At 44.6% G+C, this 72,089-nt stretch overlaps 1 protein-coding gene across 1 annotated transcript; it reads left to right on the top strand.

Moving 5' to 3' along the window:
• The first annotated feature begins 33,965 nt into the window (after positions 1-33,965).
• Positions 33,966-47,051, top strand: NXPH3 (neurexophilin 3). The gene is made up of 2 exons (XM_029573971.1): positions 33,966-34,094; positions 44,928-47,051. Exons 1-2 carry the CDS (start codon positions 34,041-34,043, stop codon positions 45,657-45,659), a joined length of 786 nt encoding a protein of 261 aa, XP_029429831.1. The 5' UTR covers positions 33,966-34,040; the 3' UTR covers positions 45,660-47,051.
• The last annotated feature ends 25,038 nt before the right edge of the window (positions 47,052-72,089 follow it).

Genomic DNA, 72,089 nt, shown 5'->3' with positions numbered 1-72,089 from the left:
AAGGAAGCCTGCCTGTGTTTGTGTGTGAGAAGAAGGAAACCAGTCTAACTGTGTGCATGTGCGTGTGTGAGAAAGGAAGCCTTCTACCTGCCTGGGAAGCTGATGCAATATTGTGCCCTCAGGCTAGCGCACAGGTTAACCCATGGTTGGATGCTCGTTTTGGTCATGCTAGGCTAACACCCGATGCAAAAAGATTAGCTTGTCCAAACTTGCATGTAGCTATTGGCGCTCATCACATGTAAATGCCATGTAGATGAGCGCTATTACCTATTGCCCCCTCCCGATGCAGAAAAATCGCCGCTTGGCTAAAGCACCCCTTTCAACGCGGCAAATTTAACGCCAACCCTGGAGCTGGCATTAAGTTATACTAAGGGTCAAGGGTGAGTCAGCTGAGCGGCAATGTTCTACTTCCTGCTACTTGTAAATGACAGCATCTGCAGGATTTTGGAACGCAGCTTTTTTCACTTTTGCAGGCAGGAAGAAGTTTGCTTGCCTTCCTTTCAGTGCAGTCTGAATCAGCTCCACATTCATTGGTTACGGTCTGGAGACGCTGCTGTCTGAAATGGAACCAGTCAACATTCCTAGAACTAACTGGGTACCCGCTTCCTCTCTTTTCCTTTCCCCAAAAATCAACAAGTACGCAGTTTCTGTGTCGCCCTTAAACTTCCTGCTTACACTGACTGGATTAGAGCTAAAACAGATCACAGATGTGGGCATGTTAAACCCCTTTTCTCCGCTTTTTGGCTGGTTCAGTACATAGGTTGATAAAACAGATGTTCGTATCGAGCGTCCGTTTTCCTAACCCGTGCATCACCATCTCCTGAGTGCCCAATCCAGAGCATTAGGGATGCAAAATTGATCCCCAGCACATCCTTTTTAGCATGGCAGCTTATTATAATAGTGCATCGGGCGCCCAAGAGAGGTGTATGAGAGAGGACGCTTGCTTGCTTATGCGTGTGCAGGTGCACGTGTGAATGGGAGCATCCTGGTATGTGTGTTTGTTTTGTAATATTTATTCTTTTTATGAATATGATTTTACTATTATGATTGTTTTATATTTCTTGATTTTATTGTTTAATATTTTATGAAGAATGGTAAGGTTTTTCCATTCTTGCTCTGCATATAGAGGCCAGCTTGCTGAGGGTTCCAGTTCAGTTCTCTGCATGTTTCTATTTATACTTTCCAGTCTCTTTATTCTATATTTGAACATGGTCTGTCTGTGTTCTGCATGTGTGACCGAGTGGCATATTCTGCTGGCATGTAGTTTCTATGTAGGGATCTATAGAAGTCCAATTTATTCTATTTTCCTAATAGGAGGTGTATTGGTGTTATAGGGCCTGGTGTAATATGTGCAGTATTGCTTTTTCATAGATAAAGTTCTTACTGCTTGTGTGCTGGTAATTAGTGTTTATTTGGTGTGGGAGATTTTCTATACTGTAAAGATAATTCCATGTATTCGTGGCTTTTGAAGAGCCAAGCCCACACCCAACACGTATTACAAAAAGTCTAATTCCATATGAGTTCTAAATGTCTCTTTTGTAGAGTTTTCTGGCTGGCACCACAGCAGTGCATGTAAATATAATACGCACGTTATAAGTGATATTTTTGCCTCAGAAGACTACTTTTAAATGTTTTTTTCATGTAAAATCTGTTATAAATGCATCATTTAAGTGGGTGTTTCTGTGAGTGTGTGTCTGTGACTATAGAGGGAGTTGGGGGCTACAGGGCTGTAAGGTTTGCCTAGGTTTCCGATGGGGGGACAGGTGTCAGTTTTTCAAATTATACATTGCTGGAGGGAGCTATGCTTTTTCTTTGGACAGGCACGGGACAGAGACTGAATGAATGGTCGGAGAGGGGCAACACAGTAATTATTTGCACAGGTAGCAAAAAAGAAAGCACTGACCAATGACCATGGCTATATATAGCTGGAGTTTAAGAGCTATTTTTTGTGTCATTGCACCTAAGTCCTACACTATGTCCTTGAATGGGATCATGGTCCCCAACATTTTCACTGGATAGGAAGTTACCATCTCTGGAGAATCAGATTGCTTTCATTTCATTTAATATTTATGTACCGCACATTCCAAATTTAGGGGGTCATTTATGTTAATGCGTTAGGGCATTAACGCCGGAAATAACCACACCTTTTTTCTTGGCATTATGCCTGCGATAGCTGTGCGTTACAGCTGAAACGGGATTTATCGCAAATCCCATTACAGGAGGGGAGAGGGGGAGAGAGAGAGAGAGGGGCCCACTGTTTTTTGAACTTTTTATACCTCTGTTAGAGGGGCACTAATAACTCAGGGTGAGGTTTGTAGGGTGGGGGTGGGTTCTGGGGGGCAATTTTACATTCACAGTCATACATACAAACAGCACAGTTACCATCAGTGAAGATTTAATGTGATTTGGAGTGATGAAAGGTGAAAGAAGAGTAGATTTGACTGCAGCTAGGTAGATAGTGCATCAATCTAGGTGCGATAAATTTAACGCGCTTTGCAGAAAATAGCTATGTGGAGAGGTACCAGGAAAATTACCCTAATCACGGCCCTGGTTTTTTGTTTGTTTGTTTTTTTTATTGCGGGCGCTATTTCTGCTATATTTATAGCAGTTTGATGAATCTAGGCCTTAGAAAGCAGATCAAAGTGATTCACAACAAACAACACACAAAATGCATAAAAACATTTAAACTCTCACATGGAAACCACCCTCTAAACATCAATGAGAGCCCATTCTTTCCTGTCTCCTGATACGGAGCTGGCATAGCTCTTCCCACAGTTCTCACCACTCCTACTTCCTTTCCTACCTCCAATGTTTTAGTGGAGGAGTAGCCTAGTGATTAGAGCTGCAAGACCGGGATTCAAATCTCAGTGCTGATCCTTGTGACCTGAGGCAAGTCACTTTACCCTCCGCTGCCTCACGTACAAATTTAGATTATAAACCTTCTGGGGATAGGGAAATACCTCCAGTACCTGAATGTAATCTGTTTTGAAGTGCCAAAAAGCAGAAGTGGTTTTTACTCATCCAAAAGTTAATGATTTCTAACATCTCATACTGTATAAAATACCTGAATGTCAACCGTGTACATTCTAAATGTTATACCATATCGATCTAACAGGGAACATAGAGGCCTCAGATAAATACTGAACAAGGCTGCCGATATAATACTAATTCCTGTGGAATTCCCATAGGGAATATGAACCAGTCAGAGGTGGAACTATTAGCCTAAAACTTACTGCTGACGTGCTTGCAAGAAAGAAAACCAGGCATATACCCACCCCCTGGATCCCAACTGCGGACAACTGATTGAGTAAAATACTATGAAAAAGAATGTCAAGTGCTGGAGATACATCTAAACAGTACCAACAGCAGCTTTATCTGGGTCAAGTTGTTGAAGCAAATAATTTGAGACGGAAAGCAATAATGTCTCTGTACTAGGATGTCTACGAAATCCGCACTTGGTGGGATGCAAAATGTTATGATCATTCAATAATTCAGCTAGCTGCTCCTAGAAGTCTTCTTTGTGTACATACAAAAGAGAAACGGACCGATTTTAAATACCCGATGCGCGTTAAAACCGGGAGATATGAGCGTGGTCGGGCTGCGCGCGTGCCACGGGGATTTTCCAAGGCCTGCGGCCATGAGTGTATCTCCCGGTCCATGCCAAAAAGTTGGATGAGAAAAAAGGGGCGGGGAGAGGCAGGGTCTGGGCAGGTTGGAGGTGGGGCATGGGCGGACCGGGACAGCGCCATTAGGCATTGTCCCGCTGAAGCGTGTGCCGGCAACTGGCCAGCCCGCACAACCTGCTACTGTTCCAGAGAGCAGATAAGTATGAAAACAAAAAAAAGTTAGGTAGCAGGGTTTTAGGGGTCGGGGCGCAGGTTAACTGGGGGGGGGGGGGGTAGGAAGTTCCCTTCTAGTCCTGGAGCGGACTGGGAGGGAACTGGGGAAAGGGCCTATTGCATCACCGTGCGCATCTTATAAAATGTCTCCCCCCCCCTTACACACACGCTGATATAAAATCGGCGCGTCCATGTGCATCCACCGGGAATCGCGCGCACAAGGACGCCCGTGCATGGGTTATAAAATCATTTTTTAGTTGGACCATAAATCTTCTACCAATTTAGAGCCTACTGGGGGAAAATTTTCCCATGCAGCTATGAGCTGTAGAAATAGGTGAAAAATTCCCTGACATTTTAGAAGAGAGGCAGCTTCCTGATAGTAAAAGCCCAGACTGAACTTTGGCTCCCAACAAATGGATTTATCAATCAGATGATTTGCAGAATCCTGTGGGCTAAAAGGGAGATCTTTCCTCTGCTTATGAAAGCCATCAGTCACACTTCCTGTAATATTAAAAAGTTGTATTGGATGATTTAGAGAAGACTGTAACTGTGATATAAAATACCTTTTTTATTCATTCCGAATACAATTTTATAGCTTTTTCTAGTGTAGGGAATCTTTGATTTCTCTAACTAAAAGGAGTGTACCAATTGTTTGGGGAGGTTCTGTGTAGAAATCAGTGAGAGTTTTGGGTTTTGCTCCCCCATGTGGAATCAGCAGGTGAAATGTTTTAGCTGCTTATTATCCCAAAGCACCATCTAACCTCATGGATTTTTAGTTAGTCTTTCAAGGATGCAGGAGCTCTTACACATTTTTTCCTAAAGGAGTAAGGAGGGCTTCCCATTTAGGGGTCAGCCTCCCGTTAACTCGTCTATCCAGCCTTTAAAGCTTGCTTTGGACTCGTTTAAGCCAATTTTTTTGAATTCCCTGCGAGTCGGTCCCCCTTGTTGCAGTGGATTGGGAGGTCACTGAATTCGAGGCTGGATTTGGGGTAAGGAAGATCCGCAGTGTGCTCTCTCTCCTTCAGAGGATAAACCTGACAGGGACCTGATTCAGAGGAAGCATATTTTGCAGTAACTATCCTTTTGCACTATCTCCTCTGTTTGCAGGCAAGGAAGTTTTATTCCACCCTTCCTGGTTCTTGATTGATTCCAACCCCACACACACACACACACACACACACACACACACACACACACACACTATTTTTTTTTTGTTTCAAAGACTATTTTAGTTTCACTTGGCGTTGTTGGTCCTTAGTACTCAATTACCAAACCAGCTACCCACTCAGTACCTGCAGGAAAGACTATCGTACCCAAGAACCTCAGAAAGAAGTTATTGGCTTGGGCCCACGACGCTAAACTTTCAGGACATCCTGGTCAACGTAGAAACCTGTCTAAGCTTCAAACCTATTACTGGTGGCCCACCATGAAGGAAGACACATTCTCCTACGTTGCTTCCTGTGCAAACTGCGCTAAACAGAAGACACCGCTGGGTCGTCCATGAGGTCTACTCCAACCCTTGCCAGTACCAGAAGAACCATGGACACATATTGCCACAGACTTCGTGGTAGATTTGCCATCATCAGGAGGAAACAACACCATATGGGTAACCGTAGATCGGTTCTCAAAGATGGCTCATTTTGTGGCTCTCCCAGGCTTACCCACCACCATGGAGCTCGCCAAGCTATTCATAACGCACATCTTCCGCCTGCATGGCTTGCCTAAGCACATAGTCTATGATTGAGGAGCCCAATTCACGGCTAATCTCTGGAAGGCACTATGTAAGAAGTTCGATATTTCTCTCAACTTCACCTCTGCATACCATCCACAATCCAATGGACAAACAGAGAGGATGAACAGGACTCTCAAGCAGTTCATTCGTGCCTACATGAAAACTCGCCAGAATGATTGGAGTGAACTGTTGCCCTGGGCATAATTTGCCTTTAATTCTCATCCAGCAACTTCCACTAGATCAACACCATTCGAAGTGGTCTACGGATGACTACCACAACCACCACTGCCACTTCCGTTATCAGTGTCATCCCCAGCAGCTCAATCTACTGCCAAAGATATCCAACAACTTTGGACTCAGACAAAAGAGATGCTTACTAAAGCAGGACTTCGAGCAAAGAAAGGATACAATGCTCATCATTGCAAGGCTCCAGACTTCAAGCCTGGTGATAAAGTCTGGCTTTCCATGAAGCACTTAAGACTTAAACTTCCTACAGCTCGCTTCGCTCCTCGCTTCGTTGGACTATTTCCCATTCTCCGTTGACTAGGCAATCTCACTTACAGCCTGAAGCTACCATCTACTTTAAAGATCCACAATACATTCCACATCTCACTATTGAAGCCATTGATCCTTAGTGAGTTCTCCAACAAGGTACCAGATATTACACCTATTGATGCAGAAGAAGACATCGAATATAAAGTAGACGCAGTTCTCGATGTGAGAAGACGAGGCAGAGTATGGGAATACCTCCTGTCATGGGAAGGGTATAGCCCTGAAGAAAACTCTTGGACACCAATGTCTAATATCCTGGATAAAGAGATGCTACAGGACTTTCATCACTTGCATCCTCAAAAACCAAGACCTAGTAGGAAACAGCATGGATGTCCTTTGAAGGGGGGTACTGTTGCGTCTGTCGGTCCTCAATGGCTTTGCTCCATTGCCTCACCTTATTCATGGCTCCTCCCGTTTACCTGGGAAAGATGGCTACCGCAGTGTCGTCAAGCCGACTTCTCTGGCATCCCCAGAATGGCTATGGTGCAGCCTCTCGCCATTGCTCCTCCCAGGTACCTACTAGGGTGCGCGCGCATGCACCCAACCCACGTCTTTGTACCACCCTTGGCGCGAACCTTGAGGGCGTTCCCTCATGCTGACGTCATGCCATCCGGGTATATTACCTTTATTCATTTGCTAGCTCCCGAGTTAGCAAGAACTCGAATCCGTTCCTGTCTACACTACTCTGCCGCTTCCTTGCTGCCGCAGGAAGCTCTCTCTCTGCTCTTTGGGGTAATCGCTAACCTGGGTACCCGCTGCTTTATTTCAGGTGCCTTACAGGGAACAGGTACTCACTCCTCGAGGGCCTGCTCTCCCTGCCTGTATATTCTACAACATACCTTGTGGAATCGCATACCAACAGCCTCATCTAGTGAGTACTCTAACTCTCAGTCTATCTCATCCACAGTATCTCCTCGCTGGGAAACCTGCTGCGGAACCTCCTGACGTCATCAAGGAGAGAAGGGCTCCCTCTGCCGAGGTCCCTGAGAATACTACCACAGACTGCCTCCCTACTGCCACCTCTGGTGGAGATCTTCAAGCTGAACAATAAAGAACTGTCCTGTGTTTTGTGTGTACGAGTCTAGCCCAGTGTTGTGACTCCTCACGGGGCTCCTCCCCGTGGGCATGGTCATCTCCACAGCACCCAAGGATCCACAAAACACACGTTATCATAACAGCAGCAAGCCAAGGGTGGAAGTGGACACACAGAAGACACTGAAAGAGAGAATAAGGAAGGCAAGCTGGATGGACTGGAAGACAAGACTGGATGATGCTAGACTGAAGGACAAGGCAAGGCTGGATAAGACGATGATGCAGGAATACAGGAAAAGCAACATGCACTGCACAGGATGCAGGAGACCTGCTGCAGAGATGAAGCAGGGATATCCCAGGAGACTCTTTATAGGGCAGTGGCTGCTGATGACATCTAAAAGCGCCGTGGCCTTTTCCCATCGCAGGACCTTTAAATGAGTTGTCATCGGGCATGTGCATGCCTAAGAGGAAGGACAGAGGTAGTGGTGTCCTGCCACGCCCGAGAGCTCCAGCAGGGTCTCGCCATGGAGGGGAAGCCCAGTGTTTCGCGGCATCGGGAGTAAGTCCCGCAGGCTGCCAAACGTAACAAATCTTTTCACCACCTCCTTTCAGTTTGACGCATTAATCTTTTTTTTATTTTTCATGAGGAGGGAGGTATCAAACTAAAGAACTCTCGGATGTTTATATTTTAGAGCTTTATGGAGTAACTTTTTGACTAACACTAGATAGAAGAGAAATAAAAGTTAAATGGTCTGCTGACCCATAATTCTACTGAGTCATTACTGAGTCTCATTCACTTCTGAAATCATTTGGATTGATAAGTCCGCTACTTACCTTAGTATGAGACACGTTAGTGCCTAAGACCCCAGAGTTTAAAATGAAATCTGAGTTCAAAGTAAACGTGATAATAAAATGATCAGACCAGAGAACTGGCTGAATTAAAATATTTGTAACAATGTTCTCAATACATAGTTTGAAAATCCAAATTTGATCAAGGATATAATCTTTTTTTTTTTTTTTTTTTACAGGGAGCTGTAAAATATTCGTTGTTTAAAATACAGTGCAGTTAGAGAACCCTGGAATTCTGGAGAAATTCCCTTAGACCTGTGGTCTAAATGTATATTTAAGTCACCATATAAAAAAACAACCTTATAATAATCTGTCAAAAGTGATGTTAAAAATTCAAACCAAAAGGTAAAAATCACAACATAAACCTGCAGGAGGCCAATAAAGTAACAAAATAATCCACCCTTCTATATTCACAACTAAACTTTCGCAGCCATGCGCAATCGGAATGAGGAGGAAATAGGCCTTTCCGGGCGATTTATAAAACATCAGGACAACTTTGCTCCGTCCCTCCCCTGCTGAAAATATGGTCAACATAAATTTAATAATGGTGCGTCCGCGTTTGAGAGCCGTGTTTCTGTCCAAAGCAACAGAAATGTAAGGATGCTTGAAAGTTGAAAGCAAAAGTCCAGTCAGGGAGAACATTGCCAAGCAATTCCATCTTTTATTTAAGGGCGCAGCAGATTTCGGTTCCCCTGACATGGACCAACTTTCGCCACCCCGGCTGCATCGGGAGGGACAGAAGCCCAAACTGCCAACAGATAAAGGGAGGGCAAAGCAAGGATCCAAAATGAAACAAAAATGGTTACACAGGATTGAAAATAAGTAGATAAATAAATAGATAGATAGTTACCAGGAATATTCTTTAACACAAGCATTACAGCATTTAGCATCCCCAGATACCAGCAAAGGAGAGGAGGGAAGTGGAATGGGGGGAGCAGAGCAGGGGAAGGAAACATTTAACAGTGTTTACACTGGGTACGTCCTGGTATCAGTTTACAATTTAACAGCACTGCGCCAGTTCAGCGCTGCACATCACGGCGCCTCCCAACACTGTCAAAATGAAATAAAGGGGAAAGGGGATAAGGCATCAGCAACACAGGCAATCAGATATGCGGCCAAATATGTAAAATACGTTTTAAAGAAATTTTATTTTCATCTTAGGATCTTAATGATGGAAACAACTAAATGTGCAGCAATCATCTACCCAAAAAAGAAGTGAACACGCATCTGGACGATTTGAAGCTTCAGGTCTCAGTGGATGCTTTCCTTTAAAAAGAATATTTTCACTTTTCAAGGCTCATTTTACCAAAATAAAAGGGACTGCCCCGGACATCGCATGCTTGTATGTGTCCAATTTTGAGAAATTATGGGGTCGATTTTTAAGAGCCGTGTGTGCGTGTCCATGTGTGCACACATGGAAGCGGCTATTTAACAGCATGCACATGACATAAAATACAATATCCGCGCGCGCATGTACGAGTGAGTGGCCTCCATGCGCAGGAGGGGGAAATTTTAAAAGGCCATGCGCTGCGACGGGAGTAGGGCTGCCCCAGTTCCCTCCCAGTCCGCTCCAATTAAGGAGTGGACTGGGAGGGAACATCCTTATACCCCCACCTAACTTTCCTACTCATTCCCTTCTCCTCTCCTCCCTGACCCCTAACCCCTTCCTAGCTACTTCGATTTTTTTGTTCGATTACTTACTGCTCCTCAGGAGCAGAAATAATCTCCGCGCGCCGGCTGGCTGCCAGCGTACGCTTCCCCGGGACAGCGTTGAATGGCGCTGCCTAGCCCGCCCCCCCCAGCCGGCCTCTTTTTAAAGGCCCAGCACATCGGCATGTAACAGGTGTTATGCGCGTTGTAAAATGCGCGCAGTGCGCGAAAGACCTGGCCACGCACGTACACCCCGTAATTTCCGCGTGGGGGCCCGTTTAAAATCGAGCCGTAAATGTCTGCACTTCTCCTTTCCATGGGATGATAGCTGCATGGCTTCAGTACAGCGACGATATGGACAGGCACTGACATGCAGTTCTATGTTTTTTTGGATGTTTGAATATTTTTTACCCATACCTGCATTTTCAGGCCCACATTATACCCCTTCCACGGTTTCTTTTTTGGACAACTCTATTACACTGAGCCATGGTGGTTTTTTTTCAACCTCCCTTTATTGAAAACCCACTGTTCGGAACACTCTCCTCTATTTCACGAGTCACCACCCCAGAGTCCTCCGTTACAATATACCAGTTGGTCAGTTTTTTCATATCATCTCGAGATTTCCTGATCCAGGCTCGCACTGTATTGGTGCTTTTCAGACTCGCAGCTATCCTTTTAAACTTTCGAAATTAGCTATAAAGCAAGCGAGTCTACCACACTAACCGCGAGCTCCTATTAATTCCACGGACTAGGACTTCCTCGTCTGAGTTGACTTGTGTTCTTTTTTTCTACCAAAGTGAGCTGACTTTCCTCGGTAATATGTCAGGTTTGGAGTGTCTTTTCACCACAGTCAGTTTTCCGTGACACCCCCCCCCCCCCCATTTTGCATTTACCCGAGGCCGTAAACTTAAAGATGTGCTAGTATCATCCAACTTACTGCACAGATGGACATCCCCGACTCTTCTGGCCACGCCCCTTGTGGCACCTGTGCTGCTTGTCCCAGCTCAGAATGTTTGGGGGCAGTAACCCATCCCCCCTCACTGGCCGGGTCTTTTCCCTCCGCGACGCCTCCATCTGCTGTACTACACGGTGTGGTATAAGTTGTTTCTTGCCCCTGCCCATTGTTTTATGAGGGTAAAACCACACAGGCACTGAAAACCCATATCTCTGAGCACATGAGTTGCATACACAGCGCTCGGGAACACACCCCCTTAGTCCTATATCGGCCGTGATTGTCATCACCACATCGAAGATCTTTGTTCCATTTTACATATTTGGCCGCATGTCCGGTTACCTGTGTTGCTGATGCCTTATCCCCTTTATTTCATTTTGACAGTGTTGGGAGGCGCCGTGATGTGCAGCGCTGTACTGGCGCAGTGCTGGTAAATTGTAAACGGATACCAGGACGTACCCAGTGTAAACACTGGTAAATGTTTCCTTCCCCTGCTCTGCTCCCCCCCCCCATTCCACTTCCCCCCCCCCTCTCCTTTGCTGGTATCTGGGGATGCTAAATGCTGTAATGCTTGTGTTAAAGAATATTCCTGGTAACTATCTATTTATTTATCTATTTATTTTCAATCTTGTGTAACCATTTTTGTTTCATTTTGGATCCTTGCTTTGCCCTCCCTTTATCTGTTGGCAGTTTGGGCTTCTGTCCCTCCCGACGCAGCCGGAGTGGCGAAAGTTGGTCCGTCTCAGGGGAACCGAAATATGCTGCGCCCTTAGATAAAAGATGGAATTGCTTGGCAATGTTCTCCCTGACTGGACTTTTGCTTTCAACTTTCAAGCATCCTTACATTTCTTTAGCGCCATACTGTGTGAATATGGTTTCCCACCATTGCGTGTACCGCTCATCTTCTCCACTTCTTCATTTGCTCTGTCAAAAGCAACACATCTTAATTCCCATCAAAAGGCATCCAGTGAGAAAATCAGATTTCTCCTTAATAGAAGCAATATTAAAGTGAAACTTGGACAAGGTTGGGGAATGGGCAGTCCACCAACCATAGTTTAAAGGTAATTGAGGGGAATAAATGTTAAACACCATGGATACAGTTCGCTGCCATCTCCAGTACAATAAACTGTGCAGTCCAAAGTGCAAGCAAGGGATCTTTGCTCTGACTCTTCACCGGTGACCCAACGCTGGGCCCGCCTTCGAGGCCATAGTTTTTAACAGCCCCACAGGCGGATGCTGATGACAATGCAAGTAGGGGGTGGAGCTTCCCAGCTCCTCCACCCCATCCAACTCGTGTCTGGCAGAAGAGAGCAGGCAGAGATCACAGAAAGGCTCAGGATCACAAAGCATAAAAGTGCAGCATGCAACAGCAGGAAGTCAGCCAGATTGTACATATAATCCATAACATAATACTAAAAAAGTAATATTTCTGTAACTAAACCAAACAAAAAAGTCTCCCTTTGTTGACCTCTTTTCTTCCTAATGATACTGCTTTTCTCTGTACATCTTCCATCTCCTTTTCCTGGTTTTCTCACCTTCATCTCTCTCACTCTTCATTTGCCTTTTACTCGCTCCCTCTCTGTCTCTGCTGCCCCTGTATTTTTCTAGCTCCTCTCCACTCTCCCTCTTTCACCTCTTCCATCTTCTGGGAGAGTCGGGCTGTGTGTATGATATCACTGGGAGCACCATATGGCCCAATCAAAGGCAGTGAGCGTATGAGGTAATCAGTGATTCTCCTGCTAACAGAATGGCCCCAGGAGCTTAGGGCAATTATAGGGAAGCAGCCTAAAGAATACTCAATCTGATGTTGTAGCAATTAGATATTTAAATGAGTCAGCAAGTGAAATCTTGCACAGTGTGCAGAGGATATGGCTTCTGCTGACAGATTTATTGAAATTAATGGCTGAAAGAAATAAATGTACTTATTAATGGCATTTTTGCTGAATTTTCCGTGCACATTTCAAATTGCTGAATTAATGGTGTCTCTTCCTAAAATAATAATAATAATTTATTTCTTATTATGCACCTCCTTGAAACTATTCAAGGTGTATTACAATAGTAATACAAGTCACAGATAAATTAAAACAATATAAGATATAGAGACTGGTACTATGTACTCATAGTAACAATGTTAATCTAAATATAAATGCCACGTAACTAGAAACATAGGTAGCAGAAAAAGACCTTACTGCCTAAAAATCAAAGGGCTCATCTGGAATTTGAATCCAGGACCTCTCACATCCAAAGTAAGAATTATGCCCCTTAGACCAACAAACCACTATAAATTCATGGCTCTAGAGCAACGAGCCACTAAATCTTTGTTAGGTGAGGCTGCTGTGGTGTTAGTGCTCAAATCCCCTGAGGGGGAGATTGCTACTCATTGCATAACAGCAGCACAGTCCAGGATTACGAGGCTCTGGAGGGATCGCCAGCTGAGGATTATCACTGGAACGGCTCAGTTTAGTGAATCGGGAGGGGATAAAATAGGGGGAGAATCCCTGGGTAACTGCAAATGAAAAACGTTCATGGTATTGGATTCCAGTCCTGCTTCCAAGCTGGAAACCCAAAGGAGCAGGAGGAAAAACTGCCAAGCCATTGGAAAGGGAGGAAATATGTTGGCTACTCATATTGCATATGGCGGGCAGTTGCAAATAAACCTATCCTGGAAACACGACTGGCCTGTGGCTTTCAAGGACCGGATACGCAGAAGCACACTTTTCACTTGGCTAGTTGACATCTGACACCAAATCAGTAGGGATGGGCTGAGCCACGGCTGGTTTTCTCCCAGTACACCAATTTGTCTAAGAAAAGCAGATCCCAGATTTGTAGATGCAGTGGGGTGAATAGTAACCGAGCATGGGCCCACTCTATCCCTCTGTGTTCTGCAGGAAATATGTGGGCAGGCCCGGAATTCGATCAAGAGGACAGAGATGACAGAAGGCAACAAAACTTAAGTTTGTTTTTAATCACAGCCACAGTAATAATAATAATAATAATAATGGGGTAGATTTTAAAATCCATGCACGCATGTGCGGGTGGGTCGGGACTCGTGCACACATGGGGGGGGGGGGGGGGATTTAAAAAGCTACAGGCAGCGACGCAAGTAGGGCTTCCCCAGTTTCCTCCCAGTCCGTTCCAACCAAGGGAGCGGACTGGGAGGGAACTTGTGAGCAGTAAGTAAGTAATCTCCGGCGCGCTCTTCCCCAGGACAGCCTCGAATGGCGCTGTCCAGGCCCACCCCCGCCCCGTCCCTTTCGAGAGGCCCGGCACGTCGGCACATATTGGGGGTTACGTGCGTGGCCGGGCCCTTCCGAAAACGCACGCGGCGTGCACAAGGCCCAGCTACGCACGCAACCCCCTCATTTTTATGCACACAGGCTTCTGAAAATGAGCCCGGATATGAATATGGTTTTTATTTATATTCCACCTTTTATGACACTTCAAAGCAGATTATATTCAGGATAGCTATTTGCCCAGGTAAACTGGCAGTCTGAAAATTTTCCATCCTTTCCCAGAGTAAACCTATGTGCAGGGTTCAACAAAGCGTGTGCTTTTGCCAGAGCCAAAAGTAAATGGGCTAAGGGCAGGGGAGGTTAATGAAGGTAACACCACTCATAGTTTTGCATTTTTATTACTATGCCCATTGTTTTCCATGGAAAATGTATCCACCCAGTGCAGCAAACGGAAATCTCTGCCTGCACTTTTCCCTAGGCCATTTCCAAAAGGAAAAGTCTGCTCTCCCTTTTCTTGCAGAATTGGTACAAAGTTTGCAGATGAGAGGTCTTGGACGAGCAGATGTGAATCGGTTATTTACACTATCGAATAATAGAAGGACTAGGGGGCATTCCATGAAGTTAGCAAGTAGCACATTTAAGACTAATCGGAGAAAATTCTTTTTCACTCAACGCACAATAAAGCTCTGGAATTTGTTGCCAGAGGATGTGGTTAGTGCAGTTAGTGTAGCTGGGTTCAGAAAAGGTTTGGAAAGGTTCTTGGAGGAGAAGTCCATTAACGGCTATTAATCAAGTTTCCTTAGGGAATAGCCAATGCTATTAATTGCATCAGAAGCATGGGATCTTCTTAGTGTTTGGGTAATTGCCAGGTTCTTATGGCCTGGTTTGGCCTCTGTTGGAAACAGGATGCTGGGCTTGATGGACCCTTGGTCTGACCCAGCATGGCAATTTCTTATGTTCTTATGAAAGTATCTGCGGGCTTTGCAGTAAACTGCCCTGCATAAAACCTGCACCTCGAGTTCTGTAAACATATCCCGCACCCAACAAAACAAGGATGTCTCCCCTTACTATTCACCATGCAAAAAAAGAAAAATGCTCAGATTTTGGTGTCAATTCTGGGACAGCAACTCAGACAACCTCCATCGCCAGCATATCATGAAGAACTGTGGTTCCCTGTTAGTTACGTATAAAGTTTTATTGTTTCATTACCTCTGGCATTCCCACTGCCCCACAACACTTCCCGTTACTGAACTGTAGAGGCATATGCAGGCAACCTAAGACCTAAATGACTCTGTACTGTTTAAACCCAAGGTAACTGTGCTGTTTCTTCACTGATTTAAGGAAGAAAGGATAAACTTTTGAAAACTAGTCAAAGATGTATCAAGACAGGCCAATAGAAAGGTCTCACCTACAACTTGTTTGACTCTTAATTCCTCAAAACATTGCAAAAAGAAGCTATAGGGCAAACCTGGCATACCCTAACACACTACTGCCAGACTCCAAAACCAACAACCCAATCCATGAAAAGGCAGCACTGCTAATATGGCACTAGGCCCTAGAATATTAAGACACTTCCAATTTGGAAAATGGAACAAGTTCAAATCCCTACACAGAAACTACATGCTAGCAGGACACTTCACCTGCATCTCACACACACGCAGAACAATTTACCAAAAACAGAATAAGACAGTGTTTTGAGTCACTGGGTGTAGCCTCATTCCAATCTCTGCACTACCGCGATGACTCCTGTGGCCATCAAAGCATCACTTCTCACTGCTGCGATTACTCCTGCGCTGTTTCCTTCCTCAAGGTCTCAGCAGCTTCCGCATGTGGGTCACTAGTCTGAGCAGCGCAGGACCCATACTCCCATGCTGTCATCACAGAAGGTCATTTTCAAAGGAGTTACACATATAAATGTAACGTACAATCATAGCAATTTTCAAAAGCCATTTACATGCATAAAGTGCATTTATGCATGCAAAACCTATGGACAATTCAATGGCATATATTGTAGCATTTTTCAAAAGCCCATTTACATGGGTAAAGTGTATTTGCACATGTAAAAGGAGAAATTACTACTAACCTGATAATTTCCTTTCCTCAAAGGAAAATAGGCCAATCCACACTCCTACCAGCGGATGGAGACTAAGGATGCCCCGACATCAGCCTGTCAGTATTTCTAGAAAAGCCAAACTGCACAAACTGATTAGACTTGAACATGACTATTAATAGTCAAACACTCATACTTCCAGCCAATTGAGAAACACTCAGCTCAGCCAAAGAGTTAACATTCACTAAACTTAGGGCTGGTTATGTCACTTACCAGTCCTTCAAATGAATTAACAGAAAGAACCCTCTTCATCATCCGCACATAAAGGACGAACTAAATGCAAGTAAGCAGCCCAGAGAAGGTTGTGGATTGGCCTGCCTTCCTTAGAGGAAAGGAAATTATCAGGTAAGTAGTAATTTCTCCTTCCTCTGCACTCAGGAAGGCCAATCCACACCAGTGGGATGTACCAAAGCTACTCCTGAAAAAGCTGCGTCCTCCTGAGCCTAACGTCCAAGTGGTAATGCTTGGAGAAGGTGTGTAAAGAGGACCACGTCACAGCCCAGCAAATCTCGACAGGAGACTCAACCAAAGCTCCGCCCACAAAACAGCCTGAGCCCTAGTGAAATGTGCCCTAACCTGTCTAGGTAAAGGGAGATCTGCAACCACATAGGCGGCCATGATGACTTCTTTCACCAAATGGGCTATAGTTGCCAGTGTCGCCAGTTCACCTTGTTTACCTTCACCATGGAGAACAAACAGTCGATCAGACTTCCTGAAAGAGCGAGTAACCTTCAAGTACCACACCAGATGCTGCTTAGCATCCAAGGCATGCAACAGATGATAATCATGCTCATCTCTACCCCTGTCCAACGTGGGCATGGAAATAGATTGATGCAAATGAAACTCTGAAACCACTTTTGGCAAAAAAGAAGGCACAGTCATAAGCTGATGTTGTGTCCGTCGCTGCCCGACGTCTCTGCTCTGCCCACCTTACCTCGTTGGTGACTCTCTTGGGGTTGATGGAAGGCTAACTGCTGCGGCGTCTCCAGGCCGATCTCCTCCGGCGTTCCCAGACCGGCTCAATGCTGCAAGCTGCCATGTTGACCAGATGCCTAAGGGTGCACGCGCAGCCCGACTGATGTACCAGTGTTGGCGCGAACCTCAGGGACGTCCCCCTGAGATGATGTCACCAGCTCCAGATATTTAAGGTCTCAGTTTTTGCTAACAAAACGAGTTAGCAAGGGATTGGATTACCTAGCTTCCTCCTGGTTGCTGCGGATGATATTCACTCTCCGCAACCCTAGCTACTCTGCCTCCTCGGACTTCACTAAGAGGTACCCGCTCCTCGGGGGCCTCGCTCTCTCTTTCTCTTTTCAGGTCGCAGTCCGGAACCGGTACTCGCTCTCGAGGGCCCATGTCCTGGACTTGCTCCTGAATACCACTTCTGCTAAGAAGTCATCGCTGCTTACAACATCAGTGAGTTTCCATCTATCTCTCAGAGCTTTCCCTGGGAACCGGTACTCGCTCCTCGAGGGCCTGGTGCATACCAACTCCTGGGCTGCCTTAAGAGACTATTGTGTGAGTGTTACCATAAAGGACTTGTTCCAGAACTCTGCATATACTGCCTACTCACTTTCTTAGTTTCTCTACAGCTCAGCCACCTGGGTGTCGCTGTTCCAGTACCTGAGGAACTACAGCCCAGCCGGGCGTTTCCAGCTCACTACTACCTAGTAACTTCATTATGTGTCCCCTAGTCTATGTACTCTTTCACTCCACTTATTATTTTATAGACCTCTATCATATCTCCCCTCAAGCTGAAGAGACCTAACCTCTTTCCTCTTAAGGGAATCGTTCCATCCCCTTTATCATTTTGGTTGTCCTTCTCTGTACCTTTTCTAATTCTACTATATCTCTCTGGTTTAATAAGATAAGCCCTGTTATCAAAAGTACCAAAAACTATTTTGAATAAGTAATTTTTGAATGTTACAAAAACATATGATTTAAAGAATATTAGTAGAAATATGTGAACTCTGTAAAAGCTATTTTAAAAGTCAAAATAGTGTTTTTTTAGTAAGTGATGATTAGACTATAAGCCAAGTGCCCCTGATATTTCCAATGTGCATGCCTTTTTGCCTTTTATTAAATTATAGGAAGTTTGATTTTATTCAGTTATGAATGTGTGATATTTTATGAATTTAATATAATTAGATTCTAGATTTTATTAACACGCAAACCCCCTCAACTATTAGGCTCCTACTAGGAAAACTGAATGATCCAGACTATGACAGATCGTTACACACTAGAAAAATACCTCATATCATGGTCATGCACAAAGAACACAGACAGACCCTCATCAAATATTTGTATTTTATTTATTTATATTCTGCTTTTTGGCACTTCAAAGTGGATTACATTCAGGTATTTCACAATCCCCCCAAGGGCTTACAATCTAATTTTATACCTGAGGCAATGGAGGGTAAAGTGACAGTGGGTCGTATCCCACTGCTCTAACCACTAGGCTACTCCTCCACTCCTAGACTAGAATTAGAAACATGCTGGCAAAAAATGAACTGGAAACTTTTGAAGTCTGCTCCTCCTGAAATTCTTGTGGATAAGTGGTGGTAAGTCCAGTATCCTCCCCCTTATCTCCATCCCAGGGTAACCCCACCCTGGTGTGCCTGTCCTGCACGGGTGGGGCCATAAAATAATTTATAGCCCTTACAGGACAGGGACCCTGGCTGGCGGCAGACACAGTCTCTTTTCTCCCCAAGCTGTGGATCCTTTGTTGGATGGGGGGAGGGGGAGTTATCGTCCAAGGCCCCGAGTGCTAAGGGTGTCTCTGGTATGTTTGTGGGCCCCTGGGAGAGGAGCATCCTGAGATAAAGTTCACATTAATTGTGGGCCCGTTATGAAAAAACCACTCCAGACTCCAAGGTGGTGTCCAAAACTAAAGTTTACTTGCGGATAAGCTGTGGAAAATGTGCTCAGTTTATTCAGTCTCAGCCCCACAATGAATCTGTGCACTTTACACTTGTGTCTCTCACTCTGTGCAGAAGTGGCCCTCACAGGGACCCGGGGGGACCCACTTCCAAGGAGGAACGCAGTGGAGGCCCTGGGTGGGAAAAGGTACCCTCTTTCAGTTGTGTGGCAGGGATCCCCCTCCAACCCTGGATAAAATATGCAAACAGTCTTGGCACAGAGAGTTGCAAAATTCTCTCCCTCTCCCCAGGGCGAAGGCTCCTGTGTGCTGTCCTCAGTGTATTTGTTACTCGCAGTTTGTCGTTTGTCGTTTTCTTGGTGCTTGGATCCCTTATGGGAGGACTCTGGATGGAACAGCAGCTTCTGATCTTCCCTTCAGGTAGGAAGGGGCAGTCAAACACTTCCTCCTGACCTCAAATGCAAAGTTTCTTCCCTTGTAAACCAATTTAACACCGGAGTGTCCTGGCACCGGGTCAGCACCTCCTCCTCCTCCTCCTCGCTGAGGTGTAGAGGGACAGGTCTTCTCTAACCTGGGCAGCCCCAAAAACAGGGTTCTCCAATCCAGAGGAGGAATACAGGGTCTCACCCGGCCCCCTACCAAGAAAATGCAAAAAGCCCAAACTATACCCAGAGGGATATCCCAACCAGCTGGTGAGTAGACTGGATGGAAACCCTCCCGAACCTGGTCAGCTTCCACAAGCTGGGTTTGCCTGCTTTCCTTGACTCGGCCTGAAAAAAACTACAAAGGCTTAAGTTCCTGAACTACCTCCTAACTTCACAAAACCCATAGAGGACTGTTCATAAACTACCCCTAGGGAGCTCATAAAAAAACCTCTCAGAGGGACAATCTCACCAGACCCCTCAAAGGGAATGGCTGTATCTGAATGGTGTCCTCCCCCTTACAGACCTACACTGCTCTAGCTGGAAAACAGGACTCCCCCAGGGCTTACTGGTGACTGAAATCCGCTATCAATCATCCCTAGAATGGACCCAAGCTTTTGCCCCTGTCCAGTACCAACCATTCTTATACTACTCAACCCTCCCTAGAATGGACCGGATACTCCCCTCCTTCCCTTCTCCCCTAGATAACCTCCAGCATTTTCCCCCTTCCCACCAAGACCCTCCACAGGCTGAACCACAGCATTCTTCCCCTTCTCCTTTTTCCCCCCACTCAAGGTTGAACCCTAACATCCTGCCCTTCTTCAGAATCTGCCCCCGCCTCTCTCCTTTGACTGCTTAACATAACCACAGCAGAAACTTGGGAGGGGCATCCTAAGCACATGAACTTTCCTTCTCCCCATAGCCTATTCCTTGTTTGTTTCCCTTTTACTCACATTCACCCCCGGGCCCTTTATCCTCTCCTCTTCCTTACTTCCATTGATCTTCTCCTCTGCCTTGGCCTACCCACCCTTCCCAGATCTTTTCCTCCGTCTTCCCGTCCCTTCCCAGATCTCCTATCTGCGCCATCCCTGCTGGAGCTTCTCTTCTCCTGTCTACCCCTCCCCATCCCATTCCAAACTGTTTTCACTTCTCTAGCCTTTCGCCTCACCTTATTTCAGCCCAAAGATCTTCTCAGGTGGCGAGGAGGCTCTATTCTGTTCCATTCCAGACAGGAAGGTCTTGAAGCAACCAAGAAGACAGATGGAAAGAAAAGGAGGCTAAACCCATATTAATTAGGGGCAATATTCTTCAGTCCCATTTGAGGGTGGGAATGTTATTGTTGTTACAGTTATTTATGATATGGTTTTCACAACTTATTTTCAATGTTAGGAAAGTTAACAGATGGTGGAGTGTTGCTGTGTTTCACAAATATGATAACCTTACAGATGGCATGTTATAATGTTATTAACAAAAAGTGAAAGTCTATAAAAATTGAAAAAAATATTTTAAACTAAAAATAGTAAATGGTGTTCTGGGTTTCTATTATCATCCATTGCTTCTTTACAGATAGTTTCTCTTACAACCAGCTTTCTTCTGATTTTCTGAAAGATGTGTCTTAAATTGTGTATTTTTGCTAGAATTTTATGGTGAAGTGGTGATCAGCCACTTTTCCCTTACAGTTTCTGAAGGACTCGTGTCACCGTTCCCTAGCCCAGGGAGCCCATATCTTGCCTAAAGCTGGAAGAATATTTTGCCATAGACATGCGCATGTGATTTGGTGACTTTTGGAGTTTTTCTGTACAGTTCCCATCGGAGGCTGGCATGGGGTTGTCTCTGCTGGTGGGACAGGTGTTCCCTGTGTGGGGTCCTTGGATGGAAGAGGCCCAAGTGTGCCTGAGGATCCCTGCAGCATTCTGTGGAAGGACCCCTGTGAGGAAGAGACCCTTGTGTGCCTTGACTGGAGATGTCGTCCCCCAGATTGGTGACAACCACTCAAGGATTTGGCTCTCCAACTCAGAGAGGTGGTATGGCTTGATGGTAATATTGTAAATGAATGTTATATGTTTTGGTTCTTCAGCCAGAAAAGCTAGCTTGTGATAATGTCATTGGTCCGGTCTATATTATATTGATTGAGGTATGTGAACCAAATGCTTAGTTAAAAGCTATCCTGGTCCTAGTTACATTTTAGTCTGGCCCCTTCAAGTGACCAACTACTGAAATTACATCTACATTTTCTTTAATGTGAAATGTGCTATGTATTGACATTGTGTCTATGGAGAGAAAAAGTAGAAAAAAAATGTGAATCTGTGTTCTGATCCATCTTTTTTCTTTTTTGGAGGACTGGTGGAGGATGTGATATCCCCAAGCATTTTCCTAAATTTTACATCTGCTGAGAGATTTTTGGATCCTCCCCAGTTGTAGGCCATTCCCTCTGTTTTGGGATTGGTCAGTGCCTCCCTATATAACCTAGGCTGAACATGCTCAAAGTATGGTTGGATGTAGTTTGGACGGTGGATTCCTGTAAGGCCCCACAGCCCGTACCAATGGAATTTTTCGAGCTCAGAAGCCCTGCTAGAACCTTCACAGATCTAGAGGTTTCTGACTTGCGGAAAAAGAGAACAGAGAAGACTTTTGGACTTTGCTATTTTTCCTGACCAGCTCCCAGCTCAGAGGGGCATGCCCTTGTTTGAGGGGACTGGATTTTTGGTTCCTGGGCTTTGTGACCAGGGTTCTGCATCGCAGTCTGCCCAGTGAAAATGAGATGTGTGGATTCCTATAATAAGAACTCATTTTTTGAAAAGCTGTTTGTTGAAGAGAGTTTTTCCTTTTGCTTGCAGGGAGATATCTTCCATTACCATTTCCTTGCTGTTTGTAGAATTGAAAGGATTATCTTTCCTATCATTGGGAAAGGAGTTTGGAAGGAGCTTGGACACTGATTCAGAGGCTGGACAGGGATAAAGAGACTGTAGCACTTGGAGTAATTGTTTTTTTTAATGTTGATTTTTGCTATCCTTGCCTGGATTCTAAATTGTTTCAGTAAAATGCTTTTATTTGAACACTACTCCGCTTTCTTTCAACTGCCTACTGAACTGCTAAGATCTTCAAGGGGGAGAATGGTTAAGTGGCAAAAGAGACTGTCCAAGGTAACCAGCCACAATAGCCTGGGGCCCCAGAGGCTTGTCCCCCCCACTTCCCAGTGGCAGACGGCTGAAGAGTAACTGGAGAAATGAGTGTGGCCCTGGGACTGTATAACCCCTGCATCAGAGCCTTACATCCAATACGTGGGGTACAGATGGCACCCAAACAGGAACCTGAAGGCATTGTTTGGGTGGTGGAAGAATACTGCAGAACTGTAAAAATGTGTTTGTTTTTTTAACTTTGCTTGACTTTGAAAAGGTTGACACTTTTGGGAAAAGTGTTTTATAGGACTGAAAGATGGCCACCCTCCTTGCCTGTGGGAGGCTCATACTTATTGATGGTTCACTTCCTTTGATGGTAAGTCCCATCAATCTCCAGGATTCCCTGAGCAGAGGAAGACAAGTTTTCTAAGGCCTGTGCATTTCAATTCATTATTTCCCAGAATAAAGTTCTTGCATTCAGCAATGATGAGTGCTAATATCACTGTACAGCAAAAAATACATTGGGAAACGCTTTGATATCCAACAATACTTTTAGGGGTAAATTTTAAAAGGGTTACGCGCATAAGGTACGTGCGTAACCCTTTTAAAAAGTCCCTGCGTGCGCCGAGCCTATTTTGCATAGGCTCGGCGGCACGTACAAGCCCCAGGACGCATGTAAGTCCCGGGGCTTCGCTAGGGGGGGCGTGTCAGGTGGGCGGCGCGACGTTTGGGGCGTTCCGGGGGTGCGGCCGAGGCCTCCGGAACAGCCCCCAGGTCGGGAGATGGCGCGCCAGAGGCAGGCGTAACTTTTACAATAACCGTAAGGGGGGGGTTAGATAGGGCCGAGGGTGGTGGTGGAGGGAACGGGCAGCGTGCGCAAGGCTCGGCACACGCAAGGTGCACAAATGTGCACCCCCTTGCACGTGCTGACCCTGAATTTTATAAGACACGCGTGGCTACATGCGTATTTTATAAAATCCAGCGTACTTTTGTTTGCGCCTGGTGCGCGAACAAAAGTACACGCGCACGCTGTTTTTTAAAATTGATGTGCAATTATGGAAGTGATCTTTACAATTGTACTTTTCATGTCAAGATGTTACCATTAATACATTTGTGACCTCTTCAGTTCTTTTATTTATTAATACCTGTAAAAGAAAATTATTCAAGTTCTTGAAATTTATACTTTCTCTCCTTGCCCATGGTAAGGGGCAGTTGTAAGCTTCCCTCCCATTAAGTTGATGATTTAAGTACCCAAAATCTTTCACCTGTATCTTCTACTTCGCCAGTAGTTTTTAATTAATTAATGTAGTTGTTTTATATACTGTCGTTTCAAAAGAAGATCACAACGGTTTACAGTAACAGCATTCATATACATGGTCTTCGATCAAATACTTTGTCTCCACATTGCACATCTCATTCAACACCAGAGCAAGTACATATTCTAGATCATAGTTATACATATTCTAGGATATCAAAGTAACTATTATATAAATGTAGTTCATATTTCTAGTTCAACACAACAGTAAATACAAATTCTAATTCTAATTCATATTGATACTTTTCTAGTTCAACATAATAGTGAAAACAAATTCTAATTCTGTTAGCAGTAACCTTTCTATCATGTGCTAACTTTTACATCTCCCTTTCTCCTCACAGTATCAATGACTTGTACTGCTCTTCTCCCAAGATTTTCAGCAGATGCACGCGGGCCCTGATAGGGGTCCACTCCAACTCCTTTCTCCCCCCCTGGATGGCTGTAAGTCATCCCTCCTATGGGTGCAGATGATCCCAGGTTCCTTCATGGTGAAGAGGACCTCTCCCTTTTTAGAAGTCAAGACAAAAGACTGAGCCCTTAGTTAATGGGGACTCAGAAAAAGTAAAACAAAAGTCCTTTTACAGAAAAAGAGGAAAAACACATTGAGACCAGGAGGGTGGGAAAACTCCTAGCTCAGCAAAGAAAATGTTCTTAAAAGTGGTTCTTCAAAAAATAAAGGACTGCTCGCTGACTCCATGTCTAACTCTTGTCTCACTTTTGAGAACCCCAAAGGCTTTATCCTAAAACCCAATCAAACAGCCAGCCGCAAGCTGCCCCTGCTAGGGAAACTGAAATCTTCCACACAGTAAAATGGTGATCAGAAGAACTCACCATGTCACTTCTCTCTCATGGGGGAGATAGCTACCCACACCATCATTTTGTCTCCTCCCCGCAAAAGGATTGTTTTAATCCTAATCTAGAACAGAACGAAAATGGGCTTTACTATTAGGAATATAGATAGCTGGATGGCTGGTGGGCATGAGGAGCATTTGGTAACTTGCTTGCATGGTGTGAAGGTAGCAGATCTCATATGCTACCTAGATAAGATTTTACAGAATGCTGGGTAGGAACCAACTATCATGGTACATGAAGGTACCAATGACATAGGAAGGTGCAGGAGGGAGGTTCTGGAGGCTAAATTTAGGCTCTTAGGTAGGAAACTGAAATCCAGAACCTCCATGGTTGCATTCTCAGAAATGCTGCCCATTCTATGCACAGGTCCCAAGAGGCAGGCTGAGCTTGAGCCTCAATTCATGGATGAGATGATGGTGCAGGGAAGAGGGTTTTAGATTCGTTAGGAACTGGGGAACATTCTCGGGAAAGGGGGAGCCTATTCCAATGGGATGGGCTCCACCTTAACAAGAGTGAACCCAGGCTGCTGATGCAAAGATTTACAAAGGAAATAGAGCAACTTTTAAACTAAACCAGAGGGAAAGTTGGTAGTTGCTCAGAAGTGCATGGTTCGGAGGGACATATCTTACAAAGATACTTGCAAAGCAGGGAAGTTGGAATAGCTCAGTAGAAAGATTGTGTTTAAGACAGACATATACAAAGAGCACCCAGATGTAAATGATGCTAAACTACCTGTACCATATGCTAGGGAAGTTGCAGATAACCTGAATACTTCTCCCAGCCGCCTCCAGAAGTTACCACAACTCACCTTGTGCCTGCGCTGCTTCCATTCCACACTCTCTAAGCAGCCAGCCAGGGTCAGGGGACGTTGAAGGCCTCTCTATTTCCTATGACTCCACTACATTTTCTCTTCCTGACGCGAATCCTCCCCAATCTTATTCCCTGTATTCTTTTATCTCACCTGCCACTCTGCCATCTGCACTGTCCACTGCTCTTGAACTTCTAATTTGCTTCCTCTCATCCTTGTTGCTGTTGTCACACCTGCCTCTTTTTTTTATGTATTCTCCTGCTCTTCCTCCTCCCACTCTCAGCTGGGGATATCAATCCCATTCCTGGCCCTTCAAGGCAACTTTCACCCTATTGCGGCATATCAAACCATTATCCCTCCAGTCTTATTCACTTCTCCCTCTCTCTTCCTTTCCTGTGCTCCCTCTAGAATGCCCACTCTATTTCTAAAAAGCTGGCCTATATTCATGACCTCTTTACCTCTCATATTATCTCCGTGCCTTGACTGAGTTCTGGCTGTCCCCTGAGGACTCTGCTTCAGCTGCTGCTCTCTGTCATGGAGATTATCTTTTCTCCCATACACCTTGTATATGGTGATATACTGGACTGCTGCTCTCCCCCTCCTATAGGTTTCAACCTCTTCTTCCACCACGATCCCACTCTTTTTCTTCCTTTGAGGCTCACGTCATCCACCTGTTCACCCCACTACCTCTCCAGGTAGCTGTATTTAGCAGCTTCCTGATAATTGCCCATCCTCCTCCCCTTATTCTTGGCGACTTTAACCTTCTTACTGATGACCCCTCTGATTCTTATGCCTTGAAGCTCCTTTCCTTAACCTCCTCATTTGATATCCAACTCTGCTCTACCACCTCTATGTGTAAGCATGGCCACTGCCTTGCCCTAGTCCTTTCCTCCAGACTTCCCTCACTTTAGATCTTCCTCTCTCAGACCATCACCTGATAACTGTCACAAGAAACCACCCGCCCCCATAGCCTCCTCCAGTCACCACCAACACCTTCAGGAATCTCCAAGCTGTCAACCCTTCTATCCTTTCCACTAATGTTTCACCTCCCCTTTCTTCCATTCCATTCTCTGAGTCAAGTTGATGAAGCAGTTTCTTATTTTACTCTGCTTTAGACTCTCTTGCTCCTCCCCTTACCCATTCTGTGAGGTGCACAAAATCCCAGCCAGAAGTCTGAGCAGTAAGATTGGTGAATTAGAATGTTTGGCATTCGTTGACGACATAGACATTATAGGCATTTCAGAGATGTGGTGGAAGGAGATTAACCAATGGGATACACTGTGATACCAGGGTATAAATTACATTGATGTGAAAGGGCAGATCAAATTGGTGGAGAAGTGGTACTATATCTAAAATATGGCAGAGTCAAACATGATAAAAAAAAATCCTGCAGGAAACAAAATACACTGTTGAAATCATTATAGATAGAAATTCCATCTATGATGGGTATGAGTATAGCAGTGGTGTATTCTACCGGCCACCTGGCCAAAATGAAGAAAGACTGATATGCTATCTGAAATTAAATAATAATGGGAGATTTCAGTTACCTCAGTATTGATTGGGTCAGTGTCTCACTGGGACATGCTAGAGAGGTTAAGGTTTTAGATGCCATAAGTGACTGCTTCATGGAGCAGCTGGTCCTAGAACCAATGAGAGGGACATCTTAAATCTAGACCTCAGCAGAATGTATGACCTGATATGGGGTAATACTGTGGAAGGGCCACAAAGCAATAGCAATCAGAATGCAATCAGGTTTGGCATAATCATTGGAAGCAGGAAATTAAGTAAAACTACAGTAATATAACTTTAAAAAGCAAGACTGTGATAGCATGAGAAAATTCGTTTTAAAAAAATCCTAAAAGGAGTGACTGCAAAGGTTAAAAGTTTGCATGAGATGTGGACATGATTTAAAAATACCATTTTGGAAGCCAGATAAAATGTATTCCATGCATTAAAAAAAAAAAGGTTGAAGGAAGACCAAACAATTACCAGCGTGGTTTAATAGTGAGGTAAAGGAGGCAATTAAGGCTAAAGCCATATCATTCAAGAAATGGGAAGCAGACCAAAATAATGATAAAAGACAAGAGCATAAGCACGGGCAAGTTAGATATAAAACAGTAGTTAATAGGGATGTGCATTTGTCACTTCCATTTCGGCAGGTACTTGTATACCTCGCCAACTTTCTAGTACACACGGGAAATGGAAAGTATGCATGTATTTTTAATAATGAGATTCACTCACACTATCTATTTTCCCTCTCACGTGTACTAGAAAGTTGGTGAGGTATGTACACACCCACCGAAACAGAGGTAATGAATGCACATCTCTAGTAGTTAGGGTCAAGATAGACTTTGAGAAAAAGCTTGCCAGAGAGGTAAAAACTAATAACTTTTTCAAGCACATTCAAATTAATTGTATGCTGATGTCATACAATTTTACATCCAAATGGGATCATCATGGGAGGAAACGTTTGCGCTAATCTCCTGTTGTGTCTCTGCGGTTCATCAATGGTTGACCCATAATAAGTTAGCTTTAAATACTGCTAAAACTGACATTTTAGTTTTGCAGCTTAATGCAATGACCAAACCTCAGCAATCGAGAATTATACTGTGCCTGTTTCCCCCGTGATTAAAAGTCTGGGCATTTTCATTGATACCAAACTTTCTTTTAAAAATCAAATTTTAGCTGTCTTTTGCTCTGTTATATTAAATTACGGGTGTTATGTAACATTTAGCCTTTGTTTCTGGCAAACTTCAGGACCGTCACCCAGGCTTTAATATACCTTTGTTAGACTATTGCAATTCATTGTATATTGGTTTACAAGCATCATCCCTTAAAGCCCTACAAATGTTGCAGATTAATTTCAGGTCTTTCATCACGGAACCATATATCCTCTGAGCTCCAGGGACTACACTGGCACCCAGTACAATCACATGTCAGGTACAAAGTGTTACCTTTGGTTCTTGCATTTTACTTCTTTCCCTGGGCAAATGCTCTTTTACCAGTATATAATTCCTACAGAGCTCTTTGATCTGCTGAAAGAAGACTATTGAATTTGCCTACACTTCGGCAGGCTCAGCTTGCCGAGACTAAGGGGTGGGCCTTCTCGGTTGCTGCACCAGATCTCCGAAACGCGTCCCCAATGACCTTGTGTCCTACAAACTGTACCAAGAATTTAAGGGAATGCTCAATACCTATTTTTTTGAGCATCCTTTCAATTAGATAATTTAACTGAAATCACCGGTAACAAGATGACTCTTTTGAACGCTACCCCCCACCTCTCTGTTGGTAAAAGTATGTGAACTGTCAACAGTGAGTGTACTTTTTCCATGGGGAAAAGGGAGGCGCTGAAGGCTGGGTTAGGATAGGGCCATTCAAGTACATGTGGAGATTTCATTCTCCTATCCCCGAACATTGTTCACCACACATGCTTTGCTACTGTAAAGTATGATGGGTAAAAAAAAAAAAAAAAAAAAATGCCCATGACTGCAGCCACTGCAGGATTTTCAAAAGGAAATTGCAAACCCCGTGGGGAGGCTGACATTTTCAGAAGTAATTTAAGCTATTTTTGTTTGTTTTATTACCCCCCTTGCTATGTGAGCGGTCTTAGGTTTTATTATTATATATATATATTTTTTTATATACCGACATTCATCTCAATTGAGATATCACACCGGTTTACATTCAGAACAGCCTGGACTCCAGCTCTTCTCCTCAGAAAATGCTTTAATCACAGTAAAGAATAACAGGCACAGCCTGCTTACCTCAGCAGCATAAATCAAGGCTTCCAACGCACACACAGCAGGATTTCTGCCTTCCTTCCTCCACCCCAGGGCCTCTCTGTTCCCTCCTGAGCCTGCTTTCTTAATCCCCTGCTCAGGAAAACTCCCTGGGACCAGTATTTCCTTTTGGGCTCTGCCTTAAGATGTAATGTTGGTTTAGTTTTATGATCTAATACATAATTTAAGCTAGAATAGTTCCCCCTATCCAAGTTTTTGTTCCCCCTGTTCCATGTACCGTCTCCGGGCGAATTCCTTTTTCTCTGTTTCAATGTTTCAATGTAAACCGATGTGATTTGTATTTCATACAGGAACACCAGTATATAAAAATCAAAAATAAATAAATAAAGTAAGTCATTGCAAATATCCTGAACACCAGACCTGTTTGTGGCACTCAAGGACTGGAGTTGCCTACCCCTGTCCTACAGCTGTGTTACTGGGGATGGACTGGCTCAGTCTGTTAATGACTAAGGACGGTCAAATCTGATCCACAAAGGCCACATGGGAATCGAGTCTTTTTCAATGGAAAGAAAGCTGCAGAATTAGGGGTCAAAATTTGAAGCTCCAAGGGAGTAGACTCAGGAACGTCAGGAAATATTTCTTAATGGAAAGTGTGGTGCCCTTCCTGAAGATGAGAACTGTAATGGAATTCAGAGGTTCCCTAGTGGCTAAAGGATGGAAGTGAAGATGAGGGGTAACCTGCACAGTGCGGCAGTTGCTGCCTTTGACAGAGAGCATGGAGCAGCAGTTACTACCCTTAACAGAATAAAAATAAATAAAAAGGATAAAGCTTGCTGGGCAGACTGGATGGACCACTTGGGTCTTTTTCTGCTGTCATTTTATATTATGTTACTATGGTCTGTTTACCACGATCTCATGAATATTCAGTGTGGATATTTGCATACATTCGGTGTGAGTCAGGTTAATTTGCATACCTTGATAAAATTGAAAAATCAGACCACTTGGCAGTCTTCAAGATACGGAGCTGCTATCCCTCCCCCATGATGCACATACTTACATTTTTACGACCCATGCCCTGCCCTGGGATATCCCCTATCCATAATAAAGGGACATTCAGAAATGGAGTGTCGTGATTGGATAACTGTGTGGTTAAGTTCCATCTACTGTGTGCCTCAGCTGTGACCATTCAGAGCAATCAGCTTGACCCACACCCCAGGTGTGCAGTGCAGGATCTGTTTCACCCCCACCCAATCAGCTGCATCTGGAAATATAATTCAGAAACCAATGTCAAACCGGTCCTGCTTTCAGGATCTCTCTGATCCAGAATGTAAAAACCACCCTTTAAATATGCTTTAACAAATCCGAGTCCATCCAACAAACTTCATGATTTCATGAATATTGATTGTACATATCCTGAAAACAGAGACCTGCTTGTGCTCCTCTGGAGCAACGACCATACTCTAACTTTCCTCCTAGCATCCTCTCCTTCTCTATCCGGCTTTTCCTTTTCCGCTCCCTCCCTCCCTCCAACAGGATCACAGCTCAGTCCTCTCTCAGAATACATTTTCTTTATCTTGTGCTTTTGCATAAATCAGCTTCTTAATGAGACCGTGTTGCCTTGGAATCAGAGGAAAAGTCCTCTCGTGGATCAGAAACTCGAGTAACAACAAGAAACCAAGGGTAGGATTAAGTGGTCATAATTCCCAGTGCAGGAAAGTTAATGGTGCTGTCCCACAAGGATCTGTGCCGGGGCCAGCGCTATTCATAACATTAATCATTGGTCTTGAAAAGGGAATAAACAAGAAAACCGAAAAGTTGCAGATAAAAATTACTTTGGATAATCTAAACCAAAAGGTGATGGTGGAGAGCTACAAATGGTTTCATAAAACCGAGTGAGCAGGCAGTAAAGTGACAGATTTGTTTCACTACAGATATGTACTAAGTAATGTTCATGGGAGAAAGAATCTGAACTTTTCACTCAGGTTGTATTCTGGCCATTACCCCTCCACAGCAACTCCAAAAAACCTTGGAGTCCTTGTGGATAATTCTCTATAAAATACTGGCCCAATGTGCAGTGGCAAGCAAAAAGGCAGAACCAGAGTGCTAGAATTTACAAGCAAAATGGAAAACATTATATTTTACAAACCCATGGGGCACCCACATCAGGAACACTGTGTGTGCACTGCAAGTCGCCCCTCACAGAAAGGCCAGAGTACCCCTAAAAAAGAACCAGGGGTCTGGAATAATGGCTGCATGAGATGAAAAGGAACAGACTGGGGCACTTCCGCCTGGAAAAGAGACAACTGAAAGGAGAAATGGAAGAGGCATGAACAAGTGAAAAGGACTCTGTTACTTACTAACGGGCCAATACAGTACAGTGCGCTCTGACGGAGCGCACTGTTAACCCTCGATTGGATGCGTGTTTGACGTGCTAGCGTTACCCCTTATTCAGTAAGTGGTCGAAAATGCGCGACCAACCCCCCCAAACCTAATAGCACCCGCAACATGCAAACGTATGTTGATGGCCCTATTAGGTATTCCCGCACAATTCAGAAAGGAAAATGTGCAGCCAAGCCGCACATTTTACTTTCAGAAATTAGCGCCTACCCAAAGGTAGGCGCTAATTTCTTTGGGCACTGGGAAAGTGCACAGAGAAGCAGTAAAAACTGCTCTTCTGTGCACCCTCTGACTTAATATCATGGCGATATTAAGTCGGAGGTCCCGAAAGTTACCAAAAGTTAAAAAAAAAAAATTGAAGTCTGCCCGTGGCTCGAAAACCGGACGCTCAATTTTGCTGGTGTCTGGTTTCCGAACCCGTGGCTGTCAGCGAGCTTGAGAACCGATGCTGGCAAAATTGAGTGTCGGTTGTCAAACCCGCTGACAGCCGCTGCTCCGGTCCAAAAAGAGGCGCTAGGGACACGCTAGTGTCTCTAGTGCCTCCTTTTACCCGTTTTTACCGCCAGGCCTAATTTGCATACTGAATCGTGCAAACGGGAGAGTGGCCTGTGCATGCGCCGGGAGAGCGGGCATTTGCCCGCTCTCCCGCGGACTTTACTGTATCGGCCCGTGTGTCGGGCATCCAGTGAGGCTATGGAAGGAATGCACAGGGAGAATGGCATCAAACCACAGAGTTAACCTGAGGGACTCACTGTACAGGAAGCGCATCATTTAGAGGGCAATTGCAGGTGTAAACGGCAGGTTTGAAAATTGATTCCCTCAGAGTATGCACTAGGGCTGGGCATGCACTGGATACCAAATGGGAAGTTTTAGCAAGGTTTCCCATTTTGTTTCATTTGATTTTTTAAAAGAAATTGAAACAAATAGGAATTAAACTCATTTAATTAAAAAAATGGTATCATGCAAACCCCCTCCCCAAACTCCTCCCAGGCTCTTCCTCAATCCCCTGCTCCTCAGCTTCCTTGGATCTTCAGAGGGCAGGGGCAATCCCCAGTCAATCTTACAGCTGTAAATAGTAGGGATAAGAAGATCTTTGGGGGGGGGGGGGGGATGGGATGAATTGGGGTGGAGGTAGTTTTCATTGTCTTTTCCCTTTTGTTTGCATTTTTTCATCCAAATAGGGCTGTGGGGAAGGGCTGAAGAGGTTAGGGCTGTTCAGCTTGGAGAGGAGATGGCTGAGGGGGGATATGATAGAGGTCTTGAACGAGTAGATGTGAATCTGTTATTTACACTTGCGAATAAAAGAAGGACTAGGGGGCATTCCATGAAGTTAGCAAGTAGCACATTTAAGACTAATCGGAGAAAATTCTTTTTCACTCAATGCACAATTAAGCTCTGGAATTTGTTGCCAGAGGATGTGGTTAGTGCAGTTAGTGTAGCTGGGTTCAAAAAAGGTTTGGAAAAGTTCTTGGAGGAGAAGTCCATTAAGGGCTATTAATCAATTTTACTTAGGGAATAGCCACTGCTATTAATTGCATCGGAAGCATGGGTTCTTCTTAGTGTTTGGGTAATTGCCAGGTTCTTGTGGCCTGGTTTTGACCTCTGTTGGAAACAGGATGCTGGGTTTGATGGACCCTTGGTCTGACCCAGCCCGGCAATTTCTTATGTTCTTATGTAAAAACAAAATATGAAATGGAAAAAGAAAATCAAATTAAAAACAAATCCATCAAAATGAAACAAAAACGAATGCGCGCACCCTCCTGGTAGGGACATTATTCACCTTCTCCATAGTTTTAGCTGCATTGGGAAAAGGGGTGGGGGTCAGCCGAGGGAGAGAAAGTACAAGCCAGGAGCAAAGTGCATGGGTGGGGAAAAAAACAAAACGCCTGCATGTCCTCTGCCGGGACTTTCTCCCTTGAAAATTAGCTGGCAGGCCCATGGGGGGTATAAGATTGTACCCTTCAGCCTGCAAGCCCCAGCCGTACGTTAAAAAAAAACAACTGGGATCGAAAACGACAAAAAAAACCCGTATTCAGCAAACTTGGCACCCTCCTGTCCGCGAGCTGGGGCTTGGGGCTGGCCCCAGTGCGGCGGCGGCGGCTCCTCAGCTCGCAGGTCCGTGCGTGTGTGTGTGTGTGTGTGTGTGCAGCGCGCACATGCTCACTCAGCAAGCCCGCCGCTGGCGAGGGGCTAATGTCAGGCGGCGTGCGCTCACCGAGCAGCAGCAGCTGGTGGGCCATCCACGGCCCCTCCCCCTTCAGCGGGAGAACATCTGCCACGGCCAAGCAGCAGCAGCAGCAGCAGCGCTGCGCGAGGAAAGCGTTAAAGCGCGCGCACACACGCACACACACAGAGGCAAGCGGTAAACAGCCCGGAACACACCTACCTGCTGCTTCTGCTGCCCGGGACCTCCCTCGGAGCCCCAGCTCGCCTTCCGGCTCCTCTGCAAGCCAAGGGACAGCCGGGGGGTGCGTGCCCTCGTCGCCTGGAGGATGCAGGGAGGGAGCCTGTGAGCCGCCGAGCACCCGTTCCGCAGGCATCGGAGGAGGAGAGCGGGACCATGCAGCTGACTCACTGCTGCTTTATCTTCCTCGTCCAGGGCAGCATTTATCTGGTGAGTCAGGCTGCGAGGCTTTGCTGAGCAGCCCGGGTTGGTGGACCCCCCCCCCGGAGGAAGAGAAAAAGCAAGCCTTAGATCGGGGGAAAGTTCAGCAGGCGGGAGGAGAGAACTTCTGCAAAGATCCCGCTCTCTCGGGTTGGGCGATTGAGAGCAGCTGTAGAGGGGGTTAAGGTCTTGCCCCTGGGGGGTGAGAAGTAGCGGTCATCTATGCACCGATGATGTCTAGGCTTCCTGCGGTTCTACACAGCAGCGGGTTTCTAACTTGGAAGCAGAAGCAAAGTTCTTTAATGCTGCAGCTTTCCCTACAACCACAACGAGGGGAGGTGAAGGGGTTAAGGATTGGGGGGGCTGATAAAAGAAGCTGGGCTAAGGCTAAGCAGAGTCAGAAGTCCACAGGCCACCAGCGGGAGGTGTGGGGGTTATGGATTGAGAGGCTCAGGGAATGTGGAATCGGGTAGCACTGGGCAGAGTGAGAAGTGCCTGCATCAGGAGGGTGTAGGGATCATGATAGTTGGGGGTGAGTAGGCATTGTAGAGAGTGCAGTGTTGCACCGCCCTCCATCAAGTCTCAAAAATACAGAAATTGATAACTTTGCTGTACCCTTTTAAGTCTGCTTGTAACTGTGAAATAACATTAGAGCCCCAGGGAAGGGCTCAGTTATGTGTAAAAGCTGCTGTAGGTGGCCTGAGTGAGCACCCAGCAGGAGCCCAGATGCACCAGGAAGACTTATAGATGCTTGGGCCTTGACTTCTCTATTCAAAGCAGACATTTTGATGTTAAAAAGGAAATAATTTCCATAATGCCGATGACCACATAACCAGTAGGGTAATGGGAAAATTATAGTTTGTTTTATAAGCTGAGAACAGAAACAAACTGGCTATAGCAGTGCCTCTTACTCTCATCAGAAATGATAATTTATCTAGCACACCTTACTTAATGTACAGAAGCAAAACTACGCTTTTTTTTTTTTTTGGAAGAAGCTTCCCTTTAACAAACAAAAATTAAATTAGCTGAGAAACAGGAAAGTGACCGACTGCCTTTTGTTCCTGCTCCTGGGCACAGGCTAGGGGTTTAAAAGTGCCAGGATTTTAATGCTCAAACCAGTGCCAGGATTTTAATGCTCAAACCAGACGTCTGCCTTTCAGGCTGGCTGGGGCTAAAGTTGCAGCATTCAGAGCCCCTTAGTGGTGAGTCTCAACCATCGTGCAAGTGCAGGACCCGCGGACGCACACGTTTTAGAGGGGATCCCTGTCACAGACCTTTGCTGCAATAGTTGGAATAGACAAGAGTGGTGGTGGGGTGGGGAGAAAAAGTGTGTGTGTGGGGGGGGGGGGGGGGGGAACAGAGTAAAAAATGGGAGAGAAAACCTTGAGGTAAATTGTAAATGAAGGCTCCCATTGAATGGAAAGCCCCAGAAAAGCGCAGGGGAACTACTGGGCAAAGACTACATAGAGAAGTGGTAGCTAGTAAATACTCAGTGGGTACTTGCCAGGTACTTGTAACCTGGATTGGCCACTGTTGGAAACAGGATGCTGGGCTTGATGGACCCTTGGTCTGACCCAGCATGGCTTGTTCTTATGTTCTCATGAGAACAAGAGGTGAGGACCTTAGCATGATTTTCCTGGATAATTTAACTTCAATTAGATATGAGCACAAATGATTGCAGTTCTTGCTGCCTCCATTGTCTGATATTTGCCATTGGGTGGCATTCAATACATTGCAATCTTGAGTACAAAAGTACTGGGTCAGATCAATGATCCATTGAACCCATATGCTGTCTCTTAACAGTGGCCAAACCAGGTCACTGGAAGAAGGACCTAGGCTCCACCCAGACTCCATCCTACCAACTTCCTCGTTTTATCAGAACCTCCTTTTTTAAAGTTAAATTTAGGTTACTGTTGTAGTTTTATTTATAATTCTCCCTCCAGTAAATATGTCAAATTTTGATTGTGTTATGATCTTTATTGCCAAGTGGCTCCATCGTCATCCTGCATGCAACTGAGAACTAGCTCTAAGGTTGCTTTTCCTCTCGCCAGGTCCAGGACCAGAAACAGTTATTTATGGCATCTAGAAGCTTTATCTCCAAAGTATGCCCTGAAGAGACATTCATTCCATTGACATTAGAGTAATTGAAATCTCCCATTATTATTGTGTTTCCAACTTCAGTAGCCTGTCTAATCCCTGTTAGCATTTCACAGTCTTGTCTCACCACCCTGGTCAGATGGACAGTACTATATCCCCACTGCTGTACTCTTCCCTGTCCATAGAGATTTCAGAATGCAGCCTGTTTCCTGCAGAATTTTAATCCTACATGACTGTATGACTTAACATATAGTGCCACCACATCATCAGCTTCATCCTCTCTGTCATTTTGATATATTTTGCACCCTGGTATCAGTGTTTCATTGGTTATCCTGTTTCCAACCAGGTCTTTCAAATGTCTATATCATTGGGGATCTATATTGTAATTCACCTTGAAGCTCCTTGAATACAGAGGCAGAAATCAAATTTTAATAAATAAAAATAAGAAATAGGTACTAAGTATTTTCCACATAGACACAAATTGGGAAGAATTTTTTTAGTGCATCAGGCCCTTAGTGCCAGATGCTCTAACCCTTCAGTCTTAGTTTTTAGGCTTCTGGCATTTGCATATAAACATCTAAATGTCCTTTTTTTTTTTTAATTCCTATTCACAACCAGCTCCTTATAGCAATTTACTTGGAGATCACAGAATCATTTGTTAGTTGGCTCTGTATTTATATCAATCCAAGCCCCCTTGGTTTCTTCATATCCTTGCTATCAGGATACTCTATTTTCCCTGCTTTAACAATGTGCTTCTCAGCGACAGTCCGTTCTCCCCAGGATCTAGTTTAAAAACACCTCTCCCTCATTTTTTACGTATTTATTTTACAGTAAGCACTACAAGAGCGCCTTATTGCGCCCGATGGTTTGTCCAGCTGTGTCATTTTTCATCCGTGCATGTGCCCACACATGACTTTCCTGCAGCAGAAAGCTTCGCGGACAAGTTTCCACACAAGGGCAGATGAAAACTGACACAGAAGGAAAACAGCAGGAGGAGCAGGAGACTGAAACAGCGTAGCTGGCCCCAGCCCCACCAGCCAAAGAATAAAGGGAGGAGCCAGCCGTCAAAGCAGTAAGGCTGGCGGAATTCCCCAGTCCCCGGGCCCCGCCAGTCAAAGGTAAGCAGTGCCCCCCCCCCCCCGTCTCATTATGCAGCCAAAGACTTGAGCCACTGAAATTGGGGAGTAAAGATGTCATCATCGCAGTCCTTTTAGCAGTCTATTTTAAATGTAAGAAGTGTGTGGAAAAAGATAGGTTGCTCACACACACTGGGTTCGATTTAGTCCACATGGGTTATGATGTCATAAATGGCATCACACACACTGTTAATTCATCAAATCCCACTCTGTGTAAGGTCATTGGTGTTTCTGTTGTAAATATGACTGCATGCCAAGATTCAGGAGGGGGAGGGAATTTGCTGAGGAGGATCATTAAAAGAATTGCAAAAATCACAGCAGTGATTTTTCTTTTAGCTTATCCAGGATAGAGCTTACTAATTATGGGACAGTTTTTTTAAATAAGGAGGTGCCAATCTCAGCAAAAGGGAAATTTGCAGAAAGATACATGGATTTTCTGCTAAATGTGTTAACTTATGAGGGAGAGGAAGATCCTAAATGGCACAGCCAAGGCAAGACCCAGCTGCAGATCTTCCCATTTTTATATCATTAAAAAATAAATAAATAAATCAGATGAGCTTTTGCTTTGGATAGCAGTAGAATCAAACCCCAGCTGAAATCCAGCTTTTTTCAGTTCTATGGTGGACGAAGTCATATGTCTGTAACCTTTAAACTGCTGAATAAGAGATGGTGGGTTCAGATTCACTTTAAAGGTCTAGAAAGATCCAACACTTAACCCAAAGTGACTCTAGTTGGCTTGACAGACCGACCAGCAGTTTGTGTGCGTGAGATCTGACAGAGCCTGCATCTCAGTGTCCTCATGCACATCCAGAGCATGCAGCTCACCCTCATTTTATCTTTTGCTTGATCAAGCATCTCGTCCTCGCTCTCTGAGAAGCCACAGACACAATTTCACTCTGCCTGTGTGTGATCAGACAAAAATCACAGTTTTTACCTACCTCATTGGCTATGCAATTATGGGAGTTGTGGCCGGTTCCCCTCACTCACTGTATGTGATCACAGTACCTGTTGGCGTGTGCAGAGAGAACGGCGGTTTCTCAGGCTTGCAGTGCAGGATCACACTGACACATTCTCTGCCTCGTTCCCTCCAGTTTAGCCGCTCTGCCTTTCTCTAAACAGAACATTTAAACCCCACTGGGTTTGGTTGCAGCAGCTCATTTGACACCTGCTGTCCCTTAGTCCTCACTAAATATTCACAGCTGATTTAAAGACGTTCCCTACCTCAACCCCTCCCACTTCTCTTTCCCACAGTCGGGTTCACCAGACCCAGAAGTGCTGCTGAAAACAGAGAGCCCAGACAGACATCCTGCCCGCCCGCTGGCCTTTATTTTGTTGCAGACTGCCTTCCCAATTTTAACTCAACACTGTTTACTACATTTTTCAGGTATGATAAGGTCTTTAAGTTTGGAGGCTACAACTGCTCTCCCTGAGTGCCAACAAACTCTCCCAAGCCCACATTACTCCTTTTCTCCCTTTAGCACTGACAACCTCCCCCAGGCATAGTAACAGGAGGAGGGGAATCGGGCTGGGTCAGTTATTTGGTTTGCCTTGAGCTTATATCTTTCAAGTTGTCACTGCCAGAGTCAACTAGTCTGACAGATTTGATAGAAACGTGGCAGATAAAGACCTGTTCACCCACGCGGTCTGCCTACTTTTTCTGGACCATATAGCTAAGGACATATCCCAGCTGTCAGCAGTAGAAGCTTACAGGAGTCACTCCTTATCCGGGTTAGTTTTTGCTCTCTTTCCGCCACGGGTTGTGGGTAGTTGAGCCCCTGCCCATGTCTTACTCCAACTCAGGTGACTCAGTAAGAGTCAAAGGCTCAACTCAATACCAGGGCTAAGTCAAAAAATGTCCACCCTCCTTAACCCCCCTTATAGTGGATTCTCCATAGAGAGAAATATACTGGGCATTTTATGTTCCTGTCTCCAAGTGCACAAGACAACACAGTAATGGTGTTCCAGCATGCAGGCTTTAATAAAGCATATGTGCAATACGGATATTCTAATACAGGATATATTTTCTTCTTGGTAATCCATAGTTTATGAATAAATACTTCAGACATCCACTGTGTAGTCCTTCTCTGTTACCAGGGTCCTAGTTATTTCCTTCTTGAATTTAGGGATTCCCAGGACACTATACACGGATATTGCCTTCTATTTAGAGTTCCCTGTTTGGTACCTGAATTTTCCTGATGCTCTGATTGGATCCATTCTTCTGTTTACACTCCTCTCTCTTTTAATTTCTCTAATTGTACTGGTTAGCTAGCTGCTTTACTCTCCTTTTTATGCCAGATTGGTATCGGTTATTGATAAACGCCTTAAGAATGCCTCTCCTTCTCCCAGCCCTCTTTCCTCTAACTGTGATGGGTAGCAGATAGCTATCATCGCCTCCTTCATCAACAGAGCTGCCGAAGAGGCACTCTCTCTTTTCAAAGGGGAACAGGTAGAAGAATTTCAGTTTCCTTAAGAAAAATGGGAAAGGAAAAGTGGAAAAATATCCATTTAAATTAAGTTCCAAAATGAATCTCCGCCCCAAAATCCTTATTCAACTATATTGTGCCTAAGGTTTCTCTGGAAAGAAAGACACTTTCAAGGCAAAAATCCACAATTATTTTAAGGGATTTCTGTCTAAATCAGAAATGGGAACCAACTATTGCAGCAGCCTCCCATGAGGGTGCAGTGGCATAGATGGTTTCTTCTTTGCTCTTTTTTAATTGCATAGCCCTTCCACAAGGCCACACTTTTGTAGGGATCCTAGTGGGGCCCTACACCATCAAACTTTATAATAATCTAAACAGTTACCAAAGCTGGTGAAGCTGTTACCTTAGAATCCAGCCACCTAGTTTCCTTTGGCCTGGCAGGATAGTGCCAGCCACTATCAACCTGCTAGCATCAACCCTGTTGGTTTCTGGGGAGTTGCAGGTGCAGGTTCCAGTCTGGCTACCCAGATGACAAATGTTTAATGGAACCCACAAGAGAGAGGGAGGGATACTCGATGTAGAGATACTGGCTGTAATGTCTGGATAGGTGCTCACCTGAGCACTAATGATCATCAGACAGTATGGTTCGACATTGCAGCCAGGAGAGAGAGAGAGAGATCAACATGAAGATCCAAGTTTTGAATTTCAAAAATACAGACTTCGTCACAATGGGGACATACCTGGATGAAGAACTAGAAAACTGGAAGAGGTTGGCCAAATTAAAAGGAGCTTTTACAAAGGCAACAAATCTATAGGTTAGAAAAGTAAACAAAAGTAAGAGGAATAAGAAACCAATTTGGTTCTCAAAGGAAGTGACTGAAAAAAATAAAGGCAAAAAGAACAGCAAGAAGTACAGAGCACACCAAAAAGAGGAACACAGGGAAGAACATCTGGTGGAGCTGAGAGAGAGAGAGAGACGAGGAAAGAAATCAGGAAAGCAAAAGGTTAAGCAGAAGAAAGGATTGCCAGAGGTAAAGTGAGGCAACAAAGCAGTTTTCGGTTATATCAGAGAAAGCAGAAATGCCCGAAGTAGTATAGTAAAATTGAAATGTGAAAAGGAGCAATGTGTAGAGAGAGACTAAGAAAGAGCAGGCATATTAAATAAATACTTCAGTTTGGTATTCACTAAAGACGACCCTGAAGGAGGACCTTTGCTGGTTAATAAGACTGTAGATGGGCATGGAGTAGATGAAACTCCATTTACAGAAGAGAATGTATGGGAGGACCAAGGCAAATTGAAAGTGGACAAGACCAAGGGGCTGGATGAGGTTCATCCCAGGATACTGAGGGAGCTCAGAGATGTGCTAGCAGGTCCGCTGAAGGACCTGTTCAATAGATCCCTGGAAACAGGATTGGTGCCACAAGATTAGAGAAGAGCGGTGGTGGTCCCGCTTCACAAAAGTGGTAGCAAAGAGGAGGCCGGAAACTATAGGCCAGTTAGCCTCACCTCAGTGGTGGGAAAATGAATGGATACTCTGCTGAAGGAAAGGATAGTGAACTATCTATAATCCAGTGGGTTGCTGGACCCAAGGCAACATTAATTCATCAGGGGAAGGTCCTGTCAAAAAAATCTGAGAGATTTATTTTCATTGGGTGACGAGAACTGTGTCAAGGAAGACCACTTGATGTGATTTACTTGGATTTCAGCAACCCTTTTGATATAGTCCTACATAGAAAGATCATGAATACAATGAGAAGTTTGGGAACGAGTGCCAAGGGGGTGGAATGGATTACAAACTGGTTAATTGACAGGAGAGAGTGTGAAATGGTAAATGGAACCTACTTTGAAGAGACAGCTGTGTTAAGTGGAGTGCCACAAGGATCGATGTTGGGACCAGTTCTGTTCAATATCCTAGTGAGTGACATTGAGGAGGAGGAGGATAGGAGGTAAAATTTGTCTTTTATGGATAACACTAAGATAATGCAACACAGTAGAGAAGCATGAAGGAGCAGAGAGAATGAAAAGTGATTTAAGAGAGCTCGAAGAGTGGTCAAAGTATTGGCAGCTGGGATTCAATGGCAAGAAGTGGAGAGTCATACATCTGGGCTGCGGCAATCCAAAAGAGTTATATACAACGGGGGCAAAAGACTAATGTGCACGGACCAGGAGAGAGACCTTAGGGAAATAGTGTCTGGCAATCTGAAGGCAGCAAAGCAATGTGACAAGGTGATAGCTAAAGGATGCTGGGTTGCATAGAGAAAGGAATAACCAATACGAAAAAGGAGGTGATAATGCCCTTGTACAGGTGAGTCCCACCTGGAGTACAGTGCTATCACGCTGAAGGATAGTGAGCCCTTGTGCCGCTGTTAAGTTTGCACTGCCTATCTTGAGCCATCAGATTCTGGCAGCAGGCAGGACTTATGGCTGATGACGCAGAGTCACAGTCCAGGCCAAGGTTGTGGCAGACTGAAGACAGAAGCAAAGGTCCAGTTTGGTGTCAGCAGCAAGGAGACAAACCAAAGATCAAGACAACACAAGGGAGCAGGCAACAACCAGGCTGAGGGAACACAGGAGAGAGTTAGGAAAGGAGCAGGAACACAGGACAAACCAGGACCTCCGAGCAGCAAGCACTGCACATCTGCAAGGGACCTGATGCAAAGGCAGTAGGTAGTGGTTCTGGACCTCCCTTTATATAAGGCAAGATGTGATGTCATTTGAGCATGTCACAGGAAGACCTATAAATGGCTCAAGAGCTGCAGGAAGATCAGCCATGTCCCTTGGATGCAGCATGATGCCGGAAGTGCTTCAGAGAAGAGGTGAGAGGCGTTACCGTTTCCAGAACTGAGCACATGTATCTCAAAAAAAGATACAGACAGGATAGAAGCAAACCAGAGAAGGTGACCATAATGTTGTTGGGTCTGTGTTGGAAGATTTCTGAAGGATCTAAATATGTGTACCATGCAGGAGAGATATGATACAGACCTTCAGATACCTGAAATGTATTAATGATGCACGAACTTCAAACCTTTTCCATTGGAAAGGAGACAGTAGAACTAGGGATCACGAAATGAAACTCCAGGGGGGAAGACTCAGAACCAACATCAGGAAATATTTCTTTACGGAGAGAGTGGTGGATGCCTGGAAAGCCCTCCCAGAAGCGGCGATGAGGATCCCTAGAGGTTGGAATGAAGAAAGGCGTGCATGGAGGTAGCCTGCACAAAGCAGCAGTTACCACCCTTAACAGAAGGCATGGGGGTAACCTGCATGGGGCTGCAGTTACTATTCTTAACAGAAGGCAGTTATTACCATAAGCAGCTTGCTGGGCAGACTGGATGGGCCATTTGGTGTTTATCTGCCGACATTACTCTGTTACCCCATGGATCTGCAGTATTGTTAAGTTGTGCTTCTTTTATCTGCTCTTTGTTTTCTCCTTATCACCTCTCTCCTATATTAGAGAAGATGAGCTGTTTGCAATATTATAACCTCCCAGTCTTGTTCCTTCCCCGGTCCTCTGTATCTCTCCCAAGCATGCTTGAATTCTGCCACACTACTAGTTTCTACCATCTCTGCTGGTAGGTTATTCCAGGCATCTACCACCATCTTAGTAAAGAAGTATTTTTTTCATGTTTCCTCTGCATCTTCCTCCCTCCAACTTCATATCATGAGCTCTTGTCTTTGAAATTCTATTTCTATGGAAGATTTCACCTTCCTGTAATTTATATTTTTAATAAACTTCCTCATCCCTTCTTTAATGAGTACATTTTAAGTGCCTTAAGTCTCTCTTTGCAGGCTGTTTAACCAGGCCTCGTATCATTTTAGTAGCCCTTTTCTAAACTGCTTCCATCCTCTCAATGTCCTTACAGATGTATAAGCCTCCAGAGCTGCTCTCACTAGTGACTTCTACAAGGGTAATATTATCTCTTGTCTAGGTTCTAGATAGGTGGGCATCAATGCCTAAAGGCAGTGAGGTCTGTGGCAGAATATCTGGATTCATAACACCTGGGGTAGAAGTGCAGGTTTTCTTGCACAATATTACGGGTGGAGTTCCTCTGCCGGAAGCAGAAGAGCTGGCTAATGGTTAGGGTTGCCATTGCTTGGGACAATGGGAAGAGTCTTTATGTCTATGGAACATATATGCCTAGAGCAGAAGGATTGGCATTCAGTCTGTGCTCTTAGTCAGTGATGGCTTTCTGCCAGTAGAAAGGTTTTCAGATATAGGATAATGGCTGAATAAACAGCTGTAAGATGATTATCTGTCGGAATGTATCCAGTAATTTGTCCCAGTGCTGTCTTGTTGCACAAACTAATTAATTAGCAGTCAATGTGCTCTATTACTAGTTTAGCTCCTCCCCTTGCTGTGACCTCCTCATTCGCCCTCTGTTTCTCCCCAGCCCCCACCATCTCCTCAGGACAAATAGACCAAGGAAGGTAAACAGAGAAAGAAAAACTGCTCAGCAGCAACTGAGAAAAGAATGGGGAATTTGAGATACAAAATATGAAATTGAATTACAGAGAAAAAAAAACCGAGAGAACTTGGATTTTCCTCCCCAGAGAAAGTTAGCAAATGAGAGACAAACATCTACTTAGTGAAGAAAAAAAAATAGGTGGATAGTTTATGTAAGAAAACAAGTTGAACATGTTTTGACAAGGGAGAGCAAAGAAAAAAGGAAATAGATGAAATGTGATAGAGATGCATTAAGAGTATAAGGAGAAACTGGGTTGTGTGAGGAAAGGTAACTACTAGAAATAGATTGTTTTAGATCATGAGAATTATAAACTAGAAGAGGTGTGACCCCAGGATACCCAGATTGTCTCTCTTGCACTGTAGTAGTAAGGCAGAGGGAAGGATATTGGGATGAGTTGGAAGGAAAGGAGGAAAGGGCAGAGATAAGGAATACAAGATTACATGTGAGTAAAGAGGAGGTTATCTGTCTGATTACATGGGATAAGATGTTTATGTGAGTAAGGAGGACAAGAATCTATAAGAAAAAACTGAAGAGGCGGCTACTTGGGATGATGAAACAGGGTAGAGTTACCTGTTCCTAGAGGGAGAAGAGATTACTGGGGAGTGAAAAAGCCAGAGAAGGTCTTGGGGATATGAAGGGCGAGAGGAGGTTACCAGGAATGAGTAAGGAGAAGAAAAGGTTTGTAGATCTACATTTTCAATCCTCTCTCTTTATCTCAGGTGATATGTGGACAAGAGGAGACTTCAGAGGAAGAAGAACATTCAGACAGCAAAACTCAACAGAGACCCAGAGTGCAGAAGAAGAAGGGCTTAGCCTCCGCTAAGTCCCGGGCAACGCCCATCCCGCTTCAGAATGCCACAATCCTGGACCTGCTCTCCAGCACCCCGGAGCTGTGGGACGTACTGGAGAGTCTCTCTCAGCAGGGTCAGGCACCACACTCCAGGATCCGTCGCCGACCCATTGTAAAGACTTCCAAGATTAAGAAAATGTTTGGCTGGGGAGATTTTTACTCGAACATAAAAACAGTAAAACTTAACCTGCTGATCACGGGGAAGGTGGTTGATCATGGCAATGGCACTTTCAGCGTGTTCTTCCGGCACAACTCCACCGGTCTGGGCAACGTGTCAGTCAGCTTGGTCCCTCCAACCAAGATGCTGGAGTTTAACCTCGAGCAGCAAATATACATTGAGGCCAAGGAATCAAAAGTCTTTAACTGCAGGGTGGAGTATGAAAAGGTAGAGCGAGCCACCAAGACAGGGCTTTGCACCTATGACCCATTCAAGATATGCTACCATGAGCATACGCAGACTCATGTCTCGTGGACCTGCTCCAAACCTTTCACAGTTGTCTGCATTTACATCTCCTTCTATACCATAGACTATAGGCTGGTCCAGAAAGTGTGTCCTGACTACAATTACCACAGCGACGGACCTTACTATCCTTCTGGCTAACAGCAATGCAAACACTAGACTGCTTGGGAGAAGAAAGCACCGGGGGGCTTGCAGCTGCTGTTTCAAGGGAGTGGTATGCAAGAAGAACTGGGGTACAGGGGGGTCTCCAAACCAGAGTTAATAAACATATGAATCAACTTTGGGGTTGGTCTCTGCAGAACTTTAACCTAAATCTGAGCAATGCAGATCTCATGAATCATATCAATAAATGCCACATTGGATCTTGGGTTCAGTGGTCTCCAGAGCAAAGGTTATGAAAGCTACAAACATTAGACAGAGGGAGAGGAAAACTCTTAAACAAAGGTTTCCAGTAGAGAAATACAAACCGAAGGAAAGAGTGGGCTGCAGCTTCAATGTTCAGAGCAGGCCCCATTGCATGGTGAGTGGGTAAGAGGCAAAGTTGAACAACGTCATTCAGTTGTTGGGTGCAGAAGCAGAATGAGCCTAGGGATTTGATGAGTATTTAGATTTACAGGGCAAGATGCACAGGTGAAAACTCCAGAGCCTCAACGGCAGGTATACAAGTCAGTCTTTTCCACTGGTTTGTAAAAGTTATCCAGATATCCACCAGTCAGAAAGAGCTGACTGAAATCAAAATATACCAGTCAAGAGTCACCATTTTAATGCATCACTTTAATATGAAACATTGAATGTGATTCTTCTCAAAGCATTCTGAATAGGTTCATGTTTAATGTTTCAAACTGAAGTGATGCAATAAAGCAAAATTATATGTTAATTTTGATTAGTGCTGCTGTTTATCCCTTTTGAGTGATGGAGAGGTAGACAGGATATGGAATGAGGATGCAGAGCTGGGCAGGGTCAGTCCCTTATTAAGATGCAAAGGTGGATAGAGTCCAGGATTGGATTTATACTCACAGACACCCCTCCCCCTGCCAGGGAAGGGGGGGGTCCATCTCTGAAGATGTGGCCATGGCAGCTTCCTTCTCCCGGATAGCACTAGGTGCTGCACGGGGAGGCACTAGGTTTCTTAGACTGGAGTACGGCGCACCCCTCAGATGTTTTGTGCGGCAGGCCACTGAACCTCAAGACACTGGTCAACAGGTCACTGGGGTCGCATCTTGCGGCCCTGAGCTGGGTAAATACACAGAAATAAAAGAGTGACCCCGCTACCAGCATTCTTCTCCACCACTGCAGACTTTCCGGAACAGAGTACAGCACGGTGGGGAGGGCGGTGAAAGACAGGTTACACAGAGGAGGCGGCAGGGCAAGGGTATTCTGAATGTCCCTGAAAGCATCCATACTTCTTTGGTGGTTAGTGATGTCTGTCTGTATTGTTGACAGTGCTCAAATCTCCATTTTTATTCTGAATAGCTATTAAACTTTGTGTTCTAAGAGTGTGATATGCTTTATTTGGTCCAGAAATTCCCCTTAGTCATGGAACCTTGCAATACTAGGGTATGATCTGGTCCTCCCATATAACCTAGGTTTGTAACTATAACCATACTGCAGGAATACTACCGTCCCTCCCTCTGCATGCATTCATTAAGTGCTACAAAAATGCCCCTAACTTCAGTGCAACACTGAATCCCTTATGTCTGTCAGCTCCCAAATGCTAATCCAGATAATTCTCCTTGATTTAAAATGTCAGCAAATATTGGCTTCCTCCATTGTCCTGCTTGAACATCGGCTCCTTTGTTTCGGAATTGATGCCCTAGCAAAGCTTTCTAATGTGTTCTTGCGAATGTTGCTTGTCTGCTGTTACATGTGTCATCATGTCCCTGGCCATGTCTCAGAACACATACATTCATTATGGCTGCAATTTTCAAAAAGGCAATGGGTAAAAAAAACCCAGGCATGTAACTTTGTTGGATTTTCAGTCCCAAATTACCTGAGTCATCCTCCTGCAGGGCTGCCCCAGTGGCATTCTTGGGTTCAGTTCCCAGCATGTCTCCTGCTCTCCAGGTCTGGGGATACTGCAGAAGCAGCGCTCACAGTAGCTGGTAGGAGGGAGTCATGGGCATTTCACAACAGTAAAACCTAGGGACCAGATTTAGAGCTCATGAGGTCATAGTGTCAAATAAATTATACAACAAATATCAGTTATACTGTACATGTAATCATAATCCAAGACACTGTTATATGTGACTGTCATCACATGCCTAATTTAGATAAAACACTCATGGCTAGTGTGTCATAAGAACATATGAAATTGCCATGCTGGGTCAGACCAAGGGTCCATCAAGCCCAGCATCCTGTTTCCAACAGAGGCCAAAACCAGGCCACAAGAACCTGGCAATTACCCAAACAGCTTAGCAAAATAGCCAGGTCTTTAGAGAACATTTAAATGCTGGATAATCTCCAGTCAACTGTAGCTCTTCAGACGGGGAATTCCACAATACTGGGACATGGCATACAAAAACTCTATTTTGGGTTTTCTTGAGTTCTGTGTCCTTTAAGATAGGTATCATAGAGTTTAACTGAGATAGTGTTTCCCAACCTTCTCCTGGAGGCTCCCCTAACCAGTCAGGTCTTCAGGCTATCCATAATGAATATGCATGAGATAAATTTGCATACACTGGAGAACCAGAGTATGCAAATCTATCTTAGTAATATTCAGTGTAGCAATCCTGAGACCTGACTGGTTAGATGTGCCTCCAGGAGAGGGCTGGGATACACTGCACTGGGACATTCGAAGCTGATTGTTCTGGAAGATAAATCGGTCCCTGTCCGTATAGTGCTTTAAAGTTAAGAGTTAGCACTTTAAACAAACTATACTGGAAAATGGGCAGCCAATGAAGGGATGTTAGCATCAGAGTGACATGTTCCCTGTACTTCGACCCGTGCACCACTTGGACAGCAGGATTCTGAATAAGCTGAGACTATTGCCTGTCAATCATAGTGTCTGCACCAAAATACTTAGGTCCGACTGGCTCAAATACAGAGTACCAGCTGAATGGTAAGTAGATGGAAAAATGTACCCTTGGAAATGTTACTACGAATATGATTTTCCCTGTTCAGGTTGGGGTCCTATGTCTAGCGCTACAGGAATGTTTAGTAGTAGTAGTACTGGGGTCCATATGGAGATTAAGATTCTTACTCTACTGCTGAATGATACTCCATCTAAAGCTAGAGGTAAATTTAGCTCAACAAGGAGTGAAGGGTTTTCTAATAAGATCTGTTTCAGTAGGACTGAGCTACAGCCTCTTAAAAATCTAAGTCTGGATCTCTTTGAGTATTGATTTAATCATGTTATTCTGTAGCAGGTCTCTCCTCAGACTCTCCGAGACCAGCTAGTCACTGTTTTTAATTACACAGTGACAGAGCAGTCCAGGAGGATGAAAACAGATAGGAAGAGGGGTACATTAAAAAAAATTTAAAAAGTCAGGTGCAGGATGTGTAAAATTCCACCCTGACTTATTCTCTAGGGATGAAATGTGCTCGCTAAAAGCTAGATTTGAAAAGGCCCGTGTGCACATTTGGACACGGCTATGTTGGCACATGCAAGTTATAAAATGTAATTCTCGCGCACGCATGCGCACCAGATTTTAATGCCCATGTGCGGGTGGAATCCTCTGTGCGTGGGGGGGGGGGGGGGGGGGGGGATTTTAAAAGAATTGCGTGGCAATGCAATCGGGCCTTTGCCCCGTTCCCTAACCCTATCCTTCCTCCCTCTGCTCCCCGACCCCTAAACCTACCCTAACTAGTGTTGTTTTTTGTTTGTTTGTTTTTTTTAAGAACTTACCCATTTCTCCAAGCAGGAGAAATTTCTGCGCGCTGGCCGGCTGCCGGCACGTTGTTCCCCAGGATGGGACCTAATGGCTGCTGTCCCGGCCGGCCTCCGCCCCTTTCTTCAGGCCCGGCACTTCTGCATGTATCAGGAGCTACGCATAAGGCCCGGCCACACGCATATCTCCCTGATTTTACGAGCGTGAGCCTTTTAAAATGTACTTGTAAATATTCTTTCCCCCTACATCCCTGCTCCTCCCATCCATTTGGTGGGAGAAGTGTGGAAGGAGTACATGGTGAGTGCATTTCTTAACACCCCCGACCCCTATGCAGTCCCCTCTCTCCTCCACACCCAACCTCACACTGAGATGCAGTGCTCTCTCCACTTCTCTCTTCCTCTCCTTCCCTTTTCTCCCCCTCACTCTCCTCTCCGTTTCTCCTCCCCAGCTTTCTCTCTCCTTCCAGATCTCTTCCCTCCCTGCTGCTCCTCTGAGGGGGCTCCGAGTGATGTGCCTTTTCATCTTCCTGGGCAGTGGGGGTGTTGACAGGTGCTGCAGTCCAGCTTTCTTTCACGCCTCCTACTCCTGAGACTGGGGTGTTCTGTGCCGACGTGTTTATAGTGGCCCTGCTATGGTGTGCTGCCGTTTCCTGTCACTGGGTATTCCCCACAACCCTGTTCCACCATGATGCAGCTTTCTATGGCTGGAAGCACAGGTGTCACTCCTCATGGGTACACAGGGCTCGTGCTCCAAATCTATTGGCCAGTGCCCTGAATATCAGGCAGCCAAAAACAAAGGTTCTCTTTACTGCTCCAGCCCCTTCCTCCAGGCAGCCTGCAGGGAACAGGAGGAGTGGAAACAGAGAAATTGTCTTCTTTTCTGTAGTGTTTGCTCCAGTCTCACCCTCTCCTATCCCCAAAGGAGGGAAGGAGCGAGCCTGGAACAGACATTGCAGGGAAAATGTGAGGAGAAACAGAAGGAAAGGGGGTGGAGAAGAGAGCAAAGCAATTGTTTTCTGTTCTGCTATGTCACCTCCTGCCTCCTCCCCTCCCATTCTGTCCCCTTGTATTGTAGGAGAGGACAGGAGGGGAAGAGCTGGAACAGACACAGACTATGATCCAAGGACGCAAGACTCAGCTGTGGGTGGAGGGGGAAAGAGGTGCTCTGGAACACAGGTCATGTAGCAATAAGTTAGTCATGGGGAGGGAGAAGAGGTAAATGCTGAAAGGGGGTGAAATGAAGCGGGGATGTATGCTGCAGTGAGAGGGGATGAATGTTGGGGAAGGTGGGAAGGGAATAATGCTTGGGGGTGTTGTATAAAAGGGGGTTAATGTTGGGAAGGTAAAGAGAGGGTCAAATGCTGGAGGAAGCATGAAGAGAGGTAAGAACATAACAAATTGCCATGCTGGGTCAGAGCAAGGGTCCATCAAGCCCAGCATCCTGTTTCCAACAGAGGCCAAATCAGGCCACAAGAACCTGGCAATTATCCAAACACTAAGAAGATCTCATGCTACTGATGTAATTAATTCACCAACTTGAACATGCAAGGGAATCCTGGTTTGGTGGTTGTTTTGTACGGAGGTTTTTGATAAGGGTAACCGATTTGCAGTTATCCTTTTCTTTTCCTCCGTCTATTATTCTTTTATTAATTTCAAAAAATGCTTCTAAAGATATTCACTTTTTTGTGGATTTTTTAAATTTCTCTTAAAATCCCTTCTCCCCTGCTGCTTTTCCGACCCACTTCAATTTCTGTTTCATACTTATCAAGGTCGTCGCCTTTATTGCATGTGCCGAAACATGGCCCGTGTCGGACATGCAGCTCCGTACCCATGAAACATCAATAAAGGCGACGACCTTGATAAGTATGAAACAGAAATTGAAGTGGGTCGGAAAAGCAGCAGGGGAGAAGGGATTTTAAGAGAAATTTAAAAAATCCACAAAAAAGTGAATATCTTTAGAAGCATTTTTTGAAATTAATAAAAGAATAATAGACGGAGGAAAAGAAAAGGATAACTGCAGATCGGTTACCCTTATCAAAAACCTCCGTACAAAACAACCACCAAACAAGGATTCCCTTGCATGTTCAAGTTGGTGAATTGATTAAAAAGGGAAAGAGGATGGTTAGTGACTGATGTAATTAATAGCAGTGGCTATTCCCTAAGTAAACTTGATGAATAGCAGTTAATGGACTTCTCCTCCAAGAACTTATCCAAACCTTTTTTGAACCCAGCTACACTAACTGCACTAACCACATCCTCTGGCAACAAATTCCAGAGCTTAATTATGAGTTGAGTGAGAGAGAATTTTCTCCGTATAGTCTTAAATGTGCTGCTAGCTAACTTCATGGAAGGTAACTGCTGGGAGAAGTACAAGAAAGAAAGTGAATGAGGTTTCCTCCTTCATCTACCTGAAATCAGCAATACAAACTTGAGCTGTTTAGATGGTCATATGAGAACTATGTAGGAAGAGGGCAAGGGCACAAGACCTAAGGAGAGGATGCGAGCCAGCATCAAGGGGGAAGGTCTCTTTGAAAAAAAGCCAGAGGTGGTTATGGGAGATGAAAAGAGCAAGACATGGTGTTGGGGTGAGGGTAGAGCAGAGATGGTGATGGACAATGTGTGTGAGAGACAGCCAGAGATAGTGAAGAGGGAGGGAGAGTGACAAAACCAGAGATGGTGAAGTGGAGGTTGGTGATAGAGAGTTAGAGGTGATAGGAGTGGAGAGGGTGAGAAAGAGCCAAAGATAGTGATTAGAAGGCAGAAGGTTTTAAAAGAGAGAGGGAGAATGTAAAAGCCAGAAGGGGTGATGGGGGATGTACGATAAGTGCCAGAGAAGATATTGGGGGGGGGGGGGGGATAGTACTCAAGTGGAAGAAGGGAAGTAAAAGTGAGTTAGAGAGAGGGGATGGGGAAGCATGAGAAGAGATAATTGAGGGTGTGGGGGTCAGAGCAGGGATGATGAAGCAAGGGAGTTAAACTAGAGGGGATTGGGGAATGTGAGAGGAGCTGAGTGAAATGAAATAGTGAAGGGGTGAGAAAGTTAGTGTGGGGATGATAGTGAGTGGTGAGAGAGAGATGTGGTAGATGTTGGGAGAGAAGGGAGCCAAATAGTAGAAGACTGTTGGAGAGACAATCCAGTGAGGGGGAGATAGATGGCCGAAAGGTACAATAGAGAGGATAGTTAGGGAAGTGAAGTGTTGAGGCAGGGAGAACTGGAGAATGAGAGATGGTGAAGGACAGAAGAGGCATGAGGGAGAAGAAGGAAAGAGATCCAGGCTTGAGTGTATAAAGAATGACATGATGGTGATAAGGGAGAGACTTAGGGGCAGAGAAATGAAGGAAAATTAGATGAAAAGAAAAGCTAGATGTTAAAGGAAAGGAGGAATTGAAGCCAGGAGAAAGAAGAACAGTAAAATAGAAAGGAGAACCTGGAAAAGGAGTTAGGAGAAGGCAAACAAGAAAAAAAAATCAGGAAAAAGAAATTGAGACCAATGTAAAAAACCTCCCCTAAACTCCCAGTCTACCCAAATAAAAAAAGTAGAGTAAAACATTTTATTTTCAGTTTAATGACTGCAATGTGCAACATCCCATGTTTGTGTAATGCACTCCCCTCCCCCCATCTTTGCCCACAATATATATTATCCCTATGTGCGGGGATGGGGGTACCACATGAGTCTGTTAAAGAGTAATCAGGTTTACTTAGATACAAGAATAATTCTGACAGAACACAGAAACACAGCAATATGCATCACAGTATAGTACAACATAAGCTTAACCAGAACTCAATAAGAAAACCATCCTGTACCAATCAAGGGCAGTAAGAGTCATAATGTTATACAGAGAAAATACAGATGATAGTAATAAATCTCTTACTAACATAAGAAGTTGCAATTCTGGGTCAGACCAAGGATCCATCAAGCCCATCATTCTGTTTCCAATCCAGGTCACAAGTATCTGGCAAGTAACCAAATATTAAATACATCCCATGCTATTAATGTCAGTAATAGCAGCAGCTATTCCCTAAGTCAACTTGATTAATAGCAGTTTATGGACCTCCAGGGACTTATCCAAACCTTTTTTAAACCCAACACCACTAACTGCCTTAACCACATCTCCTAACACTATCTATCCACAAAAAGTGGGGGTAACCTACATATCAAATTCTTCAAACAACCCGCACATGAGAATAATTGTATTTTTAATTTTAAATATATTTTTTATTTATTTCTATTTATTTCACCTAAGTGTCCCACTTTTACCCAATATTATGTCCAAGCTCCTCAAAACCTGTATGTTAAAAATATTTAATGAGTGCAAAGTGATGCTTCATACAATGCAAGAACACCAGACCTTGGTGTCTCGCTCAATTTTTGTTGTGTAATCATGAGCACCACCATCCACCACATAACCCTTTAATCAATTTTTGAAAAACATTTTTACTTTATATTTTCAATATTTTCTTAAAACTAATTTTTTATATATCTTTATGTTTTAGAAGACCTGAATTTAAAACTTTGATGTGAAACACTGCATATAGAACAAGGGATTCAGGTCGCCAATCATTCGGGATCGGAGCATTACTTATCGTGCCTTTGTATTACACTCAGAGTCCTCGAAACAGATCTTTCAGTAGCACTTGCCCCAACAAGGCCCAGTTTCGACTGATCTTCTTCAGGAGAAGCCACTCACGCTGTGTCCAAAACGATTTATTCATATTTCATTTTCCAAAAGGAATAAAGAGCTCGCCTGGGCGCTGCTCACTCCGTTCTCTCTGGAGAGACAATCCAGTGAGGGGGAGATAGATGGCGGTGGCGCCCGTATGACATAGTGAGGGCAAAGGTAGCACCGGCGCCATTTTGAAGATTGGCAATACGGCCCACGTGCAGAGGTCGCTCCCGGACCCCCGCTGGACTTTTAGCAAGTCTTGTGGGGGTCAGGAGGCCCCCCCAAGCTGGCCAAAAGTCCCTGGGGGTCCAGCGGGGGTCGGGGGCGATCTCCAGCAGGTGTGACATCGGGAGCCAGGAAACAAAATGGCGCCGGCGCTACCTTTGCCCTGTCACATGATAAGGGCAAAGGGCCACCGGCGCCATTTCTCAACGCAGTCGTGGCTAGAGAGAGAGGGAGATCGTGTCGGGACCCCCCCCACTGGACCCCAGGTAATTTAAAACATTTTAGGGGGGTTCGGGAGGGTGGGGGATTTCTTTTAAAGGTTGGGGTGGGTTTTAGGGGTTTTTTGGTGTGTGCCGGTTTTTCTCGCGCCCTATTTACGATACAATACAAATGCCCCTGACGATAAATCGGGGCATTTGTATTGTATCTGCACTCTAACGATTTTGGACGATTTTAAAATTATCTGACGATAATTTTAATCCTTCAAAAACGATTCACATCCCTAGCAGAGAGCAATGTTGGAGTCACATTAAACCGTGTGTATGTTATTGAATAAGAGTAGTAGCCATCATTCCCGCAAGCCACCCCCATGCTTCTTCTCTTCATTTCATTCACATCCTCACGAATTTACTTCATTTCCCCCCTGCCATTGAAGCAGAGAGCTATGCTCGATATGCGTGAAGTATCAGCCTTCCTCCCTTGCCGTTGTAGCAGAGAGCTAACTTGCATTGAAAGTGAAGTATCAGACTTTCTCCCCTGCCGTCCCCTGCCATTGAAGCAGAGAGGTGTGCTGGATATGCGTGGAGTATCAGACTTTCTCCCTTGCCGTTGAAGCAGAGAGCTATGCTGGATAGGCACTGAAAGTGAAGTATCAGGCTTATTTGGTTAGGAGTAGTAACCACCATAACCAGCAAGCTACTCCCCACATTTTTTGTGACTGGAAGTCCTTTTTTTTTTTTTCCCACATTACCTCTTGCCGTTGAAGCTTAGAGTAATGTTGGAGTCGCATTAACCGTGTGTATGTTTATTGAATAAGGGTATTATCTCCAGGTAATAGCCGTCATTCCCGCGAGCCACTCACTCTTCATACACATCCTCCAGACTTTATAGATCCACAGTGTTTATCCCATGCCCCTTTGAAGTCCTTTGCCCTTACGATGTGACAGGAGTTACCGGTGCATTGGTCGGCCCCTGTCACATGGTAGGAGCAATGGACAGCCGGCGCCATCTTAGAAAATGGCGGGGGCCATCCATTGCTCCTTCCATGTGACAGGGGCCGACCAATGGCACTGGTAGCCCCCTGTCCATGGTAAAGGCAAAGGGCCACCGGCGTCATTTTTGATTCCTGGCAGACCCGACAGCCCGAGAGGGAGACATTGCTCGCAGGACCCCGCTGGACCACCAGGGCTTTTAGTAAGTCTTGGGGAGGGATCGGGATGGTTGGGGGGGGGGGGTTTGTAATAAATTAAATTTGAAGGGTTGGGGTGGGTTTTTTCAATTCGTTTTTCTGATCCATTTCGCCGAAAAATGACCCGCAGGAAAACAAATTTTTCCCCCGAAGCGCCCAAACCAAAACCTGACCCAGCACAGAAAAGCAAAGCTCATCTCTAGTGACTTCTGTCTTTCACTTGTGATTTTTCTCTCCAAACTCTTTGCTTTGTGAGACTGTTGCAGGAAACAGCCTAGCTCCTGGATCTGGGAGGGTGCAAGGGTATTAGGCACCCTAGGTGAGCCTTCTGCCTTGTGTCCCCCCCTCCCCTCCCCCCCGGGACTCGGCTCCGGCTCCTACCGCATTCACGCCCGCTGAGTGTATGCTTCTTTGGGCTACGAGCAGGATGGGCACTGCTCATGGCCTGCCAAATCTCTACTCCTCTCCCATTAGCAGGATAGGCTCCAATTGTGGCCCCATGTGGCTGCTCTCTGGCGCCCTCTAAGGGTCGGTGCCCGAGGTGACCACTTAGTTTGCCTAATAGGATGTGCCGGCCCTGCCTGAGATCTCCAAAGAACACTGCTCTCCCCCTGTCAGTCTACCTTTCTGCTACCATAGAAGGCGCACACCACAAAACCCCCAGAATCTGCTCTGTCTCTGGGTGGGGAAAGGAAGTGAGGACAGCAGCCAAAAATCTCTCTTTGTTAACACAACTCTTAGGCTGAAACCTCTGATGTTCCTCCTTCTCAGGAACAGGTCCTGATTGGATGCATTGGTCAGGCTCTCTCTATGCAATGGTAGGGCAGCATAATCTTGCAAAGCTGTCTGTGAGATGTATACAGATGCTATCAGCACATTGTGGTTACCTGAAATGGCACTCTCTGAGCCCCAGCGAAGGAAGAAAACAGCACCCACTGGTCCGTCAGTGGCACCCTCTGCAGGGCTCTTAAACCACTCCAGCACTGAACAAAATGTTCATGGTTAAACTGCAACCTAGCTTCAGGTAAGCTCCAGGGGGCTGGGGCAGCTATCATCGGAGACCCTTTGACATTTGGAATGTAATTTTCAGACTTAAGCTATTGAAGGTTTTATGAAAATTTAGTTATATAGAGAGAGGTGGTGGTGGAAGGTTAAATAATTTTGAGAAAAGAAGGAGTGCCTCACCAAGTGGAACAGAGCTGGTGAGAGGACCTTGATAAGAAACTGGAAGCAGATCACTAATTGCATAAGGATCTACGGGTAGGATGCATGCCTTCGGCTCTTCCTTTTCCACTGTGATGGGGGATGATTTTCATAACTGCCTCCATAAGCCCAGCAGGATCTCAGTAACACCGTCTTGTGTTTTTACAGGGTTGTTCTCAGGACTGGAGGTAGGGAAGAGAAGGAGTGCTGATCATTATTGTTGGAATTAATACTCAAAATCTCAGCGGGTGATCATATGGACCCATGCCCCAAGTCTTCTTAAGTACCTAGCAAGGTCTCTGGGAGGAAAGGTATTCCCCATGACCCCCATTTCCTGTGGACAAAACCTGTTTCCTGTGACCCCACTCCGCTTGCTGCTGCTTCAGGAAATGTTTCCTGCAGCCCTTCTTTGCCACACTGCTGCTTCCTCTGGGTGGGAAGCCGGATTTTCTCATAGCCCATTCCACTAGGCTGCTTCTTGGCAAGCCTTGCTCCACTATTTCCCCCCCGGGGACAGTCAGGGGTGTTCACCGCTGTCCTCTTCAGTGGTGAGATGTTTGCCAGTTCTCGCCAATGATGAAAATCAACTCGCCTTGAGGTGAGTACGCAAGCGTATTTTCAATCTGTGGTCATGTTTTTAAAGCAGAGAGGAGATGGAAGAATTATCCAGTCAGTCAACTGGATAACTGAAGCTTAAACATTTCCTAAGAGATAGATAATCTCACTAGGCTTTTCAACCTCTTCTTCCCATCCAGCCTGTATTGTCTGGGTTTCTAAATATATCTACAAAGCAGAAATACTATCCCATGCCTAGTCCCTAGTGTTATTTGTCTTTCTCTATCCTGCCTGTCTGACTTGACCAGATTGTGGCTCTGTATAGTGCTGTGTATGCATGGTAATATTTAACAAATGATAGTAATAATAATAGTCTGCAGATCCTGGATGAACTAAGCAAGATGCACTACGAACAACAGATCGCAGGCAGAGTCAGCAGATGACATGACATGGACTGAGGACATTCACAGAATTATACAAGACTACAACTAGGAGAAGAATAAAAATTAACAAACCATTCTTAATATCAATTTAATTTATTCACTTACTGGTGCTAGGCTACTCTATGCCTTCTTCAGTATTTATGTATTATTTTGTATTTTTATATTAGTCATTTTTAATTTATATATTTTAATTTGATGTTTTGTAATCTTGTAATTTTGCTTTTGTTGTATACCACTTCAAGCGGCATGTTTGGTGTTAAAACTGGAATGAAAGCGACTAAGGTACTAAGGCCAAATGCAGTCTTATTCACAAGATCAAAATAAGTCAGTCTGTACCTAAGGGCAATCTGAGAATGTTGATAGCTAAAACTGCAGGCTGAATCATGGCCAGAAGCCAGACCAGAAAACTGAAGTTAATCAAAGGAGGGCATTCAGAGGAGGTGCAGGGGAGATTACGATACAGACCTGAAAGGTATTAAAGATGCATTAACTTCAAACCTTTTCTGTTGGAAAGAAATTAGTAGAACGAAATGAAACACCAGGGGAGACGACTCGGAACCAATGTCAGGAAATATTTCTTCACTGAGAGGGTGGTTGATGCCTAGAATGCCCTTCCAGAGGAGGTGGTGAAGACGAAAACAGTGAAAGATTTCAAAGGGGCATGGGATAAATACTGTGGATCCCGAAAGGCTAGAGGATGGAAATGAAGAATAGGGTGCATGGGGATAACTTGCTGGTGCAGTGATTACTACTCTTAACTAATAAGCCTTGATGTTTTTGATGCAATGCAACATTGCTCTCCATGTCAACAGCAGGGGGAAAAGGGAAGTTAGATTCAGACAACAACTATCAAGGGCCCAGACTTTTATGGACTGGGGAAATAAGCATGGTGATAGCCTGCACAGAGCAGCAAAATTACCACCCTTAACAGAAGGCAAGAGATTCCGATCTTAACCAATAAGTCTTGATGCTTTTGACGCAACTACATCATCACTGTGCTTTGATGGCGGGAGCTGGAGAAGGAAAGGAATTGGATTCAGACAACAAGCAACACGGGCCCTGACTTTTACGGTCTGGGGTACTGATAGGCAGACATAAGGGAAAAGCACAGGACTGCCTCTGAGGCCAAGTCCATAATCAAAATACATCAGCACTGTCTGAACTTTCAAGAAGGCTCCTCACCTAAGTAAAAATGTTGCTATTGGTAAATTTTTACGGGTTATCATAAGGCTTGGGGATAGCTGCATGGAGCAGCAGTTGCTACCCTTAAGAGAAACATGGGGTAACCTGCACAGAGCAGCAGATACTACCATGAGAAGCTTGCTGGGCAGATTGGATGGACTATTTGGTCCTTTTGTGTTGTCATTACTGTGTTACTATGTTAAAAGGAAAAGGAAAAAGACAAGCAAAATTCAGACAGGGAGCCAGCAGCAGACAGTTCCAGGTGAGCTGCAATCTCACCAACAGACCTTATGGGCCCTCCAATCAGAGGCTGGTACCAGTGGACTAATCGGATCTCTTAGGTTGAGGTGGGGGTGGGGCCAGTCAGGATCCTGCATGGAAGTCACTACTGGGTCCAGAGGCTTTCAGAACCACCGCAGGGAAAGCTTCCAGGACTTGAGGCTGCCACTATAGGTTCCAAAGTTGCCATTTCAAATCTGGGTGGCCCTGATATTCCTCTCCGCTTCTTTCTGGTCTCTGCAGAGCTGGAAGTCAATAGCTTGGTTCTCTGGATTATGCCCATGGCCTAGGTAAGGGAGCCAAATAAGACATCTGGCTTAGCTCTAAAAGGCAAACACAAGCTGAGCTGAATTAAGTAGCATAAAAAAAACAAACCATAGACAATGCTTTTCTAAATTAAAATAAACCCTTTTCCAATCTTTAGTTCATTTGTGGTTTGGTTTTTCTCCTTGATTTCTGCTTTTTCCTTCTTTTCTTCATCTTTTCAAAGTTTGATCTTTGTCTTTTCTTTTTAGGTACTCATTGTTCTGTCTTATTATTTCTTCACTTCTTTTGTTCTTTTCCCCACATTTGTGCACCTCCCTATCCACTAACGTTTTCCCTCACCATCACACCAGCTTCTCTCACCTCCCGCGCCTCTCTCCCCCTTAAGCTCTTACCTCTCCTCACTACTCATGCCGAGTCCTTCCCTCACCTCTCCCCTCCTGTGACTTCCCTTCTTATCTCCATTGTCCAGGACCAGTGCAAGTGTATTAGGGACCCTAAGCTAAAGGCTGTGTCTTTTAGAGAAGAATTTTTATAAAATATGTTAATTTGAATTGTCATTTGTTTATGGATGTATGTAATGTATGCTTTAAATTATGGATGTTTTAACATTGTAATCCACTCTAAGCAAAATTTTGGAGATGCATTAAATCAGTCTTATATAGATAAATAAAACAGATAAATAAGCAGACCTCACAGCTTTGCACCCTTCACTCCAACCCCCCTCCCACAGCCCTCATCATATATAATTAAAAATTATGTATTGATAATAGATTTTAAGTAACATAGAAACATAGAAATGACGGCAGAAGAAGACCAATTGGCCCATCCAGTATGCCCAGCAAGCTTTCGCACTTTTTTTCCCTCTTGGCCCTTAGTAACCTTTTGGTTCTATTTCCCTTCCACCCCCACCATTAATGTAGAGAGCAGTGTTGGAACTGCATCTAAGTGAGATATCTAGCTTAATTAGTTAGGGGTAGTAACCGCCACAATGAGCAAGCTACACCCATGCTTATTTGTTTACTCAGACTATCAGGTCGATCCAGTAAAGTGTGCTCCGTCGGAGCGCACTGTCACCCTGCTCTGGACGCGTGTTTTCCCTTACCCCTTATTCAGTAAGGGGAGGAAAACACGCGGCCCACCCGCGGCACCTAATAGCGCCCTCAACATGCAAATGCATGTTGAGGGCCCTATTAGGTATTCCCGAGCGATCCAGTAAGTAAAATGTGCAGCCAAGCCGCACATTTTACTCTAAGAAATTAGCGCCGCCCAAAGGTCGGCGCTAATTTCTTCCGGCACCAGGGAAGTGCACAGAAAAGCAGTAAAAACTGCTTTTCTGTGCACCCTCCGACTTAATATCATAGCGATATTAAGTCGGAGGTCCCCAAAAGTAAAAAAAGTAAAAAAAAAAAAAAAAAAATTTGAATTCGGCCCGCGGCTGTCGGGCCGAAAACCGGACGCTCAATTTTGCCGGCGTCCGGTTTCCGAGCCCGTGGCTGTCAGCGGGCTCGAGAACCGACGCCGGCAAAATTGAGCGTCGGCTGTCAAACCCGCTGACAGCTGCCGCTCCAGGCCAAAAGGAGGCGCTAGGGACGCGCTAGTGTCCCTAGCGCCTCCTTTTCCTCGTTTGCACCGCGTCGCCTAATTTAAATACTGGATCGCTCGCACCGGCGAGGGGCCGGTGCGCGCGCCGGGAGAGCGGGCGTTAGTCCGCTCTCCCACGGACTTTACTGGATCGGGCTGTATGTAATTCAGTCCTTGTTGGTTGTTGTCTGTATATAGATCCACTTTTCTTCATCCCCCCCTGCCATTGAAGCAGAGAGCTATGCTGGATATGCATTGAAAGTGAAGTATCAGTCTTTCTCCCCTGCCGTTGAAGCAGAGCTATGCTGGATATGCATTGAAAGTAAAGTATCAGTCTTTGCCCCCTGCCGCTGAAGCAGAGAGCTATGCTGGATATGCATTGAAAGTGAAGTATCAGGCTTATTTGGTTTGGGGTATTAACTGCCGTAACAAGCAAGCTACTTCCCGCTTTTTTGTGAATGCAAATCCTTTTTTCCACATTTCCTCTTGCCGTTGAAGCTTAGAACAATGTTGGAGTCGCATTAACCGTGTGTATGTTTATTGAATAAGGGTATTACCTCCAGGTAGTAGCCGTCATTCCCGCGAGCCAACCACTCTTCATTCACGTCCTCTAGACTTTATGGATCCATAGTGTTTATCCCACGCCCCTTTGAAGTCCTTCACAGTTCTGGTCTTCATCATTTCCTCTGGAAGGGCATTCCAGGCATCCACCACCCTCTCCGTGAAGAAATACTTCCTGACATTGGTTCTGAGTCTTCCTCCCTGGAAGTACAATGTTCTGAGGTTAAAATATCACTGACAACATGTATATTATATTTACATGCACCTCTGTGATGCCAACTAGAAAACTCTGCAAAAAAACTAAAAAAGATATTTGAACCCATGTGATATTAGGTCTATTGTAATGTGCATTGGGTGTGGGCTTGGTCCTTTGAAAGCCATGAGTAAACTGAATTACTATTACAATATAGTAAACCTTCCAAACCAAAGCAGCACTAACTGCCAGCACACAAACAGTAGCAACTCTACCTGTTAAAAGCCAACAGTGCAAATACTACAACAGGCTCTAGAATACCAATATACCTCCTATTAGGAAAACAGAACAAACTAGGTTGTCACAAATTCCTACACAGGAATTATATGTTAGCAGACTATCTCACCTCAGCCAAACATGCAGAACATATTTATTTATTTATTTATTTTTTGTTTTTTTATACCGATCTTCCTACATTAGATGCAAATCAAACCGGTTTACAAAGAACAAAAACTTGCCTGACGGCATTACATGGAACAATGAACATTTAAGCAACTTTAAGTAACAGTCAAAGAGAAGAAAAACTAAGTATACAATTTAAATTACATAGTAATCAAGGTAAATAAGAATTGGATTACATAGTAATGAAGGTTATAAGTAATAAAAGTCTAACAAATGAATAATTCAAAATTTGTTGTGCTTGTACTAGGCTTAGTTAGGGAGAAGGAACTAAGAAGATATGTAGAAAAAGGATCGGAGAATAGCGGAAGAAAAAATAAAATGGAATGAAATAAAATAAAATAAAAATAAATAAATAAATAATAAAATAAAAGGAAAAGTCAAAAAAGAGTGACTGAGGGATTCTTCAGAGGGAACCTGAATAAATGAGAGAGACTAATAACAGATCAAACCATATAAGAGAGAGAAATAAACAGAGAAGTGTAGTGAGAGATGTAGAGAAGGCTTTGAACTAACAAGAGGGTTCTGGAAAAGCAAGCTTGAATAACCAAGTTTTAAGTTTTATCTTAAAGGAGATTGGGCAAGTCTCTTGTCGGAGGTCAGGAGGGAGAGTGTTCCAGTTAGAGGGACCAGCGGTAGAAAAGGCCCTTTTTCTTAGAGATGTTTTAGCTTGAGGGACGAAGAGGGTACCTAGGTATGCTCTTCTCAAAGGTCTGGTGGAATATTTAGGGCGAACCTGGAAAGTGAGATCGAGTGGGGCAAGATTGTGTAGGTTTTTGTGCATGATGGTTAGCACTTTGTAGATAATTCTATATTTGATGGGGAGCCAGTGGAGGTGGTAAAGGATTGGAGTGATGTGATCCCTCTTATTTGTATTTGTCAAAATCCTGGCAGCTGAGTTCTGTAACATCTGTAGTGGCTTTATAGTTACAGCAGGGAGCCCGAGCAACAAAAACATAGACAGACCCTTACCAAATACAGAATAACGAGACCATCTAACTATAATAAAGAGGAAAGTTGCCCCTATACCTGCATTGCCGGTATATGTGCACCTCTGCTGTCCACCCCCTGAAACATATTCCTCCCTTGTGTCGCTGTGATTGGTGAATGAGCTCTTCTGCTCTCCACCCCCTGAAACATGTTCCGCCCCTGTGTCGCTGTGATTGGCGAATGAGCTCCTCTGCTCTCCACCCCCTGAAACATGTTCCGCCCCTGTGTTGCTGTGATTGGCAGCAGGAGGGAGGAGAGCAATCCTAGGAGCTGCAGTTGAGGAGAGGCCACAGTACCAGCAGGCCCCCAGCAGAGGAGAGACAGATACCCGCAGTGGCACTGGAGAGGCATGATTCCTGGCAGAGACCTCACCCCTACCAGCAGAGGACAGACAGATACCTGCGGCAGAGCAGGAGAAGCTAGAGTGCCAATGGGGACGCTCCCCCACCAGTGGCCCTGGAGAGGCTGGTGACAATGGGGCTCCCACCCCTCACCAGCAGAAGGGACCAGGGGTGGATTGCAGGAAAATATCAGCCTGGGGGATTTTTTCAAAACTAATCCATGGGGTATCTGACTCCATTGTGCGCTTTCTTTGCAGCTCCCTAAAGCACACCAAGTCAACTCTGGAACCTGCCTAAATATCTCCAAAATAAATTTCACATTTTTCCTAAATAACTAAGAAATAGAGCATACTCTAGACCAGCAGTGAGTAAACAAAGCTGTAGACCCTGTTCCACCCATTCAAATCAGTTAACATACACACATGCATATCCTGGTCTGGCCAAACATGCAGCTCTTGAACTAGTGAGAGTAATGAGACAACTGCACTGCCAGCCAGTGTCAGACACACACACACAGGCTCAGTCACACAAATAGATTTATAGATTGCAAAGCTTTATATACACTGACACACACTCTCTCAGACTCTTTCTCACAGACACCCAGATAAACCCACAGACTGAGAGCGAGAGTGTGTGTGCATGTGTGTGACAGAGATAGACACTCACACACGCACTCTCCCTCTGACACAGACAAAGTGTATGTATTAGTATGTTGTGTGACACAGACATACACTCTCTAACATGCTACTGTTGTGTTGCTGCTTATGTGTTCATACAGTGAGTGTCCCCATATCAGCACTACCACATCATGGTATAAAAAGTCTTGCTTGCTGCCAGCCCGTCCTCATTCTGCAGCAGCCTCCTCCCTTTCCAATCCCACTCTGAGACTTTGCTGGTTCCACAGCTAACTGCTCCTCTCACAGCTCAGTCCAGTCACCTCAGACAGAAGCCTTCCCCAACACCGCACAGGTATTTCCTCCTGGCTCACTCTCTCCCTTCCTGTGCCCGTAGCTCGCCTCAACGTCTCCACCACCCTGCCATCTCTCCAGTGCATTCCTACTGATTGCGTGCTACACGGTCTGCTCCTCCGGCTTAACTCTGGCTTGACTGCCTACCTACTCCAGGGGATAGGGGACCAGAAGTGATCCATACTTTTCCCTGGGCTTATAAAAAGAAAAACTTAAGCCCTGGCCGAGACGAGGGAGAGCCACTATCCCAGCTCCAGATGGGAATCCTGCTTTCTCTTGTGGAACCAGTGCAGCCAGGGCTGGGGCAAGAGTAATTTATAATAACACATTTTACATGAAAAAGAACATTCAAAGTACAGTCTACTAAGGTAAAAATATCATGAACAACATGTATATTATTTACATGCACTGCTATGGTACCAACCAGAAACCTCTGCAAAAAAGCCACCTAGAGCCATATAGTATTACAGCTTATTGTAAAGGGTGTTGAGTGTGGGCTCGGCCTTCAGAAAGCTTTGAGTAAACTGAATTGAAATACAGTAAACCTCCCATATGAAAAAAGCACTAACCGCCAGCACTCAAACAGTAATAACCCCACCAATGAAAAGGCAACACTGCAAATATTACATCAGTCCCTAAACCACCAATACACCTGCTATAAGGAAAACAGAACAAGCCAAGCTGTTATAGATCCCTGCACAGAAACTACATTCCATAGTTCCCTCTAAGCTGTGTGTGTGAGCAACTGCTCATACATTTTAGAGCATTGCTGACAGGTTTTACATGATTGCGCACATAAATGTTTCTTTGTGCTATATACAGAAATGGAACACTAATGCTGGTGCTCAAAAATTCTTGGTTTAAAAAATTGTTGCTCACACGAAAAAAAAATGTGTTGACATCTATTCACCCCTTGGAGGGAGCACACACTAGCAGAACACCTCACCTCAGTCACACATGTAGAACACAGACAGACCCTCACCAAATACAAAATGAAGAGATAATAAAGCATAAATAGAAACTTGCAGACATTAACTGAACTTGAAACCACAACTAGCCAGATGTACCTTACTAAACATCAAACAATGACATCAAGAAATATAAATCATGATAATCATAATAGTTAAACCAAACTCATACAAAGTATAAATATTTCAAAACAGCTTATGAAAAGAACATCCAATGACTATGAACATATAACTTTTTTTTTTAATTTCCCAAACATCAATAAAATATTTCAAACTAGCAGTCACAGCAAACAACACCCAATAGTTAAAATTAAAGCTAAAATAAAACCCCTTCTCTCCATACTGGGAACTTTAGATTCCAGTCACTCTGAGATTGTCAAGGATTGTGGGTGATATGCACAAACCTTCTTCTCTAACACATATGTTCATTCTCAAACTCCCTTATATTCTCTCACACACACACATGCTCACTAGATCACACGCTCTCTCTCGTACATGCTCACATGCTCTCTCTCACAGACATGCTCATCATATCACACACTCACGCTCTTGATCACACACTTTCTCACTGGCTCAATTGCTCTCTTTTACCCTCACACACAGGCCCACTGGCTTAAATAATCCTCTTGCTCAAATATATGCTCATTGGCTCACTCGTTCTGTCTTGCTCACAAACATGCTCTGGTAACTACAACAAGCCAGACTGTATTATGCAGTGCAACAATGGAAAAACAGAAACATAATCACTCCTCACAAAACATCAAGCAATAAAAACAAGAGATATAAGACATCATTATAATATTAAAACCATGAAAAGAATAAGACATTGATAAGACATTGATAAGACAGGCTAAGAGAGAATTTGAAAAGAAGTTGGCTGTAGAGGCAAAAACTCACAGTAAAAACTTTTTAAAATATATCCGAAGCAGAAAGCCTGTGAGGGAGTCAGTTGGACCGTTAGATGATCGAGGGGTTAAAGGGGCACTTAGAGAAGATAAGGCCATCGCGGAAAGATTAAATGATTTCTTTGCTTCGGTGTTTACTGAAGAGGATGTTGGGGAGGTACCCGTAATGGAGAAGGTTTTCATGGGTAATGATTCAGATGGACTGAATCAAATCACGGTGAACCTAGAAGATGTGGTAGGCCTGATTGACAAACTGAAGAGTAGTAAATCACCTGGACCAGATGGTATACACCCCAGAGTTCTGAAGGAACTAAAAAATGAAATTTCAGACCTATTAGTAAAAATTTGTAACTTATCATTAAAATCATCCATTGTACCTGAAGACTGGAGGATAGCAAATGTAACCCCAATATTTAAAAAGGGCTCCAGGGGCGATCCGGGAAACTACAGACCGGTTAGCCTGACTTCAGTGTCAGGAAAAATAGTGGAAAGTGTTCTAAACATCAAAATCACAGAACATATAGAAAGACATGGTTTAATGGAACAAAGTCAGCATGGCTTTACCCAGGGCAAGTCTTGCCTCACAAATCTGCTTCACTTTTTTGAAGGAGTTAATAAAGATGTGGATAAAGGTGAACCGGTAGATATAGTATACTTGGATTTTCAGAAGGCGTTGACAAAGTTCCTCATGAGAGGCTTCTAGGAAAAGTAAAAAGTCATGGGATAGGTGGCGATGTCCTTTCGTGGATTGCAAACTGGCTAAAAGACAGGAAACAGAGAGTAGGATTAAATGGGCAATTTTCTCAGTGGAAGGGAGTGGACAGTGGAGTGCCTCAGGGATCTGTATTGGGACCCTTACTGTTCAATATATTTATAAATGATCTGGAAAGAAATACGACGAGTGAGATAATCAAATTTGCAGATGACACAAAATTGTTCAGAGTAGTTAAATCACAAGCAGATTGTGATAAATTGCAGGAAGACCTTGTGAGACTGGAAAATTGGGCATCCAAATGGCAGATGAAATTTAATGTGCAAGGTGATGCATATAGGGAAAAATAACCCATGCTATAATTACACGATGTTGGGTTCCATATTAGGTGCTACAACCCAAGAAAGAGATCTAGGTGTCATAGTGGATAACACATTGAAATCGTCGGTTCAGTGTGCTGCGGCAGTCAAAAAAGCAAACAGAACGTTGTGAATTATTAGAAAAGGAATGATGAATAAAACGGAAAATGTCATAATGCCTCTGTATCGCTCCATGGTGAGACCGCACCTTGAATTCTGTGTACAATTCTGGTCGCCGCATCTCAAAAAAGATATAATTGCGATGGAGAAGGTACAGAGAAGGGCTACCAAAATGATAAGGGGAATGGAACAACTCCCCTATGAGGAAAGACTAAAGAGGTTAGGACTTTTCAGCTTGGAGAAGAGACGACTGAGGGGGGATATGATAGAGGTGTTTAAAATCATGAGAGGTCTAGAACGGGTAGATGTGAATCGGTTATTTACTCTTTCGGATAGTAGAAAGACTAGGGGACACTCCATGAAGTTAGCATGGGGCACATTTAAAACTAATCGGAGAAAGTTCTTTTTTACTCAACGCACAATTAAACTCTGGAATTTGTTGCCAGAGAATGTGGTTCGTGCAGTTAGTATAGCTGTGTTTAAAAAAGGATTGGATAAGTTCTTGGAGGAGAAGTCCATTACCTGCTATTAAGTTCACTTAGAGAATAGCCACTGCCATTAGCAATGGTTACATGGAATAGACTTAGTTTTTGGGTACTTGCCAGGTTCTTATGGCCTGGATTGGCCACTGTTGGAAACAGGATGCTGGGCTTGATGGACCCTTGGTCTGACCCAGTATGGCATTTTCTTATGTTCTTATGTTCTTAAATATGTCAAAATAGCCAACAAACATAGGAGGCCTGATATTCAAAGCGCATTCGATGCTACTTAGCTGGATAAGCAGGATTGTTTTGGTTAAGTAGTAGCCGCTGAATTTGCGCGTATGTTTAGCGGCTGCTGCTTTGCCACGTAAGTCCCTTATATGGCTAAAATGTTAGCTGCATACGTTATGGGTGGGCAATAGGTGAAGCGACTTAGCCGCATAACTTATACACACATAAGTGAACCGGCTACGTTAGATGGTTATAACTTATATGGCTAAGTACAAATATATATGCATGTATTGAGCGACATAGCTGCTGAATGTAGCATGTAATTTAGCTGGATAAGTTATATCCGGCCAGGTTTCTTAAATGGCTATCTTTCAATATTGGGCCCCTAATTATTTAAAAAGTCACATAAATTTGTTCTAATATTTCCCAAAAACCAATAAAATATTTTAAAACAGCAGACACATGAAATAACACCTCATAGTTTAAAATAATAAATAATTAAATAATTAAGAAATCTCTAGCTCTCCATACTACTAAATAAATAAATACCTGGCATCTTTTGATTTCTCAGAGAGTGTTGTAGATTTGGGTGAAGGGGGGGGGCACACAATCTTTATCCTCGGTCTCTCTTCTTCAGACACATAGGCACTCTGTCTCTCATACACATGCAGGCTCACACACGTAGGCTCTCTCTCTCTCATACACATGCAGGTGCTCTCTCTCATATACATGCAGGCTCTCTCATGCACATATGCAGGCTCTCTCTCATACACACATGCAGGCTCTCACTCTCTCATACACACATGCAGGTGTAGTCTCTCATACACACACATGCAGTTGCTCTCTCATACATATGCAAGCGCTCTCTCTCATGCACACATGCAAGCTCTTTCTCTCATACACATACACACACACACACCTCTCAGGTGTTCTCTTTCTTCTGGGCCTTGCCTGTGCCCACGATGCTCCTTATTTACTATTGGAGGGGAGGTGGAAAGAGACAGCCCTGCTACCACCAGATGCGTCCTTCTGCCGACCTTGAGTCGTAGGTCTTTCTTCTGGCCATGATGGGTTGGGTTCCATCGTGACCCCGCCAAGACCTCCCTTGGGCCACATCACGTTGGGCTCCGTCATGGCCCCATTGAGACCTCCCTCGGGCTACAAGTGGCTGGACTCCATTGCGCCCCCACCGAGACCTTCCTCGGTTCACATTGGGTTGGGCTCCATCGCGGCCCTGCCACGACCTCCCTCCCACAACAGGTTGGGCTTCATCGCAGTCCCACCAAAGGCCTTGTTCTTTAGCACCTCCCTCAGCAGGAGCAGAGATGAAGACCACGTGACCAGTGCGACCAGCCCACCTGGGGATGCCTGATCTCCTGATAGGCCAATCCACCCCTGGAAGGGACAGAGATACGTGGCTGATAAAAAGAGAACTGCCAGGTATGGGAAGGGAAGAAGAGGATGGTGACAGGAAACTATAGGGAAGGTAGGGGAAAAGGAAAAGGGAGGGTGAGATAGCCTAGATTTTCCCATCCATGGATGGGCTTTACTTGGAGTAAACAGAAACATGAAGACAAAAATTGAACAGGAAACTGCAAGAAGCCAGACTCTATGCAGTCCAGGAGGGTGGAAAAACTCCTAGCTCAGCAAAAGCATGCGTCCTTAACCTTGATTCTTCAGAATAAAAGAAGGATCTCTGACTCCATGTCCATCCCAGAGGCCGATTTTCTCTTAAAACAACTAAAACAGGGGACAGCTCGAAGTATACTGTCCCTGCAAGGGAAACTAAAATCTTCCCCAAAGTAAAATGGTGATCAGAGTTTTTATATCAGAGGAGTCACCATTTACATTCTCCCACATGGGGGAGCTAACCCTCCACATCAGTATGTTTCTTCCCCAGTCAAGAAATGATTTAATCCTGAATTAGTAGAGAACCAAAAGGAGCTCTACCTAGCATTTGCAGCAGCCAGATTTACCCAGATAAATTTCTCTGGATAGCGCTGTGTATCGGTGTTACATAGATAAACTTAAGCCCTATTCCCAGAACACTCCCATGCTACTTTTTTTTTTTTTTTTTTTTAATCCAGGTAAGTTTTGGCTGGGTCCTGACCTACCCATCTAAAATGTATCTGTCATTTCAGTGCATAAAATACTGTTTTATGCAAAGAAATGGTCTATTTGAAAATTGCCTACCCTACCTGTGTTTAAAAGTACTTAATGTGGAGGAAGACCACATGATGCGGTGAAACAGGAAGCCGTATTCTGACCGTGCTCCGGGTGCCACCCCTGTTGATCATGGCTTTTCCCGCTATAATCGACAGTCCACATGTGATTTTCTGAGGTGTGGAGGTACAAGTGTGCATGGACAGATTTGTAATTCGTGAAGGACAAAGAAAAAGCAAAAGCTCCAGACTCCAAAATGGCCACTGCAACAGAAGACCCAACTTCAGCAGTGCTAGGGCCAACGTCAGTGGCTGAGATAATAGAGAGGAAGTTGGAGAGTATAGCCCCGCAATTCTCCACACAAATTGCAGAGGTAAAATAGACTATTGCTGAGATTGGATGCGCTTTGATGCAGCGGAAACATGTATAATGAATGTGGAGGATGACACAGTTCATTGGAAAAGAGGATTCAAGAGTTGGAAAAGGAGGTAAAAGAAAGATGAAAAAATTGATGCTATAGAGAATCAATCCATATGCAATAATATTAGCATCGTGGAACTGCTTACAGATTCTGAAATGCTTAAGATTTTGGAAGTCTGATTAATTCCTGCATTGGGCCTCATCAAGCATCAAGAAAAAAATCATCTTTGAAAGGATGCACCATGTGGTGTTGCAGGCAAATTGAGACTACAGGTGGAATTGGCCCACGTTTTGAACTATATATGCATGAGGCTATTGTTACATTTGCTGACTTCCGGACTATCTTCGCAAGCCAGTTCACTCACCTGATGCCGCCAAATCAGCTCACTGCTGTCGCTGAACGTGATGAGGGATGCCACCGACATACTCTGGACCCAGCTTTCTAGTTGTGCACGCTCAAATCCTCCTTTTAAAGGGCCCGTGGCAGAAACTTAGCCACGGTGCCCCTGGATGACATCAGCTGCTTCAGCACTTATGAGGCCAGAGGCAGGCGCAAAAGGTAAGACAGAGGTCGGGGGGTTAGAGTAGGGCTAGGAGGGGAAAGGTTAGGGGAAGGGGTGGGAAGGTTAGAATAGGGGGAAGGGAACGGGGAAGGCTGTGGGCATCGGCACGTGCAAGGTGCACTAGTGTGCACCCCCTTGCACGCCGACACCCGATTTTATAACATACGCGCGCCTATAAAATCAGGCATACATGTGTGCGCGCCAGGTAGCGCGCGCACTTGTATGCTCGTGTGTATGTTGGAAAATTTACCCCATATTGACTATATCCTGATATCTGAGGGCCTGTTTCCTTTGGTACCAGAAGGTAAAACAGAGAACCTGCTTATATCAGACCTTTGTCCAGTGACATGCTCAGTTATCTGAGGTTCCATTAGGTTGGCCCCACCCACAGTGGTGGATGCTACATTGGCTTACCCAAGATAGAGATTTTGGAGAATACCTTCAACATAAATGGACAAAGGTTTTAATGCTGAGCACAAAGACAACCCAATACTTTTTTGGG

Source organism: Rhinatrema bivittatum, chromosome 12 (genome assembly GCF_901001135.1).
Source record: "Rhinatrema bivittatum chromosome 12, aRhiBiv1.1, whole genome shotgun sequence".
NCBI lineage: Eukaryota > Metazoa > Chordata > Amphibia > Gymnophiona > Rhinatrematidae > Rhinatrema > Rhinatrema bivittatum.
The sequence above is the reverse complement of the archived record's forward strand: the minus strand, read 5'-3'. Positions and strand labels throughout refer to the sequence as shown.

Coding starts and splice junctions, on each gene's coding strand:
- NXPH3 (XM_029573971.1), top strand. CDS start 34,041: ATGCAGCTGACTCACTGCTGCTTTATCTTCCTCGTCCAGGGCAGCATT. Junction 34,095..44,927: donor TCCAGGGCAGCATTTATCTG/GTGAGTCAGGCT, acceptor TCTTTATCTCAG/GTGATATGTGGACAAGAGGA.